We start from the raw sequence: 72,089 nt of genomic DNA, 5'->3' as shown, positions 1-72,089 counted from the left end.
GGATCGACACCGACGACGAGCCGTTCTCTTGTGTTGTCCGCAGCCCCCCGGGGGGAGAATGCGCCTCGCGCAGCCCTCTCGAGAGAGAGGGAGAATGCGCATGGGACAGAAATTGCGTAAAATTTGTAGGGAGTCAAGAGAGTGCGCCGGTGACGATGCACAGAGTGCGAATAGACTCACCGGCGCATCTCCCATTGATTCGGTCGAGACCCGGTCCGCATGACCGCGAGGTCGGAAGGACCATGGGAAGGTTGGTGGGTTATGACCAGCTGGACTCGTCGTTCGGTACTCGTAGCGAGCGGACGTATACACGTGCGTGTTATTCCTGCGCGATAATCTGTTTATTAATTATTATTTTTACTTGCGCTGTTACAGCGCTAATTAGCCTTAATGGGTGATTTACGTCGTATTTATTAATATTTCAAGTGAGAAAGTGTCGTTCAAAAAGGATTTGGAGGGATTTTTGAAAAAGGAAAGCCGAGTGGCTAACCGCGCGGCGCGGTAAGTGCTAGAAAGCTAAATAATAATACCTAGGAGTTATTGTTACGGTTTATCGTTTACTTTGTTTTATTTTATCGCTAATGAATAGTTCATTTCATACTAGAAACATTCCTTAGTTCTCACTCGGTGGCGTGATCGATGACGTAGTATAGGTGCGGCTGTAGGTAGGAGCGAGATAGCACGCATACTGTGGTTTCACACCGGTCTGGCGTAATCGGTGACGCGGCGCAGGTGCGTTAGAACAGAATATATACCTCGTTCCTTGTCTCTCCGGTGTGGTCGGTGACGTGTGGGAGCGGGACAAAACATATAGGTGTTTCGGCCTGACTCTGGTAGAGAGGTAGAGTCCAACGTAGAGTCGGAGGTAGAGTCAAAGGTAGAGTCGAAGGTAAAGTCGAAGGTAGAGTCGAAGGTATAGTCGAAGGTAGAGTCGAATATGAAAAATATAATATAGTAGGGGCGTGCGAGGTATGGACAATCATGCCATAATGGCGTCAAAGGCCAGCGCGAGATCAAGGACTTGGGAGCGGCAGGGGCGAGAGGCGGGGTTTGCACCTCGCAGGTCTCTAATGCATCAGCGCGCCCGCAGGAAGATGGTGCGCGATAGCGCAAGGGAACATCACCGCTGGAACTGGAGGAGGTTTCTCGGCGGCGGGTCTGCCAGGAGCGCACGCCGGTGTCTGCCTCTCCACGTGAGATAGGGAAGAAGGTGACATATTTGCGAGTAGCATCGTCGCCAAGCGCTCCGACAACCGTGGGCCAATATGTGGTCGAGGCCAATTTAGCCGGGGAGTCAATTATGGCGGCGACATCGGCATCGACTTCAAAACTTAATAAGACAGAAATAGCGCAAATAGGGACTCATGTTCAGAAATTGACTGGGATAATTGCTCTTCTGTCAGGGGATCAACGGACGTCAATTACGCGAAGGCCCTCAACATGGGGCGAGGTCCGCCACCTAAGCCGGCAGCGGCGGGAACGGTGCTGGCATTCTACCCGGCCGACGAGAAGTCGGTAGACCTAAAAACCGCGGAGCAGACCAAGGCCACACTAAAGCAGGCACTAAGCCCCCAGACTCTCGGAGTCGGAATTGCACAGGTGCACAAGATTCTGGCGCTTTCCTAAAAGCGTTGCGCACCCAGAACTTTGAGGGCCAAGCGGAGTGGAAAAAAGAAGAAGTCGACGTGGCCTTTAAGAATAGCGTGCAAGGAGGCGCATACACAACGGTGATGCTGCGGTGTAGTCGGGAAGCGGCGGAAAAGCGGTCCTTAAAAAGAACCGATTATGGATTGTAGGTCCTAAAGTGTTTCACGAGGAGACAAGATGGTTTCTATGGCTTCTCGGTCGGACAAATAAATCTGCAAGGGTCGGCGACGTTTACCAAGGAGCTGCCGGCTCTCGCAAGGCATCTGAGCCTCAGCGTCTGTCTGGTGCAAGAACAATACCCGGCGGCTATGCTGCCGGGGCTTTACCAGCACGACGTGGCACAAATGCCGGACCTCATAGCCTCTAAAGACGGTGAAGGTGTCATTGTCGATGCACAGGATCGGGGCGCAGGTCTTTGGAGACTCTCATCGCGAAAAGTGCGCTAAGTACGGATCGCATGAGGAGGTCGATTCGAAAGTTGCGGGACTTCTCGGTCTGCCCAATCCGAACGCAGTGACTGCAACCTCATGTACCGTGTCGTGGCGTGGAATCTGGAGTCCACGCTCCAATAACGAGCTCAGCTCGGTTTTGGTTTTATTTATTAGACAAGAGGTCTATGGCGGAAATCCCTGTGATAGCTTTGAGGGGCTCTCGCATGAATTATCTGGAGTCGATTCATCCGGATGACGACAGTCTCGGCTGTCGGGTCGAGCATTCAGTGACCAGTGAGATGAGGTCAGTCTGCCCCTGCTGTCTCTTCAGCCTCACCTCCTTCGGGAGTGGGCGTTAGACTAGTAGTACAAGGGACAGCAACCACAATCTAGCAGACCAATGCACAATCTTACGGGATTGGTCTGAGAGGGGCGGCCAATCGACTCAATCCATGATGATTAAGCCTCCTCGGGAAAAAGATTGCACAAGGTGCAAGCATTATAGACGGCGGAGTATCTATCCTGATCGGCTCCACATTCAAATACCTTGGGCTGGTCCTAGATCCGCGGTGGATGTTCAAGGCGCACTTCGCGACACTTGCCCCCAAGCTTACTACCACAGCAGATATGCTCTCACGCATAATGCCAAACCTCAGCGGGCCAGGTGGGGAGTGTCGCCGCCTATACGCTAGTGTAGTGCGAGCGAAGGCGTTGTACGGGTGCCCAATATGGGCGGATAAGCTGAACCGGTACAACAAAACCATCCTCAGGCAGTCGCAGAGAGTAATCGCAATCAGGGTTGCGAGGGCGTACCGCACGGTTTCGTATGACGCAGCGTGTGTTATAGCCGGCACCACACCCTAGCACCTCGAAGCGGATGCCTTGAGCGAAGTTTATTGGAAGAGGGCCAAAGCCAGGCACAATGGTAATGACCCTGCGCCCGGAACAATTAAGGCGTTTAAAATTGCCGAAGAAAACGAAGCAATAAGACAGTGGGCGAAGGAACTGGCTAGTGCGAGCGCTGGGTTCTACACCATCAACGCGTTCTGACCATATCTCGACAAATGGGTGAGGAGGCGGTGGGGCCGCCTCAGCTACCGACTCGTGCAGATACTATCATGGCTGTTTCGACAGCAGAGGAGGCACCAATTTGCAACCATTGTGACGCTGGCGTTGTTAATGACGCGCTCCACACCTTAAAGGATTGCCTAGCATGGGAGGTGGAAAGGAGACCTCTACTGGGCGTGCTACAGGGCGAGGACGCTACTCTAAATAACATTGTGAGAGTACCAGTTACAAGCTTGGACAGTGACGGCATGAGGGAAATCTTCCAGAGATTCTGCGAAGCCGTCATGCACCATAAGGAAGAGGCGGAAAGGGCCAGGGAGGATGATCCTGCAGTCGACCCGCGTCGCCGTTGCACCGTACCACTAGTGTAATTCTGGGCACGCTGTCGCTCCAGCGGGGGAACAGGGGTTCATGCGTCCAAAAGAAACAAGCATTGTACCCAGCCTCCCCCAGCTTTAGAAAACAGCGTGAATTTACCGATGTGAAAGGCCCTTGCTGTGCCAAGGTCCATTCCACATCATTCGTGGCCGTAGAGGACCGTGATATTAACGACTGATCACGTGGCTGGATGCGGACAAGGCTACGCTGTTACCGTGTCCTGCCCCTGGCGATTGCTGGTGGCGCCGTGAGGTTTTAGTGAGTATGCACAACAGCGAGTCTCACATAACCCTTCCCCACTAGGTCAACCGTGCCGCGGAAGGGTATGCGTAACGCCCCCCACCCACCCCACGAACAAAAAAAATGAAAAAAAAGTAGATCGGAGAAAGATGAAAAATTTGACTATCCTTATCAACAAGCAATAGCAATAGGCTCCCTGTTGGTGCATAGCGCCTGAACTTATTAAATAGTAACTACGCAGCAGATGTCATTTCTACTACAAGCGGAACAAGGCGTATTTTAACTTTCAATATTACTCTGTCATTCTGATTACACCTCTGATCAAGAAATCATCATCTTTAATTTATAAACCTTTTTTCTTAGAAAATAAATTTGTTTTAACTTTCACATTATCCTTCATTAACAAATAAATAATTAATTACTGCAATCAAGGTCAGTGGAGGTTATCAAGAAGAAAAAAGGATTTGATTTATGGTGTCCCCCGTGGCGGCGCGGCGTAACGAGACCCCTCTTGCCTCGGCGTCCTTCGGCACTGTAAGCACTATCGCAGCGGTGCGGGGCACCTAGCTTGGGCAGTTGTCGAAGAGGGGGCTTGCCAACTTTAGATTTTTCCGACTTTAGAACTTTCGCATTTCTTGGAGTCGCTGAAAAAAGGATTTGTACAGGAGTATGTCGTGAGTCGGTATAGTTTTTTCTTATGTTATTTAAATGATTTAATAATTTCATTTAATTATTGTTCTGTCTAAAAGTGATTTGTTTCAATTATTACAGTTGTATATTATTATTTTTTAATGAAATTATACGTGCCACGTACTATTTTACATACCACGTTTTGATTACTGCTACATACTACTTCTGTTCAAAAAATATATTTCTTTTAGTGTTTCTGAAGTAGATAATTTTATTCTGTTTTATTTTGGTTGATTGTGTGTGTGAGTTTTTTAATTATATACCTAAGAATATTGACATAAGTTACAGGATTTTACTGCTGGCTCTGCAAACATGTCTGAAAAAAGCAAAGTAGCTGACCTTATTAAAAAGACCAGCAGTTATAAGGGTCAAGTTACCATTTTCAACGGGTTTTTTATCTTCATCTGAATCGCCATCCCCCATCCCCATCCTTTAATCGGGTTAAAGGGATAATGGGGAGTTGGAGTTGCGCATTAAGAGGTTTGATGCATTGTTTGGCATACATAGTGTTAAACTGAATCCTGTCAAATTGCCCACGATTCAAATACCGAAATTTAATGGTTTAATAAATAATTGGTTCTAGTTTAGGGACACTTTTACCCGTTTTATTCATGGTAATAATTAAATTGATGACATAAACAAATTTCATTATTTGAGGACATCGTTAGACGGGTCAGCTGCTGTTGTTAATTCGTCGATCGGATTTTTTTCGTATAATTATAATACAACGTGGAAGTTACTTTGTGACCGGTTTGATAACAAGCGTTTATTAATACGACATCATGTTACTGCTTTATTTAATATTGAATCGGTTACTAGGGAAACGGCGTCTTGTTTTAAAACTATTATGGACCAGTTAAATAAAAATCTCAGAGCATTGGGCCACTTTACTCATTCACATAATTACTCATAAGTAAAATTGTAAAACTTATCGTGAGTGGGAAGATGTTGAAATGTATAACAAAATGTCATATACCTACTAGCGCCATCTTCTAGACTATGTGCTAATATTATTAACAATAAAGTTGTCAGTTGTTACCCGACCTCTGTGCGTATCATTTACAGAAGAGTCGTTTAAGTAATGAAACGCGATCGATCGATTTCATGCGAGCTCATAATATATTTAACCTCAACATAAGTGTCTCTGACTACTTACGGGGGCTGTCTCAACTAGACATAGACATAACATTTATTACAAACAAAAACACACACACATAAACACACAAAATAACAATACTTAAAGAAAACATAAAATAAAATAAGACATCACAAACAATAAAATTAGAAATTAAAATTAAGAAATTTTCTTTTGCCATTCGGTTCGCTTCTAGTGTGCAATGTGTGTGTACTGTGGTTGTAATTGGCCCTGGCTCAGCATTATGCTGCGGAGCAAAAAGTTCCACAGCGCTGGTCATTCTGCCAGAGACCACAGCAGCTAGTTTGCGCCTCTAATAAAATAAAATAAATAATTATAATACAAAGTAGAAAAATAATAATAATAACATTAAAGATAAATATTAAAGAAGTGTGAGTAAATCGTGTGTAACGGTGTATAATAAATAGAATTAAATTAAAAGTACTAAACTCATGTATTAATTGTAAAATTGAGATACAAATAAACATTTTTCATTTTTTTTTTCATATTAATTTGCTTGATACACTTGAGTTTTCTCGTCAGTCACACCAAAATAGTTGTAGTAGTGCTAGTAGTAGTTATTATAAAACTTCAAAAGTTAAGGCTACGGTTACAACACAAACCAATCACAAGAACTTAAATAATATTAACGTTAAAGAGATTTGTCCTACATGTAATGGCGAGCATAAACTGAACATGTGTTCTCAGTTTTTCGGTTTGTTTTAATTGTTTCTCCAAATCTCATTTTTCAAATAATAGCAAAAAATCGGGTTGCAAAATATGTAAGAAAAAACATTCAGTTTTAGTTCACGTTGCAGATAAGCAGAAGCTGTTAGTGCGTGGTGAGGGTATTGGTTCTAATGCTACTCCCGCCATCAGTGATCCGGATATCTTGACATTATCAACCAGCGTTTCTTCCGCCAGTCAAGACAATAATTGTCGCCGCAGAAATTTGGCCTTATTATCCACTGCGCTAGTCAAGTTATACGATTCAAGCAATCGCGAACACGTTGTTCGTGTTGTATTAGATTCTGGTAGCACATCTAGCCTTTTATCGTACAGGATTTATTTATTTATTTTCCTTATTTCCTATTTTTACAGTAACTTAATACTAATACAATAGAAAACTAACGTAAAACATAATATAAACATAACAAGTAAAATTTAAAACCTAAACCATTTTATAACTGACTAGCTGGCCTGGCGGACATCGTACCGCCTAACAGTCGATTCTTAATTTTTTTTTAAATATTTATTCTGCTATTCGGGACACCGGTCTAGCTAGTAAGATAAAAAAAGAAAATTTACCTTCCCGGAACCCCTCCTCTAACACTTGAACTTTATGATATGGTATTAAAGTTCAAATTGACTGTTAAGTATTATTGCGCATCTTTTGTATGGGAATATAGAAAAGTGTTGGTTTTAGACTTTTTCACTCATTTTTTTTTATTTTTCTCTCCTTAAGAACCATCCTCGTACTTCAAGGAATATTATTTCAAAAAAAAACTAGCACTCCGGGAGTGCCGGCAGAAGTGAAAACTTCAATATTAACGTTGTGTTTAATTATAAGTATAAAAGTACTATCATTTATGAGATAGAATACAATGTTTATTTATTGCGCTATCGTACACAAATATGACAATTTATATGTTGTTATTTATAATATTATATCGTTATTTATATATTACATTAAATTTTATCTCTCAGAAAAATCAACTTCCATCCATAATTTCGACGACTTTTACACCATCGTTATTATCAGAATCATCATCGCAAATTTTTACAACTGATACAATTGGTTTATGATAACTGAAGTAAGAAACAAACAGTTTTGATTCGAACCTATTTAAGTGTCTAATAAAGACCGCATCAATAGTAGTTTTGTATTTCGTTGTGCTAAAATTGCGATCATTTGACATAGTTAAACCAAATTCATTATTTAAAAATTCAATTAATGATTGATTTTTATCGTCTGCAAAGTTTATATTGAAATCTCCACTTAAAATCATTGGCAATTTATTTCATTTTAATCATTTATTTTCTGATCCTTTTTTAAGCGTAATACATATTTCTAATACTAATTTATATTTTTGTTGAAGAAATTCTATTTCTAACAGATTTTTTAATTTCATATGTTCCACTCCTATCTCAATTTTTTTAGGGAAGTCAGGTAATAAATGGTAGAAGATTCAGGGAAACGAAAATAACAGAGGTGAAGCGAGAGACATCGGTTAGGTTATAGTTTGAATTTCGTTGTCACTATAATATGCCAGGGCTGCCAGGTGACATACAAAATCACACCAGTTATTTTTAAGATTTCTCAAAAATGGGGTTTGAACAATTACATAAATAATATAAATAAACAACAATAAATACAATAATAATGTGTAATTATTTTATTTCATGCATTTCATAGATATTTATCAAGATCATTTATAATTTCTTTAAATTCAAATTCTATTTTTCCCAAAGTCTATGGAACTCCGATACAAAATGGCAACACCGTTCATTAAAAACCGACAAAAACACTCGGAGAGATTCGCAGTTTGCTCTATAAATACCGACTGTGTCTTAGCTCGATAGTTAAGTCAGAGCAAAGTCTAAGTGCGCACTATAGATCTCACCCTCAGGCACGGTAGAAAGAGTGGGAGATACTAGTTCCTCTCCCTTCCCCTCGATCTTACGCTTTTTCGATCAGCATCACGTGACCCTGACGCGAGTTTGAACGTTTTTACCCATACAAAAAAAAGTGCTCAGCGCCGCTAAAGAAGTTTTCACTTCAAAAAAATCGGACAAATCGGTCAAGCCGTTTTCATGTTATGTCGTGACAACGGAAAACGGGTTTCATTTTTATATATTATATAGATTATAAATAATGCAATTCTTGTGAATTCAGCCAGTGAGCAACTAAAGATACCCGTCTCACAAGCAATAGTGTTTAAAGTGCGCAAAACACACGTAATTGGTCCTTCTCTGAGTAAGTTCATCCGCGCCCGAGGCACTGCCAGCAATTACGACCGCTTACCCCGCCGAGTGTGGTTATTTGGCACACGCAGCCCCAGTCTTTCCAACATTTCCGCATTATAGATTTTACCTCTAAGGATCTTAAAAAAATATAACGTGATACTAAGGTCCCTCCTTACCTCTAACTTGTATCCTACCATGCCCAAGACAAACAAAGTTGGATACATTATTGGGTAAAATGGGTACACTCCATACAACCTCATGTTTATGTATCTCATAAATTTATTTTGAATACGCTCCACCATTAGAGAATATTTTTTTTCTTGTGGGGCCCAAATCATGGAATGTGGGAGTTACATTCCAAGTGGCTCCTAACAAGTGCATTATACAATGCCATTACCGCTTTTATATTTGTAAAATATACGCAAAATAAACCGTTATGCGTCGTTACCTCGCTCTGAGGCGTTCCATTTAAGGCTTGAAGTGCAAGCGAGAGCGCGGAACGAGCGACAAAAGGGGAAAATCGGCATCCGCGTTCGGCAGCGTTCGACATATTTTTTGACATGAAAACGTCTTATAATTCGATGGAGCCGGCTGAAGGCACGAAAAAACATGACTCATGCGGCGTTACCTCGCTCTGAGGCGTTCCATTTAAAATTGACATAATTGTATTTATGCGTACAAATAAATGTAACTTGATCAATTCAATTGTGATTTCCATTTAGATCCTTCTCTATACTATATCCATACAAAATAGCTGTCAAACAAATATTTTTTTTTTTTAAATGCAACCATCTTATCATATTTTTTTATAACGTCGTCACGTTCAACTATCGTCAGTAAACCGACTTTACAGACAACCGATTTTTTGTATATAAATGGTTAGGATGATCGATGTTCTAATCGAAAGCCCAACATTGATGTTCGATATTTATCGAAAAAGCAAACATCGATGATTTTTGCATTATTGACAAAGAAATAAAATACAGTGAAATAGTTCGAAATTTATTAAGAAACAGAACAAATTATTACATAATTCGATATTTTTATCAACTGACTGAACGAAAAGTAATTTTGATAAAGAAGAACCATTTAATCTACTTCTTTGTTGATAAAGAGTAGTGAGGAAGTGTGAGAGAGAAAGAGCGAGCGAGAGCGTTCGAACTATCGAACATCGACGATCATCGAGCATCCCTAATATAAAGTATATATCATATTATATCGATTATATTGTAATTTTTATTGATTAAATTGAATTGATCAATTGTGATTTCCAAATACCCCTTTCTCTATATCCATACAAAACATCTATCAAATAAATAAAATTTCTTTCTAAAAATGCAACCATTCCATCCGCAATTTCTTATGACCGTTTTTTTTATAGTCAAGAGTCCCTGTCTTTTATTAATAAATAGTAGTTTGTTATATGTGGTGTGTTATTCCGTGATAGGTTGTTCTGTACACTTATAAATATGTAATGTAAAACAGCTAACATATAGTACATTTTATTTGTATATTTCAGATGTGAAAGCAGACACTAATGAAAATAATTAGATTTATGCTTCATGAACTTTGGAAATATAAAATCTAGTGAACAATAAGTAATGGTAAGCAGACATTTTCTTTAATTATTTATAATAAGTTAATATAGAAAAGTTTATGATAATATTGTTAATGAATGAGAAGTTTGAATTCAAGTCCCTTAGGAATAACTGACGTCGTTTGGTTATTAAAAACTTTTATTGACAATAAGCAGCAAAGTGACAAATTGAGTATATTTTTAAGTTTAGAATAAAGTGAAGAGTTTTAATATTAAAGTTACCTTCGAGTGATCTTACACAAGTTTGTCAGTTTTCTATTTGATCTAAGTACTAACAAAATAAATATTTTCTTTTCAGAAAATGAAAAGCTAATAAGACAACTAGAAGTAATAGAAACCACCAAATGACAAGTTGTATTAAAATCTTAGATTTATATTAATTCATGTGTTATATTATGCACTTGAAAATGAATTTGATAATGAGGGATGAAGTAATGGGTAAAAAATAAGAGGAGTGGAGTAAGAAATAGTGGTTGATTCAGTTACTTTACCTCAAGAACAGGAAACAGTAACTCAAAATGGGATCCTTAAAATTTTATCTTAATAAAGTTCAGCAGTTTTAATGTGAATGAGGCATTTAATAAAAAAAAAATATTTGTAAAACCATCCTCAGCATCTTCATTAATGGAATATGTTCTTCAAAAAAATCAAGAAAAATCTGAACGCGTCGAGCACCCAGTTGATGCTTTTTTAAATGGTATTGCACCCACACTGAAGAATTTGAATCAATATTACATAAATTTGGCTAAGACTGAAATATTTACTACTGTGCAAAAATATGAGATGAAGATGATGACAGAGCAAAATGTACCATTATATCCAAGAGATATTGCAACTGAACCAACAAATACAAATCTCACATCGCAATCTATTCTTGACTCTACTGGATTGGCTAATATAGTAGATCCCACAAAATCATACCTTTAACATAGTGATGTGCAGCAATTTGTTATGAACTATACAGTTAACGAATGATAATGCTCTAGAACTTAACAAAGTGTTAAAAGTATAATGTGTTTATGTGCCACATACGAAGTAATAAAACTGATTTAAATACATATTTTCAGAATTTTAATTAAAAAGTTATCCTTAACATACCTGTCAGTGGATGGATACATCTGCACTGCAAAAAATGTGTTCACTGATATGTTGTCGACTGTTGGCGTTTTGGAGGTAGCTCCAAAAAGGTAAAAATAAAGTTAATAAAATCTGGTTTACCTACCTTAGACAAATTGCTAGCCGCTCTCTAGGAGATATAGCCTTCCTCCAACGAGTATCTTTCTTTACTAATTTATTTCCTAGCTTTTGAAGGAGAATATTAAAACAGCTTTCCGACATTTTAAAATATTCAAAATACTTTCTTTCGTCTTTAATTAATTCTTTGTATAATGTCACGAATTCTCCTTCTGATTCTCTTAACTTCCATGCTTCATGTACCCATTTTCTTTTTTTTCCTCGATTCTCTTCTTCTTCTTCGTCTAAAGCAATGGCTATCATAGCTAATTCTGTGTTATTGAAGAGTGCCATCAAAACAATCGACGTCAACGCTAGTCTGAAGGGAACGTCGTGCACGAAGACCCGCAGAGATCTGTACTGATATGTGTGAATTGAAGCACTGACGCACCACTGTAGCACGGATACGGAACTGTAACGGTACTGGGGGTTCACTGATATGTGTGAATCGACCTTTAGGCTAGGTAGTCTGGCAAGTATATGGCAAGGTTGCCATATACTAGCGATTGAACGAAGTGTAAAGATAGTGACAGAAGCTGCAATGTCGGCATGTGATCGGAAGTGAAAATCGCTTCAAGGAAAGTTATGGCGAAATTCAATAGTAGGTGGGAGTTTTGTCTAAAAATAAAGTTTTTTTTTTTAAATCTCCAGGCGCAGATGGAATACGAGCTATAGACATTAAAATGCTATGCAATAAAAGCTACGTAGCCATAGCTAATCTGATTAACACTAGCATTTATACTGGACAATATCCTAATCTATTAAAAACAGGCATAGTACGACCAATTTAAAAAAAATTAAAAAAAAAAGACAATAGAATTTTTTTTGCGGAATTAAAAAAATTAATTTTAGGAAATTTTTAATCAAACAAGACACGAGTTTCATTGATTAAGCCTACGCAATTTTTTTTATAAATTATGAAATCTGTTATTCCTATAGAAGAGTAGCTGATTCGATCGTAAGAGAAGTGTCAGATACGGTCACTTGTGGTGCCCATGAGAAGGCTGATACGAAAGTAGTTTACCATGTTTGCAATATGCCAAAGAACTGTAACATATTAATAAAATGCTTCGACACGGAAATTTTTATTATTATGTTGGCTAACATGAAGCATCTACTTGTGCATGTAGTAGAGGATCAATATGCCATCGATCGCAAAGTCTGGACGCTTGGTACAGGGAATAATGTCAGAAATCTTGATATGTGTGCTGACCCGGAAGAAAAGCTTTGCACTTCTTTGGCTGCATTTCAAGCATTCACGGGGTGCTATTTGATCCTGTCGTTTGACAGGAATGCAAAAACGAAGTCGAAGCCGAAGTTCGAAGAAGCATTCATTACAATGGGAGAGTACACGTGTAAATGTAACCATATGTTATGAATACTACATTTGACGTTATTCAATATTTTGTTTGTCTGATATAATATCAGAGCAGAGTCAACTGTTAATGAAGTGAGATGTATAATTTTCGACAGAATATACACCAAAAAATAAGAACGAAGCATTTAAGAAGACAACGAGCAAATTGGAAGCTACAGCATTTCCTCCTTCATGCCGCGAGCTACAGCAACAGATGAGAAGAGCAACATATATTCCACATATTTGGTGTAACGTGAATGTACAGAGTCCGTCTACTTGAACTCCAAACAATTACCGATGGGAATAAATTAATATGAAATATGAGTTTCATTGGTTCGACGGCGAGGAATATCCTGTAAAAGTCATTGATATTCTAGAAGCGGGTACAGAAACGGATAACGATTCTAATGAAAGTACAGGTAAAGAATACATTTTTCCTTGCACTTGTAATCTTCTTAAAATTGTTAAATTACAAACACATATTTGTATTTCAGACGCCGAGCGCGACGGTGAGGGATAACTTACTTCTAATGCGAAATTAACGGAATTCGAGACTGATAACGAATCGAAAAATAATGTGGTGTTTATAAAAGAAAACTATGCTACAAAAGAAATGGTTTTAAATCAAACATCGGAGATATATGGAAACAAAAAGAGGGAGGCTGCTATTTTACAAGACAGTTTTGATTAGTAGTCCAATTGGGTTTACGCATATCTCAACGGTAGAATTTCTAACCGTAAATCGGTTAATCGGTAACGACGAGCACTAGTGCAAGTAATAGGAAAATTTGCTAAAATTATGCTGGTGCAACGAAAGCGTAATAAGAACAGATTCACTGCGATGGAGGGAAGAGCAGGTAGTCATTACAATACATATAAAGCGGCAAATACGAGAATACCGTTTTATATATATAATGTTGATATTAATCGCTAGACGGAAGACATTTCTAACTATATAATGAGCAAGACCGGTGTTGACGTGCAATTAGAGAAAGTAAATATGAAATTTAAAAAAGATTAAGGAGGGTAGAAGTTTAAGATCCCTAAGGATAAATTATCGATATTTATGGATGAGAATTTATGACGTTGTGGGGTATCCTACCGCAGGTTTGTACAGTTTAATAACCATTGGAAAACAAGTGATGAACAGAAATTAATTACTCAAAATGGATAAAAATAACCATAAGACACATAAAATTATGAGTTTCAACTGTAAGAGCCTAAAGCGATCTATAGATTGCATTCGGTTATAAAGTTAACGATTATCTAGTTGATAAAGGGACTGGGACTAGTGCTAGAGAGGCTACTTCTTATTAATTTTCGATTTTTGTTTTAAAATAAGTGTTGTTTGATGATTTGCTATTTTAAAAGATTACCGAGAGTTTATTACGCCGGCTTTTTCTCTCTGCCTACACCCTCTGTCTTCTTTGCCGATTAGTATAGTCCAGTAATTTAAGCTTAAATTAGGTAATAATCTCGGAATTCGAGATACCCAGAAGTCTGAATTTAAAATTATGTTTAATAATTGTAAATTTATAATAATACATAACTTTAATCCGGTTAAAAAGTTTTTTCTATAAATGTAATTTCTATAACTAAAAGATAGATTAGTAGTACCTGAAAATGTCTAAAAATAATCCATATCAAGCGTACCTAAATTTAGCAGTCGATTACCGATATGGAGATATTTCAAGAAAGCAGTTAATAATTGCTTTGTACAAACTATGTAAATCTATTCTCAAAACCTACACGTTGCAGTAGCCTATGTAACATGATAAGTACATACAATAGAATAAAACAGTGTGTAGCTAAGACCATAGTTGACTTCTCACTCAGTTCCAATTCAGACTATTTTTTCACGGATAAAGAACATGCTGTCCTTATATGTTTTAAAAATACATTTCAGCCAGTGAAATTGGCTTTTCAGGTACTGTGGCGTCGAGATACTGATCTAGTTAGTGCAGAACATACGTTGCGTTTCATGATTCGAAACCTAGAAGATCTAAAAACTCCTCTCAGATAAGTTGGCCTCTTCGATGAATGAGCAATGGTATCTCCGAGCGTCGCATAAAAGCAACTGCAGCGCTGTTATATTTTAAAAATCCGAATTAGTGTTACTAGATGATTTGGTGCAATGGAAAGTCAACGAGACTCCAATTGCCAAGCACATATCTTATAAGGAAAGAAAAAAAATACAATCACACGATTATATCGTAACGAAAAACGAAACTTAATAGAGATTAATATGACAGTATTAAACGAAGATAGATGACTTGCCCCTGCCTATGATTGCAGAGCATTTGAATTTAAGTGCTACTGCTACACTAACTAAATATGAGAGAATAAACTCTCCGAGCGTCTAAAAGTCCTTTTGCACGTGTATCCACAAGCTTACATACATTATAGTCAGTAACAAACAAATAAATGGATTTTTTGACTGTGGTTCCTCCACACTGAGAGAACACAAAGAGTTAATATTATCAGTTTGCATATAATTGCTTAGTCACGCTGTTGCCAACCACTGTTGAGTCGGAGAGGACATTCTCAGCAGCTGGGTACTATGGACATATAGATGCCGATTAGCAGATAGCACTCTTGATATACTTTGTTTTTTAAGAAGTTACTTATAAAATCACCCGTAACTACTTTTTTAATACAGTTGCTCAAAAAGTGGCGTATTACAGGGACGTATAGCGTTCGGGATGTGGGCTATTACATACTCGAGCTTTGTCTTTACCTTTTCCGAACTGTCAAAATAATGTCTATTAAAAAGAAAAAAAACCAATCACGAAGTTTCACAAAAAAAAATCATATCAATAAAAAAAGTCTACTGAAGACTTGGCTGAATGGGCGTAGTTTCAGAGAAAAATTACTCCAAAGCTTGGGAGCTATTAAATCAAAGATTTGATAATAAAAGGATTAACAATCACCTAAAGGCCCTCTTCTCATTCGACTCCATACGAGAAACTGATAAATCCCTTAGATTCATCATAGATCATGTGACCAAAAACAGAACAGGACCAATCAATTTCAAATTCAGGCCCAAGTATATCCTTTCAGACGTTAGAGCAACGAACAACGACTGAATTACTGCAAGAAGTACATATCTGCCTGTAAAACTGAACGAGGTCCGGAAACAAACTTAACAAGGAAGCATTCTTTTGACATCTGAAGAGCGTATTGAAAAACTTAAAATTTAAGAATATGAAAAACAGAAAAGGTAAGAGAAGTCGAAAAAAACAAAAATAATAAAAACCGAAACAGACTGGATAAACTTCAGAAAAAAAGATAGTGTTAAGAAACAAAAGGCTTTCGTTCGGCAAAAATTCGTAGGCTGTCTGATAGCAGTTGCGAAAAAATTCCTATCGTTTACAATGATATCTCCGAAAGTGACTCTGAAGATTGAGAGAAAGAAAACTGCAGGGGTTGTGGTGATAATAATTACGAGATAAACTTAGCTGAAGATTGCCCGTATGCCCCTAAAGCGTCCAGCAGGGTGGTGGGGATTGCTCCCATGCAGGTTGGTGTAGAGCTGTCAATCAAATAAAATGTCTGACAGCCTTACTAACCTCCTTCAGGGAAATTTGAGGCGCTCCGCTGCGGCTCAGGACTTGTTCTTGCAGTCGATGGCGGAGTGATGGTGGCCGTTGTCACTGAGCCCTACTATGTGTCGCGACAGAGCTCATGGGTGGGGGACCTTCGAGGTGATGCGGCTGTGATTGCTCGGCCGCATAGACCTCCAGTCTCTCTAAGAAAAAGAGGTTCCGGGTTTGTTCTGGCTGATTGGGGGAATGGACGTTCGTCGGAGCGTATTTTTCCCCCAATGAGCCTGATCTGAGCCATTTCGAGGGTTTCCTTGATGCCTTGGGCCTGTCCATATGGAGGGCAATTCCGCGCCCCCTTATCCTCATGGGAGACCTTAATGCGCGCTCTCATACGCAGCATGGCCTTGTATGGAACGATAGGTTGGAGGCGAAGAACCGCACCCTGCTCAGGAGGCCGCAACGAGTGATGGCGATTCGGGCAGCTCGCTGCTACCGGACTGTCTCATTCGAGGCGGCGTGCCGGTTGGCGGGGACTCCACCCTGGGAGTTGGAGGCGGTGGCCCTAGGCGCCCTGTATCGTCTCAAGTGTGACCCGAGGGCAGATGGCCGATGGGCCGAACTGGTTGGACCGGCGAGAAGGCAAGCCAGGGAGGACACCTTTGATAGGTGGGCCCATGATATGGCTATGCCTAGGGCGGGAATACGAACTGTAGAGGCGATTCGCCCATTCTGACGGGAATGGGTAAATGAATTTTTTGCGATTTGAAATCCTGCCTGATAATTCAGACTAAAATTTAACAACGGTTGATAGTCAATTACCGAATACTTCAATGTCTTCACCGTGCATAGCAACAAATTCATCGGAGTCTGTCATTAGAGAATCAGATATTAACCTATGTTTGCCTACAGATTCGGTGAATGCCCAGGAACTGACGTCGGTAGGCGATGATGAACTGTACGATGCTGGCGATGTGTACTACAAATACTCCATTGTCAAGTAATACCGCTAGTTCTAGTTCTATATCCCTAAAAAGAAAGACTGCAAATGATACTCGGATGGAAATGTTGGAATTAGAAAAAAAACGGTTATTGTTGTTAGAGAAAGATTTGCAACAAAATTCAAACGCAAATCAATCTGGCGAAAGTAAATCAGAAGATTATTATTACTTGATGAGTTTGTTACCACAAATGGAGTAATTTACTCCATTACAAAATTTATGTTAGGAATAGAATTAATCAAGTAATGATGGAAGAAATAAATAATTCAATGTTTGGAGATCCATATAGAGGGAATTCTAGTTCTAGCTTTTTATATATGTATATTATTTTCATTAATTTGTTAATTTACCCTTTCATATGGTATTAATCTATTTTCAGTTAAATAAACTCTTTTTGCGTATGTTTTAGACAATCGTTCTTAATGAGTATAACCCAGTCGTGCGTCGGAGCTGACACACACACTTCTTAATAACTATCCTAGAGATGGATGGTTAAGAGGATTTTTAAGACGACATCCAGCCATCGCATTCCGTACCTATGAAGGTGTAACATAATCTACCGTGTGTTTCGAAATCAGATATCAGGAAATGGTTCTCATTCTCATGACTACTTGTCGCAAAGCAACCTGCTAAATATTTTTAATGAAATGATGAAAGTGGATTCCAATTATGTCCAAAAACGAGTAAAGCAGCGAAAGGAACCCAAAATGTATATAAAGTTGATCAAGGTAATGCCAAGGAGTCAGTATCAGTAACACTTTTTCCGCTGATGATACCACGGGTCCACCTATGGACAAGAATCAAGGAATACCTCAAAAAATTGCGGTCGGAGTTCCAAAAGAATGGGTATGGGTAGATGTGAAAATAGATGGAGGGCATCGAAGTAATAGCATTGTATCCTAAGGCGGCCCCTAGAAGATCAATTATATTGCGCAATATTAAAAATAGTGCAATATAATTAATTAATCGTCTAGGGGTAATATTGAAGATTGCGCAATGATTGAACGAAAGTTTGAGCGAGTTTAATTTTTATTAGGATAGCCGCACACACAAAATAATATTGACAATAAAATACGTATTGTCAATAATATTGACGTGTGCGGACGCGCGGCAATATTTTAATTGAGAAAAAGATTTCAAGGCAGGCGGACGTTCCTGTTTTTTGTTCAAAATGGAGGACGAAAACAGTATTCAAAGCGAAAATAGTGTTGATACTGTTGATGATGCCACTCTCACGGAAAAACACTATTTGTCAGTTTTTATTAAAACTGGGAAACTTATCCAGAATAATGGAATACATCTTGCAAATCATATCGTGATACAGTTGAGAAAAATAATGCGCTTGATAAGTTGCTCGATATTAATAATAAAATCAAACCAAATAGCACGAGAGAAGACGTAAAGAAAAAAATGTGTGCGTGTACTAGGTGTACACACGTAAGAAGTGAAACTTCTTTATGACCTTATTTTTCGAAAAATGATCTACTATATGCAACTTTACAGAATTTGGTTAAATAAAGTTAAATTAGATAAAGTTTAACCAAAGGCTTTTATTATCATAGACATGACTACAAATACAATTATTTCATTTTAACTTATTACTGTACTACTACATATGTAGTACTAAGATTATTACAGAATTTCATTAATTGTAATAGAATTATTAATATTACTATCATTGTTATCGTTATTATATATTTTTGTTACTAATGGCTTCGGATCAACCGTGGTAGAGACAAGAAAGCGATGGCGCGTAACCGAAAAATGTGACAAATGTGTGTAAATTTTTTTCCAACGCCGATAAAGAAGTTTGACTTCAAAAAGCAACATGGCGCGTAACCTGCTACAAAACTTCTCCCATACGTCGATAAAGAAGTTTCACTTCAAAAGATGGCGCGTAACGAAAAAATGATACACTAAATTTTTTTCCAACCCCGATAAAGAAGTTTCACTTCAAAAAATGATATCTGTAAGCAATCGACCCATCCCATCACATGGAAAACTTAACAAACATTTCCGTTAAATCGTACCCACCCACCCACCTGGAAAACAAGTTAAAGAATATCTCACACACAAAATGTGGATGTGGAGTTAAGGATATATCAGAAATCATTTACATTTTATACAGAAGAAATTGGTGCCTTGATTGAAATGTTTTCTGACTTGATACTGATCATCTCATATCGTAGTTAAACTAAAGCTCTTATCTCGTAATAAAAATCCCAATACATATAAATAAACAAGTTACTTTTAGGTAAGTATTATTATATTTTTGTGTGATTTAATGGTCTCGGCTATTGGATTCAAGCTAAAAATTATTCCACGTAACTGTCAAAGTCTAATACCGACTTAAGGGAATTAGATTCATATCTATTGGTTTGCTGTCTCGCGCCCTGCTAAGGCAGGGCGGTACGGGTGCGGGCATTTAGCCCTTGATGATAGCAATACTGCATTTAAGTGCTTTGAAGTGTAAAATGTTCGACATCTGTGTATAACAAAAAACCAATAAATAAGTGCTAATTAGTGATCTACAGCGTAATAATATTATATTTCTACAGAGTTCGTGATAGTGGACAGAATTGGAGAATCTTTAAATAACGAATAAATAATAACATTCTTGGACCCGAGTCTACCCACTTTTGGATCTTGGGTACAATATTGTTGATATTATCTACCTACATAAATTGGGATATCTACATAAAAAGGGTATTGAAATATGAATTGTTATGAGTGTAACGATATAATAGTTGGTGTAAACCAATCATTAAAATGTACAGTTTGCCAACGACAGTATCACATTAGATGTGTTAACAATGCACTGGCCAGTCCGGAGGGTACTAGCGAGAGTAATTCGTGGATATGTGCAATATGTAAGAACCAGGATAACCTTGACAATTTAAATATGTCCTACCCAAGTCGTGCTTCTACTGATAACATAGTTTTTAACCAGCGACGTCATCGAGAACTGCTGACTTTGCCATCTCTTTCGGGTTCCGAATTGCGAGTAATGATTGAGGAAATTGTCTCTGGAGAAATTAAACGTGCAGTCTTCGCTCTAACTGATAATATTTCGAGGCTTCTAAACAACTCATTTGAAGTATTAAATAATCGGTTAAAGATCATAGAAGATAAACTATTCGTATCTGGAACTGCCAGCCAGCCGATATTAACTGATTCAAATAGAAATAAGCAAAGCGAGGCAAGTACTACACTACATCCAATACCAACCAAGAAAAATCGGAAGCAAAAACGCAAAAATGCATCAACGGCTCCAATTACTCATACCTCTCCCATCGATGAGGTGAAGGAGTTGCCCAAGCCAGCAGCTCCTAAGAGACATATAGAATCACCTAATAACACAGAGAGATCAACGAATTCCTGTAATCATGTAAACTGCACGGAGGTAAAATTGCCGGTCAATCGTCGACGGTTGAGCACTCGTTATCTTGTGCGAGGTACTGCACTGCCGGGGTCAACAACTCTCGAGGCTTCAGAGAAAATGAGTTATTACCATTTGTTTTATTTAAAATATGGGACAAACGTTGAACAGGTTCGTGAGCACCTTGAAAACATCTGTACGACCAAAGATATCTCTGTAGAAGCTCTTAACGCCCGCGGAAATTACGCATCATTTAAAATTGGAGTTCCTGCCAAGTGTGGCAACCTAGTCATGGCGGAAGAGAGCTGGGCGGATAAAATATGCGTCAAGGCTTGGAAAACTAATTTTCGTGGCAAATCAAAAGAAAAATAGGACTCCCTTAATAAACACACTATATAATAAGAATGATAAATCAAGTCTGGTTGCCTATTATCAGAACGTGAGAGGCCTTAAAACAAAATTACTAACATTCAGAACGAACCTAATAACGCTTATCGGTGTTCAATTGGTCGCTATAACAGAAACAAATCTGGATGGATCTGTATGTGACGCCGAAGTCATTGATGGCGACTGGTCTGTTATTCGCAGAGACCGTGGGCGTCGTGGAGGAGGTGTTATGCTTTTGTCAAAATCACCCTTACATTTGACGCGTTTACCTGAATATGAAAGCAGCGATGTTGAAGATATTTGGGCTAGGTTTAATTTTATGGGCCAGTACGTATACGTTTGTGTTGTCTATTTACCACCTTCAACTTCTGAAAAATTGTATATAAACTGGTTTGATCATGTAAGTAATATTGTAAAGGTAGTTAGTAATAGCAATAAGATTTTAATATTAGGAGATTTCAATTTTTATAGCTGTAGTGAAAGTTGTATAATGAATTTTAACTGTTTCCTTGCTGAAATGGGCTTAACTCAGTTCAATAAAATATTGAATAAGAACGGCAGGGTATTAGATGCAGTCCTTACCGGTGAAGAGTCGAGTTACAGCAATGTGAATGTGGTAGCGGTAGATTCAGGTGATGAGTTATCCCGAATTGACGCTCATCATCCACCCTTAAAAGTAACTCTTAATTACAATTTTTACCAGCCTGCGCAAACCCGTGAACCATCGAATATTACTAACGTAAATGAATGGAACTTTAATAAAGGAAATTTTTTGTCATTATTTTATATTCTAGAGGACGTAGACTGGAGAGAATTACTTGCTATTGATGATGTCGACGAAGCGGTGGAACATTTTAATAGCATTCTATATAGCTCTTTTGATCAATGTTTTCCTAGAAAAATTCGAAAGTTAACTAAACAAAGGGTCTACCCTGTATATTTTAATAATGAAATCATCGCTAAATTAAGAACTAAAGCGCAGCTCCATTGGCAGTGGAAATTTCTTAATGATAATAACGCGTGTTTAGAATTTAAACGTCTTAGGTCAATCATTAAGAACGACATTCGCAAAGCTAACATTAACTATTTACATACCATCTCATTAAATTTGGTTAATAAACCTACGCAATTTTGGCAATATATTCGTTCTCTTAGAAACCCAAAAGCTAAAGAGTCTGCAATTTCTTATAATGATGTTGAATATTATGGTTGTGACGCGGCAGAGGCATTTGCTAGTCACTTTAAATCGGTATTTCTGGCAGATCACCCGAAACTAATTCCAGAAACTGCCAATCATAATCCAAAAGCATACTCTAATCATTTTGATATCAAAAATTTCGAAACAGAAGTTATTATGCGTAGTGTAAATAAACTAAAATCTAATACACCTCCGGGTCCAGATATGATTCCGGCTTATATAATTAAAGGACTGGCAGAATATTTAATATTGCCTATATCGCATATTTTCAATATTATTTTATATTCAGGGGTCTACCCAACGTTATGGAAGACATCCCGCGTGACCCCAGTTCCTAAAGCTGATTGTAGAAGCAGAGCTGAAAACTACAGGCCTATCGCGATTCTGTGTACGCTGGCGAAGGTGTTTGAAATGTCCTTACACTCATTAATGTTGCCTAAATGCATTCCCCACATCACTCCTTGCCAGCACGCCTTTCTTCCACGCAGATCAGTTAATACTAATCTATTGACTTTGGCTGACATGGTATCGCGTGAAATTGATAGGCGGTGTCAGGTTGATGTAGTGTATTTGGATTTCCACAAAGCGTTTGATCGAGTAGACAACGACATTCTTCTCCAAAAGCTGGCCGCAATTGGGTGTGGACCTGTTCTGCTTAAGTTTTTTTCTAGTTACCTATCAAATCGTAACCAATATGTTAAATATGGACAATATATTTCGCAGCCTTATCCAACAATTTCTGGTATTAGCCAGGGTTCAAACCTGGGACCGTTGCTATTTTTAATAATGATTAACGACCTTCCAAGCGTTATCAAATATTCCAAAATACTATTATTTGCTGACGACGTTAAGGTCTTTAAAATAATTGAGACTGACAATGATCGTCTGTGTATGCAACTTGATTTGGATGAACTGCTGCATTGGAGTGAATTAAATAAACTCCAATTCAACTATGACAAATGTGAAGTGATGACCTTTAGTGCCTCTCCGAATAAAATACTCTGCGACTATAGCATAGGATCGAAAGTTATTAGGCGCGTAGACAGAGTCCGCGACTTGGGTGTCCTTTTCGTGCCCGATCTTTCATTTGCGGAGCATATTCGGACGATTACGGATGCTGCTTTTAGGAGATTAGGGTTTGTCTTGCGAAATTCGGTTGGTCTGACGGACACTGCCACTAGGGTGCTATATTCATCATTAGTAAGGCCAATTCTCGAAACCAGCTGCGTCATATGGTCCCCTTATGAAAGGTATTATGGGGATATGATTGAACGAGTTCAAAAGAAGTTCCTGAGAAATCTGTATAAAAGAAGATACAATTTCTTTCCTTACCTCTACCCTACAAAGTTCTTGATGGGGGTGTTAGGGTATAATTCATTAGAGCTTCGTAGGGATTTCTCGGTGGTCAGGTTTGGTTTGAGTGTAATTAAGAATGAAACGGAAAGCGCATACTTGCTGGAAGAGATCATGAGGCTATACGTCCCGGACAAATATTACCGCTGCCGGAAACATAACCTTTTCGCTGTGCGTTCGGCTCGCACTGTCCAGCGACAACAAGCGCCCATTCCCCGGCTACTCTCACTGCTTAATGGGTTTCTCGACTCTTCACCGGAGAGCGACCTGTTTGGGAAGCTTATGGGGGTGGTATACTGTGCTTTCAGAGTGTACCTGGAGGGGATAAGGGGGTAATGCGTTGTAAATCTTAATTGTATTTTATTGTATTGTTTATTGTGTTTTTTAGTCTAAGTTTGGCCATTGTGCTGTTATTAAATAAATAAAAAATAAAAAATAAATACTGTATTCTTCTCTCTACTCTTAATTAAAAAAGTTTTATTCCATTATAATCACCTAACTCCAACTAAAATATATGAAAAAACAAAAATACTAAATATTAGACAACTATATATGTAAAGAGAATGATCTCTTTAATTTGAATATTCGCGCGCACTGCTAGTTCGTGAGTGAGCCGCGTCGTGTCACGTCAAGCTAGCTGCCATTGTCAAAGATGTAAAGGACAAATATGCTGAGATTGTTGAATTGTATTTTAATCTTATTTGTTAATTAATTTCATACTTAGTTAAGCTATATGCATCGAGAGGTGATATCAATAAACTTTTACTGTCGTTTCTTTACTTACAGGTGAGATTGTGTTAGTCTTGTAAGGATTGTATCAGTGTGTAACCTACTCGATAAATAAAATTGCATTCGTTACTTACAGAGAAACAATTAGAAGTTTTATTTAAAAATAAAATAAAATAAAAAGCCTTTATTGTTGTTAACAAGTTTTACACAGAGTAGTTTCGTGTGCCTAAAATTACTTATGACTACTATCTAAAAAAACACATTTTGACTATTAACTAGAGTTTAACTAATATACTAACAATTTTAATATTTATTGACTATCGGCAAACGGTAGTTCGGATACAACTTGTCTTCCGACAAAGGCCTCCTCTAAAGCTCTCCAGTCTTTTCTCATTTTTGCGGTGCGAGTCCATGTTGAACCCGCTATTTTCTTAACGTCATCCTCCCATCTCTTAGCCTGTCTTCCTCTATGTCTCTTTCCGTCTAACGGGTACCATTCTGTGATAAGTTTTGTCCATTTTTCTTGCTTTTCTCTCATCATATGCCCTGTCCACCTCCACTTCAGCTGTTTGTATGTTGTGTATGCATTCTTAAACTTGGTTTTACTTTTGATGTCTATTAATTTTTCTCGGTCTTTTCTTTTGACACCTATTGTAGAAAATGACCACGACCCTCTAAAGAAGTTTTATTTAGCCTCTTGCAAATGAAATACAAACTATTGTCTTATAAAACGACAATACTTGTTTATAATGGCACAAAAATTGCAGTTTGCATTTAAGCTGGAAGCATCACTTAACTGACAATAAGACGAGTGTGATTGCCATAACCTCAATTACAACAGAAGATGACAAAAAGTATACACTGTCTGAGACTGATAAATACGCGAGTCGTCACATAGCACTAACAAAAACAGAAACCTACAAAAGAGTGAGATAAAGTTTAAATCAAAGAGGTCAAGAAAGAACAATATGGATGACATGTACAGAAGAAATGATTCAAGCCTATTTTGAAGAAGATAATAATTTAATGTTTAACGACCTATATTTAAAAGAAAAAAAAAACAAACAGATATTGTAGAATCCACACAGAAGAAAAAGGGTCTACTAAATTTGAAAAATATATCAGAAAGATTCATGATTGAGAAATTTGTATGTAAATTCTCAAATGCGAAACAATGGATAGAAATATTCGGGAATGAATGTAAACGATTTGAGATTGAGGAAGATACAACAAAGATAGAAATATTAAGATTATTTTTAGACAAAACATGTGCAGATTGGCACTCGGCAACATCGAAGACTTTGAAAATCGAGGCTGGATGGTCCGAGTGGAAAAATAAATTTTTACATTATTACATTACATTTGCCGATAAAGGATGGAGTTCGGGAATGTATGCCATATTTTACAAATATAAAGAAGGATCACTGATGAAATACGCCATTAGAAAAGAAAAGTTATTATTAGATATGGATGAAAATATTGGCGGGAAAAGTCTGGTCACACTTATAGCAGCCGGCTTACCTGAATTATTATTAGAAACAGAATTGATCCTGAAAAGTGTGAAACCTCAACAAGATTGCTTCATGAAATAAGTAAATGTGAAAGTTTGGTAAATAATAAAAACTTCAAAATAAAAGAGGAAGAAAAAGATGACAATAAGAAATACAGTTTAGGAAAAAAACCTGTCAGAATTTAAATAAGGGTAATCGATACCACCCAGAACAGTATTGTTGGTTTAAAAAAGAAGGGGCAGATAACAAAAGGATTGGAAGTACGAAGACATACACAAAAGGTTTAATAAGAATAAAAGTAAAGATTTTTGATATAGAAGAATATGTTGATGTTTTTATTGTAGACAAACTGGATTTTGAAGATTTCATTATAGGACTAGATATGATAAAAAAAATTAAATTAGCTCAAAATTAAGATTTAAAATTTTTACAAAAGACAAAGAGGGAGATAAATACTATGAATGCATTTGAAGAGATAGAGGAAATTAAAGTCAATTTTAATGAGCATCTGAATAAAAATGACTTCATAACAAATCTACATCACTTGGACAATATCAAAAAGTCCCGAATACACAATTTAATAGAGAATTATAATACTATATTTGCCAAAGACAAATATGATGTAGGTACAGTAACAGATTATGAAGCCCGGATAGACTTAATGGTGGACAAGTTACTTAGTTAAGCTATATGCTTCGAGAGGTGATATCAATAAACTTTTATTGTCGTTTCTTTACTTACAGGTGAGATTGTGTTAGTCTTGTAAGGATTGCATCAGTGTGTAACCTACTCGATAAATAAAATTGCATTCTTTACTTACAGAGAAACAAATATAAGTTTTATTAAGCCTCTTGCAATTGAAATACAAACTATTGTCTTTGATATATATACTACACATGCATCCTAGTAAAGAAAATTATAACAAATTCCATGCAATCGAATATAAAATTACATAAAAAAACAATTACACACCACTTGAGGAAAAAAAACTTCAACTTATAACACCGCGGACTAATTACGGAAAAACAACGATATTATTTGAAGGAGCACAGTTGTTCAACAATTTACCAGAGGAATTAAAACAGTGCGATAATATGAATGTCTTCAAAAGAAATCTAAAAGATAATTATTTGTAATCAGTGTAATGTTTCCAACGCTCTAGAGGCTACTAATATTATATAATTTAGAATTAAGTACTATATCTCATTGTAAGCGAACTAGTATTAAGTTCTTATGAGAAATAATCAGCAGCAGTGGCGTAGCAGGGGGGGGGGGGTCGGGCCGCACCGGGTGTCACCTTTTTAGGCGTGACACCCACTCGAACTTTCAACTTTAAGAACAATGTACAAACAAAAAAAAAATCGTTAGCATAAAAATTTCTTTTTCAGGGATTCCTCCACTAGCACTAGCTCAGCTCTATGTAGAATTCGAGGATTCGCTGTCGTGAGGGATTCCCCGTCCCATACTCGCGATCTTTGACGTCTCAGTGATAGATGGGTCAAACTCATGGGCTAGTTCAGGTTGAGGATTGTTTAAAAATAATACTTTTTTTATGCTGATATATATTAGGTCCTTACATATGAAATTGGCGTTTTACGTTTTGGCCACTTTGACCTCAAATATCTCCTCTTTGGTTAAGAATGCCAAATTAAAATTTGTACAGCTATTTAATCATGTATTTGTGCTTCGATGACCGTCATTCATTTGTTTTTTTCTTCTGTTTTTTTCTTCTGTTTTTTTCTGTTTGCGTCACTCATTTTACAAAATGGAAAACTTAAAGTATCGCATTATTTACGACTACGAGTTCCGCCGTGGCACTAGTGCTGCGAAATGACTCGAGGGGTGAATGATGTGTATGGAGGTCATGTTGCAAAAGAAAACACAGTTCGTTTTTGGTTCCAACGTTTTCGTTCTGGAAATTTCGACCTGCAGAACAAGCCCCGTGGACGGCCTAAGACCCAAGTTGATAATGAAGTATTGAAGGCTATTCTGGAAGCGGATCCATCGTAAACCACGGCCGAGTTAGCTGCAGGCTGCGGTGATAGGGCCGAAACACATAAGCGCGTTGCGGCGCCGCGCCGCTGAAATCGGCAGTGCGCTATAGCGGTGCGGCGCCGCAACGCACGACGTGAATTCCAGCGTTATGACGTCATACTTGTTGACAAGGATGCAGTTTGTTTCTAACACTCTTGCAAACAACACGTGTCAACCGAGAAGCAGTTTTAAAATTAAAATGTCTGACGTTGACGTCGATCTGTTTATATCTTCGGTTCAGGAACACCGTTGTTTGTGGGATACTAGTGACGAAACCTATAAAGACAAATTTATAAAACAAGAAGCATGGAAAAGCATTTGTGAGATCGTTTATGTTGATTACAAGGAAAAAAACTCAACCGAAAAATCAAAACTGGGTAAGTAGTAACATATAGTCTTAGGCAATGATATTTTAAACTAAAGATAAGTTATGTTCATAGTAATTTACGTTTTAAATCTGTTCCTGTGTTTAAATCATTACCTCCCAGCAATCCAAAACTGCACACATTTGCAAGTTTTACTGATAAGCAAACCAAAAGATATGAAATAAAACGCAATTGAAAGAGATAGCTATAATTTTAATGGTTGCACTTCAAACGTTTCTTGTGCATAGAGTAACATTTATAGTCGTAGAGTGGACACTTGATTCAAAACTATTCAAAAGTACATAGATAAGAAATAAAACATCTTACAAAAGTAAATCACATTTAATATCATTGGTCTTAGGTTTACGCGATCACTATTCACAATAAAACTACAATTTTTACTGTAGTAAAAACGTAAAAATCTGATCCGCGGTTTAAATTGTAGTTTAATGTAAGTAGCATGTATCTTTTTTTTTAATCATATGAAATACACCATTTATTTTAATGCCCTATGCAAAAGATTTTCTCTAAGTTAAAATTATATTTTTTTCTCGCGCTCTTATTCAAAAAGGTAAACAAATACTATAAATAAAACCAAATTGCCATTTAAATTGTTTATTCGCAGTTCACAACATGTTAAATAGTTTGAATCAAATGTATTAAGGTATTATTTGTATTTTGAACTGAGTAGGTATACGAACATTCATATTTTGTTTAATTGCCAACTTAGGGCGCCAACATCACTGGAAAAGTAATTACAAAAATCATTCCGTATTAGATGTGGGCTTAAATTATTTTCATTTGCTGTGGGCAAATGCAACATTTGCAGATCAGAATCATCAAAGATAATGTCATCGGTCGCTTGTACTCCATCTCGATTCAAAACAAAGTTGTGCATTACACAACATGCCTTGATAATGTCTGTCGCAAATTCGTATTGCACATTCATAGATCGATGAAATATGCGCCATTTATTGGCTAGGATGCCAAAAGCGCACTCGACATATCTTCGGGCACGACTCAGTCGATAATTGTAAACTCTTTGTTGTACCGACAAATGTTTTCCTGAGTAAGGGCGCATGACGTTATTCGAAATTGAGAATGCTTCATCTCCTACAAAAACAAATGGAGTTTCATTTTGAGAACCTGGTAAAGGCTTTGGTACAGGAATAGGTAATTTGCGTGTCATAATCAAATCATAAAGTTTAGAGTTCTGGAAAACGGTGGAGTCACTTTCCTTGCCATACGCTCCTATATCGACAAAAATGAATCTATATCTAGAATCTACAAGAGCTAATAAAACTATTGAATTATAGCCCTTATAATTGTAAAACAGTGATCCACTGTGCGCAGGACATGTAATACGGACATGTTTACCATCAAGAGCTCCTATGCAGTTAGGAAAATTTGCTTTCTTGTCAAACTCAATAGCGACATCTTCTAGAACCTGTTTTGTTATAGGAGGTATATTTTGACTTGATAGATGTTTCCATATGGCGCGACAAACTGTCCTTACAATTTTTGCTATTGTACTTGCTCCTCGGAAGTAATTCGTATGCATGGTTTTAAAGTCACTGCCGGTTGCTAGAAATCTAAAATGAACTGTGAAGTTTTGTGAAGTTTTTTGTTGCAGGTAATGATTTAGTCAAGAAGTGGAAGGCCATAAAAGATAATTTTGCTAAATATCAAAAAAAACTAAAAGATGCCAATCGATCAGGAGCTGGAGCTGCAAAAATTAAAGAATATCACTTGAATAAACAATTACAGTTTTTGAAAAAGGTTTCACAAAATGCAACTGATTCCAGTTTATGCGTAGCGGAAGGAGATATTGAGAATGAAATAACGGCATTGCCTCGTTATAAAAGTCAACCACGAAAACGAAAGGCAGATAAGGATGATATTGAAGAAGATTTATTGGCAATATTAAAAACACCGGAGAATAGACATTTGCATTTTTTCAAGGGGATTTTACCATCTCTACAATCGTTAAATGAGAATCAAACATTGATATTTCAAAGTCGGGTGCTTCAAATATTAACCGACATTCTTCAACCTTCAATTCATCAAAATACACATCACGGCTATAATCAAGAATATCAGCATCAGGGTTACAATCAAGGATATTCAACTATGAGATACGATAATACGGTTCAGAGTGGCTACCACACTTCTACTCCTGGAAGTTCGATTACTGAACAGAGGACTACCTCATCATCAAACCAACAACGTCCAATAAATTCACCATTTTTACTGGACGAAACGTCAGCTACTTCCTATGTTTCACAAGATGAGGAGTTTGATTTTTCTTAAATTGATCATTACATTTTTTAAGGCCTATTAAAGTATTCTTAAAGTAAGAAAATTGTATAATGCAAAAAGCTTAATTTGATTCTGTCTTGTTTCATTTGAACCTGGCTTTGTACCACTAGGTACCCCCAAACCATGAACACTAGTGATGCAAAATTTTTATCGACACCCCGCTAGTACCACAGGTGTATAAAGCCAGGGGTACAAATAAAACTAAACATTTGATTCCGAGTGCCATAAACATCAATAAAAAAAAATAAGAAACCTATTTGTTTTACCTTAAAGTTAAGCCCAGCATTTCCAAAGCAGTAACTGGTTTTCTTCCTTTATTTTTTTTCTTCTGTATATATTTTGATAACTCGCTTAATAGCTCTTCAAATGATGATATACTCATTCTAAAGTAGGCAACAAATTTTTTTTCGTCTATCTTTAATGCTTCGTATTTTTTAGAAAAGAACTCGCCATTTGGATTCATACCCTTACTTAATGGATGTATCCAGTATCTTCTTTGCCGTATTTTTAAGATAGAATAATGTCTTCTTAATAACAAATAAGCAATAAGTTTATTACGATCCATCGCAGAGAGACGTCTATCCACACTCAAAAATCACGAGAAAATGGTTGCCCTACCATAATGCCCTGTTTCGCGACGCCGCAACGCGGCAACGCAACTGCCGATTTTGGCGTTGCGGCGCCGCAAAAATAAGCAGTTTGCGTTATGTGTTTCGGCCCTTAGTGATAAAACTGTTTTAATTCACTTGAAGCAAATTGGGAAGATCAAAAAGCTTGAAAGATGGGTACCTCACGAATTGACTGAAGCAAACCGGCAAACGCGCGTCGACTGCTGCGTTACATTACTGAACCGGCACAATAATGAAGGTATTTTAAACCGAATCATTACCTGTGATGAAAAATGGATTCTTTACGATAATCGGAAGCGCTCAGCGCAATGGTTAGATCCTGGCCAGCCAGCCAAATCCTGCCCCAAGCGAAAATTAACCCCAAAAAAGTTACTTGTAAGCGTTTGGTGGACTAGTGCCGGTATTGTTCATTGCAGTTTTCTCAAATCTGGCCAGACAATTACGGCTGATGTCTATTGTCAGCAATTGCAAACCAGGATGGAAAAGCTAGCGGCTTAACAACCTAGGCTGGTCAATCGCTCCACGCCACTGCTACTTCACGACAACGCTAGACCACACACTGCACAACAGACGGCTACCAAATTAGAAGAGCTTCAATTGGAATGTCTAAGACATCCTCCGTACTCCCCGGACCTTGCTCCAACAGATTACCATTTTTTTCGAAATTTGGACAACTTCTTGCAAGGGAAAAAATTTAACTCTGATGGGGCAGTCCAAATCGCCTTCACAGATTTTATTGATTCCCGTCCGACTGTTTTTTTTAGTAAAGGGATCAATGAACTACCTATGAGATGGCAAAAGTGCATAGAAAACAATGGTTCATACTTTGATTAATTAAATATATTATATTTAAAAATATTCGACTTTTTGTTCCTGTGGTGGTGTGGTGGTGTGGACTGTTCGTGAACGCGGTAAGTACATTTTGACAAATTCTGATCTTAATTAACAAGTGTTATCTCATAATAAATATTAATTATCGATAATATGTATACTGAATGTTAAAATGTTACCAAGTTATTAAATATATATCTAGCTAAACCTACACAATTAGCAATTAACAGTTGGTTACGCAAAATCACGTCTTTTCTGTAGACCTAAAATTCAATCGATTTTATCGAGCATTCAATATTTTTGTTTTTTTTAATTTCGAACACAGAATTTAAAGAAACAAAAGACAATTTGGAGCCTGCTCATTGATATCAAACAATCGAATACTAAGAAAACTTGATTTTATTGGTTTAGTTGGATTTAATTCTTTAAAGTGTGATTTTCTCTTTGGTTTTGCAACAAACCTTATTCTTAACATTAAGATGAGGTTCTATCAATAATATATGGATACTTCGCCTGAAGTCGCCGCCCAAGCTGTGGCACTTATCCGGGCCGGATACAGCCGAAGAAATGTGAGTGATCAACTTAATTTAAGTCGATCTGCGGTCCGAAACGTTTATCGGAGATACCTAGAGACTGGCGGCTTTGTTCGTCGCCAAGGAAGGCCACGATTTCGGGTCACAACTAAAAGACAGGATCGATTCATCGTGACGACCAGCTTGAAAAAATTGTCACCGTACCTCCATTGAGATACAAAATCAACTTCGCGACTTCCATGGAGTAAAGTGAGCGCTCGAACTATTCGTAGAAGATTAAAAGAACGCGATATGGTACCACACAAGCCAGCTAATGGCCCAAAACTAACGCGAGCCCACCGAATAGCGCGCCTTCATTTCGCGCGCTCACACTTAAATTGGACTCAGCAGCATTGGAACGGTGTACTCTTTTCTGATGAGTCTAAAATTGCGTTCATGGCAATGATGGAAGGAAGAAGGTCTACCGACGTAAAATAGAGCGTTTTGCACTATGCTGCTTTGAAGAGAGGATTGTTTATGGCGGTGGCTCATGGACTGTTTGGGGCGGTATATCCGCGAGCGGCAACACTCAACTTGAGGTTGTTACGGAACCACGGCTGCCAACATTAAATGCTGAAAGGTACATTCTTGAGTGCTTAGAAAATTAAATTGCAAACGTCAAACTTCGTCCTTTTAAAGGGACCTTCAAGATTCATCAGGTTGCATGGAGTGCAAAAGCACCTAACATTATACGTTGCAGACAATTGAGATGCTTATTATGTGCAGCCCATATTGAATGTACCCATTTTGAAATTAGACAAATAGAGGTTGAGGGCATTTCGTATAATTTTATAGAAACACAACTTCTACAGAATTTTACACCTTCTTCAACCCCCAGTCCAGCAACCACTAATAACACTACATCAGCCTCTACAGCCACTGGATCGACAACCCCAACTCTGCTTGAACCCTTGTTTAATACACCATCATTGGAATCATCACCAAGCCCAACCCGTCACCATTAACCCCACAAAAGCCAAATTTAATTAATACAGACTCTGATGACTCAGTAACTCCTAATAAATTCAGGTTCTGTCCAACCCTTGATGCAAGTGACTTGGAAAACTCAATTACACCACCAAAAGTAACACCCAAAAAATCCAGAGTCCGTGCATTCCTAGAATACAGAGACTCTGACGACTCAAATGCACCACAAAATAAATGTAAAGGCCGTTCATTTATTGATTCGAGTGATGATGATATCTATTAAAATCCTTTCTTTACTTTGTATTGTTTATTATGAACAACTTTTTAAGACTTACGTAACGATCGTTTTTGTTTTTTTTTTGTTTTTGTTCTATTCTGTGGAAGTATGTCCCTTCAGTGGTCACAAAAAAAGTTAAATGTTTAATATTTCAGTCAAAACTGAAAAACGATCTTGTTTTATATTGTCATTTAAATGCTATGATTATAAGGTAATAAATAAGACTGATTTCGTAAAAGTTCTGACCATGTTTTTTTTTTTTTCACAAAATTCTGACTCGTTTTGTGTATGACCCAGATAATAAAAAGAAAAAAAAATTTTAGAAACTTAAATGCTGTTTTGTGAAGATTAAAAAGATTAATTGATTCATATTGAATATTTTAAAGGTAAGATAACTTTATAATTAAATTAATTTCCTAGTACAAACATGGGGGGGGGAGGGTTATGCAAAAATAGCTAATGTCATATTAGTCATTTTTGCGTGAGTACGTATGGACTGGCACCATAAAGTCAATCTGGTCTGATTATAACATACATAATATATTGTATGTATGAAAAGAATGTCGTACATGTTAGCAACTCGTAATCAGTTGAAAAATCCATTAGGTGCGACTGGCGTGGCTGGAAAAAAATGACTTGCATTATTTTTAAAACGCCATAAGGACATGCTATCAGTGAGAAGACTTAGATTAACTGACACGTCTTTTACTAGAGCCTTGGATTCAGCAAAGAAAAAGTAGACTATTTTTGACTCGAAGACGTCTATGCTCTAGGAAACTATGGTGCTAGTCGCATATACAACGTGGATGAATCTGGGCTTATCGTAGTACAGAGGAAGATACCCCAAGTGATTGGTCATAAAGGAAAACGGCAGACCTCAGCGGAAATAGGTTCATTAATGACGATTGTTGTTGGCATGAACGCCACTGGTCATTTTGTGCCTACCTTCCCACGCAAGAATATGAGCGATCAGCTAATGACAGGCAGTCCCCCAGGCGCTGTTGACATTGCACATAAATCAGGATGGATACAAATGAACATATTCACTGACTGGTTCAAACATTTCATAAAACATACCTCCGAACATAACAAACGAACGATTTAAAGAAGTTTATCCATTTATTAAATATACGTCTAAATTATGATCCTCCATCTATGAACACTATATCCGCCAATTATATTCCACAATTGTATATGTAAGTAAAAATCGGTTGCCTGTAAAGTCGCTTTACTGACGATAGTTGAACGTGACAACGTCATAAAAAAATATTGATGGGATGGTTGCATTTTTCAAAAAAAAAAAAAATATATTTGTTTGATAGGTATTTTGTATGGATATAGAGAAGGAGGTAAGTAGAAATCACAATTGAATTGATCAAGTTACATTTATTTGTACGCATAAATACAATTATGTCAATTTTAAATGGAACGCCTCAAAGCGAGGTAACGCCGCATTAGTCATGTTTCGTGCGTGCAGCCGGCTCCATCGAATTATAAGACGTTGTCACGTCAAAATGCATGTACACAATAGATTAGTCGATGCACCAGCGGTCTGTTGGACGACCGATGGCTGTACTTCAGTAACAAACCTAAGTTACGTCGCTATAATAGCGCATTTTATAAATAACTAGCTGGCCTGGCGAACATCGTACCGCCTAACAGTCGATTCTTTTTTTTTTTTTAAATACTTATTGTGCTATTCGGGACACTGGTCTAGCTAGTAAGATAAAAAGAAGAAAGTTGATAAGACATCAAATACATTATGTCAAAAAATAAAAAATTACCTTCCCGGAACCCCTCCACTAACACTTGAACTTTATGATATGGTATTAAAGTTCAAATTGACGAAGTATTATTACGAATATTTTGTATGGGAATACAGAAAAGTGTTGTTTTTAGACTTTGTCACTTATTTTTTTTTAAATTTTCTTCCGTAAGAACCATCCTCGTACTTCACGGAATATTATAAAAAAATAATCAGACAAATCGGTCAAGCCGTTTTCATGTTATGTCGTGACAACGGAAAACGGATTTCATTTTTATATATATAGAAGATGCCGAGTTGGTGACGTATTTACTTGGTCGCGTTCCAATAGATGAACGACACACCGCTCGAAATCTTGCAGATTTAATGATAGAAGAAGTCGGCAAATGGGACTTAATTCATAAGGTATCCGCTATTGTAACGGATAATGCGGCTAATTAAGTGGCTGCTGTCAAGGTAACTAATTCATTGATAATGGAGACACTTTCCATGTTTTGAATCTAGTTGTTACGGACAACGAACAATGCAATTTAGAAAGCTGGTAAACGAAGCTGTCAGCCAGATGTTCTAGGAAACGGTCGGGGGCTGCGCAGGTATCAGGGGCAGGAAGCAGCAGGAAGGGTCGGTCGGACCCTTTTACCAACGTGTAGTTTAGGCTTTAGTTTTAAGTTATTATTTGTATAATCTATATATATAAAAGAAAGTCGTGTTTGTTACAACACTTATAACTCGAGAACGGCTGGACCGATTGCCATGGTTTTTGATTTGTTGGATTTGTTTCCGTCCCGAATAGCCGAATACATCTGACACGAACTTCAAAAAACAATGAAAACTCGATATGTGTAATGAATACTTAATCATTTCAATAGATGCTGATTTGTTTATTACATGTCAAACATTTGTTGTCCAATCCTGTCAAATAGTGTAACAACTTTTTATTTTTTTGGAGCTTATGGCCTGGTTGTTGAGACCTTTAAGCCACAACTTTATTTTTTTCTGAAGACATCATGTGTGCGTTTAGAAATTTATTTTTTGTAAAATGTCTACAAAGTTCAGGTACTGTTATATTTGTTTGTTTTGGACATACATTTTCGAAAATTATTTATTAATTATTTAATTTTTAATTCCCGAAAATAATACCTAAGATTTATTCTACAGTAAAAACATAAAATCATCGGAAAGGAAATAAAAAATCAGTTGGTAAATGTTATAAGATTAAGGTAAAAAAAAAAAGGGTGCGTGTACTTATGTACGCGCGTAAGAAGTTATACTTCTTTGGCATTATTAAAAATAGTTTTTGATTGCATGCAAATAATTAATTACAATTAAATAATCAAAGACTGGAAAAGGAGTCATTAAAGTCAATAAAGTTCAGTTTACATTTGAAAAATTAATTAAATAAATATTTATTATTATTCTCTTACATTAAACAAATAAAACACTATTTATCTTTAAAACATTTTTATTTCATTATACTATTTATTTTTAAGTGACTCTAATGTCTTCATCAGAATTTCGGTTTGTAATTTTAAATTAATCATTACTTGGTTGTGCATCTACGAGGCTTCTCCAAAACTACTTGCTTTCTGCAACAAATAAGAGAATATTAATTTAAGCTCTGTCCATGCAAAACTTAAAATTTTTTATAATTCATATTATAAATTTTTTAACACATTTATATTAATATAATTATATAAATGTGTTAATAATATAATTTGTAGCACATGCTACAGACCTGGATAGCAACTTTCTTTTATTCTATTTAGAGATAGAGATAATTTAAATATAATACCGGTGTCTTCCTTGTAGGTTTCTTTGGAGTTGTTTGGGGATTCTTGTTGTTCAGTTCGACATGATTTTCTTTAACCTTTCTTTAATCCTACAAAATAATGAAATTGTTAAGTTATGTTGTCACTGTTGTGCACACCTTTGTTTGGCTTTTTTAGTATTCAAGTTATGTCAAAACTGATTTATTACCTTGTCATTGTTGGCTTTATTTGCTTTTGGGATATCAATTGTTTCCAAAATGATTTTATTTGTAATAACCTGAAATATATAAATAACATCTATTAATTTAAGTATCATGGTGAGTGCTTCGCACTCAGGTATTAAGGTGTATTATACCCACTGTCCATTATAAGTGGGAATGGGCTCACTTCTGGCAGGACAGAGTTTCGGTACTACAAGTGCAACATGGATGTTTTGAGGTATTACAATATCTCTAACTACCCTGTAGGGGAATAAAGTAATGTTGTAAGCATATGCCTATGCTTGAAAGGTTGAACCTTGAACATCACCATACATCATATTTATAATTAACATTCCTACCTCGACACCATCACAATCAAATTCATTGAAATCTACTTCAAACCATTGTGTCTCGAGAAGGTGATGGTGGCTTTGTTCCACCTCCAGTTTTTGATGTTTCACGGCGATAAGATGACTCTTTTTTTGTATTCAATTTAGTGCACTTCCACTGATTCATCAATTGTTTTTTGTCTCTTGTCCTTATATTTGCTAGATTAAATCTGATGTTTTGATTAAATAATGTGGTCATTTTTTTGAGATGCAGGTACTTATTAAAATGTTTACTTCTCTGTTATATCGCTCCAAGCCTTCATTTTCTCCTTATTAGTATTCGTGCTTAAATCTTTGTTCTCAATTATTGATATATAGGGTCGTAGAATATTTCTAAAAAGTTGCTGTAACAAACGCAATAAACAAAAGCAATGAATAATGGTTCATGTTTCAGTTTTAATCAACAATAATACTCGATAATACATACGGATAGTTAACCTCAATTGTATTGAAGCACTCAGGAAGGTTAGCACAGTTTTTTCACAAATATTTTATATTATTTCACAAATATTTTGTATAATGAAAATAACTAGGTATATAATTATTAATTTTAAACAATAATTAAAACTCCTATATTTGTTTAAAAGGTAAATGTCATTGTCAGATGTCAATTGTCATGGTCATTCAAAATTCTTGTTAAGCTGCTAAGCTAGAATATGCGTGAAGTTAGCTTCACGCATATTCTATTTCTTTTTACTTGTAGTTTGTCTTATTCCCATCTCGCTCGCGCACGCTATATCACACTGCCAATTTTGTGTCATAGATGCGCGCGCAATCGTAAAATTTCACTCTCATCAATTTTTCATAACGCGCCTAAAGAAGTACAACTTCAAAAATCTACAGGTTAACAAAAGTGTAAATGTCTTTTTATAGGTTGTCTATGATTTTTCTTGATATGCTATTCATACGTAGTGGATATATACTCTTTGAGCTATTGTCTATGTCTCGAAAGTTCAGGCACTGTTATTATATTTGGTAGTTTTATGCGAGTGAACATTTTAATAACAATGCCGCGTCCTAGAAGATCTAATCTTTCCCAGCGAAGCCGTAATGCAATTAGGCAACGGAATATCGCGAGTCAATTACCTGATGGAGAACGAGAAATTGCACGAGAACAACGCCGCGTTAGTATGGAGCAACAAAGGGCCTTAATTCGTGCTTCTCAAACACAAGAGCAAAGAGAGGCAGCCCGTGAAACGGCTAGATTAGAAACGTGAAATCGTCGAGCTTATCGTACAGATGAACAGAGGAATATTCTTCGAAGTGCAAGAAGAAATGGTTCAAGTATTGATTTGCATCGAGCAGCGTTTCTGTATGATTGCACCATCGACTACAGCTTGCATCGTTTAGTTTGCATTGGTCCAATGGACGTTGTTTGCCAGCATTGTGGAGCATTGAAGTTTGCTGGTGCAACGCCTGGTTTGTGCTGCCTTAGTGGTAAAGTGAAATTGCCATTATTGGTCCCGCCACCAGAGCCATTGTGCTCCCTGCTTTATGGCGAAACACTAGAATCACGACATTTTCTTGCGAACACTCAAAAATACAATGTCTATCTCCAAATGACTTCATTTAGGGCGAAATTCTATTTGCTGTTGTTTCTGGTACATGTTCGAGGGCCAACATCATTTGAATCACTACAAACTGTTAATGGTATCGTGTGCCCCACATTTCGTGCAGTATGTCAAGAGCTAAATTTGCTTGAAAACGATACTCATTGGGACACGACAATCGCTGAAGCAATTATTTCTGCATCTCCAAGTCAGATACGCACATTATTTGCTATCATAATTTCAACATGCTTCCCATCGAACCCACGTGGCCTGTGGAACAAATACAAAGATATAATAATAATAATAATATTAATATAGCCTTTAAATTCCGAAACTCTGTCGTTTTATATATCTGAACTTTAATATATTTTCACTCCAGTATATCTCGGAGTTTGGTGTGCCTCTTGGCAAAGGCCTCCTCTAACTTTTAAAGTCCTAGTATTGAGCGATGCTATATATATATTATGTTTTTTTGTTAGAGGGTGGTGGTCTGATCTTCCCGCGGCGACCAACCGTGGTGGGAAGGCTTCTTGATTAGGTTGTTTTAGAATGTGTTTCTTCCATATTTGTTTTGCTTTTCCGGTTTTAGTTGTTGTTGTTTTTGTTTTGATAGGTTGCTCGCGTGTGTTTGTTAGTTTTTTGAAATGTCGGAGGTCGAAAACGATCTATCTCTTCCTATATATTGTAGTATGTTTGGTTGTAATATTTCTTTTTGTAGTACATTGTTAGTTTTAGTCGATGTGTTTTCAAACTTGTTAGATGTGTTCTGTTTTTTCTGTGTAGACAAGTTGGGAGATACAGTTTTATCTCTCTTCCTTTTTTCGCGCTGGTTATCAACTTAAATTAATTAATTATCATCCTGGTAACATGTTTTGTTACGAAATTTATTTTATTTTTTAGATCAAGTACAGAACATATCGTCGCTGCGTGTGCAATACCGTGGAAGAGCACTTTGTTAATACCGCGTAACAGCAAAAGGAACAAAATTGAGATATCGCGTCAATAGTTCCTTGATGCGGATTGGCTTAAACTAGCTCTCACGCAATTTGAATTAGCCAATGGGAAACCTCTTTTTTGGCATCGTAGCAATACAGCGGAACAGTAGTATGCCTGAAGTTGGCTGCAAGTCCGCGTATTTACCCAAACGGTGAAGAAATTATGACACGATTACCGCGTGTTCCCGAAAAAATAAGTTTTGCTTAGGATAACGACATGTAAGTACTTTTTGATTGTTTATAAGCTTTATATACTAATTTATAAACATATTTATGTTTGTGTTTATGCTTGAATGCTGTAGGCTACGTCAAATTCTGTAATAATTTATTGACGCGTAGTTACGCGGTTGCGGTGACATTACGTTATTTAGTTGTGTCGGTAATTTACGCGGTATTGCATTACAAACAAATTTACAGGTTTTTTATTTTTATTTTTAGATACATTCAAGTGTCAAGTAAGCACATAATAATGGAGGATCGAAATCCAGATGAGTTTTTTTTAGAAAATGCTGACTTGAACAGTAACGTGGTAACTCTGAAAGAACTGGGTGAACGGCGTAAAATATTGCTCAAAAAGAAGAGAGAAATATTAAATAGGCTTAATTATCAAAATCAACCAAAATCGCAAACAGCGTAAACCCCATCCCTGCGACATTACATCCAGAAAGTCAAACATCCTAGTTTACTACACTTACCACTGTAACAGTTTTAAATCCCGCTTTAACACAAAATGATGATGATAGTATTATTACTCCCATAAATGTGACCGTTAATGTAATAGAGCAAGATAACGGTGGCCTTGACTTTTCATCTGATGATTCAGCTGCAGATCCTTCTTTCGTTGCTCTCTCAGATATAACGAATGTAAAGCCATTATCACCAGAAAATGTGGAATGGTTTCCCGAAAGGGAAATATAACAAACATCAAAGAGAAGGAAGTGCAAAAGGAAGCCAAATAATTGGGAAAGAACGAAAAATAAGCGACAGAGAATGATGGGAAAGGAGTGTAGAGGATTCAAAAAAGATGGTAATAAATATGTACAAAATGATCCAAAACCAGCAAGTATGTCATCGCGATGTTTCGGTGGTAAAGCTATGTCTTGTTCAAAATTAACAGAAGAAGTTCGATCAAACATTTTTAAAGACTTTTGGAATATGAGTTGGCAAGAAAAGAAAATGTATGTATCTTCAATGGTGGATCTGAAACCGACAACTAGAAAAACTAAAAGCTCAAACTCAAGACGGAGTGATACCAAAATTTACTATTTAAAAGTTAACGATAAAAAGGAAAGGGTTTGTTTAAAAACATTTTTGGAAACCTTGGGTATAATAGAATGGACAGTAAGGTATTGGCTAGGGGAGAAAAAGAACAAAAGTAATGAATCTGAACCAAGAGATACAGCAGTCACAGAACCCAAAAGAGAATTAGCTAGAAAATATTTAACTGCATTACCGAAACTGCCGTCCCATTATTGTAGGCAATCTACTTCAAAATTATATTTAGAACCCATAATCCAATCAAAAGCGCAATTGTATCGTCTATATGTAGACTATTCATTTTCGGAAAATGAACCACGGGTAGCTTCAAGAAAAGTATTTGAAAGTATTTTATTTGAAGAGAATATAGGGTTGTTTCAGCCTAAAAAAGATGCATGCGACCAGTGCTGCGCTTACAAAGCAGGTAATATATCGCATGAGCAGTATACTGAACATATTGAACGGAAAGACTTAGCTAGAGCTGAAAAAACTTCTGACAAAGAAGCGGCACAGGACGGTGCCATACATGCATTAACAGCAGATCTTCAAGCTGTACGACTATGTCCTTTTCTCAATGCGAGTGCATATATATAATCCGCGGTATTGCACGCGCAGCGACGATATAACACGAGGAGCAAGAAAACAACTGTAATGTAAGGGATTATAAAGAAAATGTTATCAAATCTCTACAGTATCTAAAAGAAAAAAATATCTGAGGTGTCCAATATCCACGATGTAATCATATAATTTATATTGTCTTTTGTAATATTTTTCTGCGACCGTCTAATTTTAAAGACGCCTATGGTGGAAAGATATAAAAGATAAAGTTTGTTATTCATGTTACTTTTTTCTGCTCAGGTCAGCTTTAAAACTAATAACTATTACTACTAAAATTATTGTATAATGTAGGGGAGCTAAATAAAAACATAACTAACACACATGGTATTTTTGTTTGTTAGGTTATTGAATATTTTCGTATTTTAGTTCGGTATCGAGTTTTAATATTGTGTGTGTTATTTTTGGGATTCGAAAGTGGTTGATTCTATAACTTAAAAAAATGTCGACGCAAAAACGTGAAAGAAGGGCCAATTTCAGCCGGGAATAAGTTAAGCTTCTAACTTCGCTTGTTGCTGAACATAAAAATGTATTGGAAAATAAAAAGAGTGACTTAGCCATCTGGCAGGAGAAAGAACAGTGCTGGAAGACGCTGGAGGCGCTGTTTAATAGCACAAGTGGGCTAAAGTTACGCAGCGTTAAAACTTTAAAAGCTAAATACGAAGGCTTAAAGAGAGCTACAAGAAAAACGTCTGCTTTGATACATGCTGAAACCTATCGCACAGGAGGTGGCCCTAGTGCTGCTCCTCTACTTAGCCATATTGAGGAAAAAGTCAAAGACATGATATTGTTGTCTGTAGAAGGAATTGAAAGTCAATTTGACTCCGATCGCATTGGTAAGATAGAAATCGTGAACGTCCAGATCAAGAGAACGACAGCTAACCCTGCAAGAAACATCAGAGAGGAAATTGTTGTGGGACATTAATGATCCGAAATCTTCGCAGGCAACAGCAGTATCAGTGACATCTGATATATGGACATGTCAGCACAATAACGAGAGCTTTTTGAGCTTCACTGCGCACTGGATATCTCCTGAGTTCATTTTGGAACATGGCGTTTTAGCTATGAAATCGTTTCTCAGCTCACGTTCTGGAACCTGTGGTATTATTATGTACTTATGGAGGGTAATTTGAAAATAAATCAGTGTTAAACCAACTGTCGAGGATGATTCTAGTGATGAGTTGTGTTACGTTAACACTATTGAGGATAACAAGGACCATAACAATAAGGAATGGATTGAGATCTTTGTATGCAACGGTAAGAATGCATTGGTGCGCAACCACCTTGAGTACGCTAGTGTTGTGTGGAATCCCACATACCAAACACACAAGTATGCACTAGAACGTCCACAAAGAACATTCACACGGTTCCTGGCGTAGTTTTGTAAACCCCTAAATTTTGCTACAGAAGTGATTATGTTGATCGATTACAGAAGTTCAATCTGCAAACTCTCGAGGACCTGGTTGTTTTGTACAAATTGATGCACGGCACGATTATTTGTCCAGATATTTTAAAAAAGATTTACTTCGTAGTGCCTAGAATCAACGCAAGAAGAAGACAGACTGATAGTTTTGTCGTTCCACAGTCCTTAACCAATCTAGGTAAACACTAAACATGCGCCCCTCAGTAGAATGCTTAGGAATTTTAACCTCACTTCCTAGTGTTGAAAATATCAACATATAGAAATGGTACAAGTAACGCCATCTAATGACAGTTATGTCAAAATTTATTACTGTGGTCTATTATATCTGTGATGTGTTTGAATAAATTAGTCGTTCTTTGTCACTGCAAGTGATTGCGTTTCATTTAAGGTTATGGGCCCAGCGCACCTCTATACTTTTGTTAAAAGTAGTAATTTTGTGTCGAGAAGTAAGTTTCGGACTTATTGAAGTTATAATTGTATCGATCGTGTTATCCAGTAAGTTAACTAACGAGGATGGCATCGAATTACCTAGTCAACGTGCCCAAACTGAAAGGCAAAGAAAATTACTCAGAATGGGTTTTCGCTGCAGAGAATTTTCTAGTCCTGGAGGATATTTTGCATTGCATCAGGCCAATACCTGGGAAGACGATAGAAGCTGCATAAGATGCGAAAACAAAGGCAAAGCTTATCATGACTATAGACAGCGCCTTGTACGTGCATATCAAGGAAGTCAAAACATCGTCAGAACATTGGAACAAGCTTAAGTCATTATTTGATGATTCCGGATTTTCGCGAAGAATATCTCTTTTGCGAAACCTTATTTCAATACGGTTGGAAAACTGTGCTTCCATGCAGGCGTACGTCACGCAGATCGTCGAGACGGGTCAATAGTTGAGCGGGACTGGTTTTAAAATCAGTGACGAGTGGATCGGCTGTCTTTTACTAGCTGGATTGACGGAAAAGTTCATGCCGATGATCATGGCCATTGAGCATTCGGGTTCAAATTACAACGGACGCCATTAGAACCAAGCTGATGGATATGGAAACGGAAGTGGGTTCTCAATCCAGTGAAATTGGTGGGGCATTTGCAAGTGGCGCGCAGAAGTGGCAACCTAAGAAAAATAAAAATGTGTCAGCCGGTGCGCAAAGTCAAGCTAAGTCAAATGTCAATGTCAGTGGTGGTGCCAAAAGTCATGTCAAATGTTACCAGTCTAAACAAACGGGTCACTACAAGAATCAATGCCCAAATAATGATAATTCAAGTAATCATTCGAAAGAATTGCAACGTAAACAGAGTAATGCATTCAGTGCAGTGTTTTTGAGTGGCCAATTCAACAAGTACGACTGGTACATCAACTACTACTACAACTACATACAACTCTGGCGCGAGTATGCACTTGACGGCCAATGAAAAGTTTTTAAAAAAATTTAAGAAGAAAATTCAGTCATCTCAGCCATAAGTCATGTAATATTTTCCACGTTTCAATTTATTTATGTTTAAAGATACAAATACTTAAGTAAACTCTGTCCGCTATCATTCATTAGAGTCAATGTTGTGTACACCTATTATTAGATTGCATGCTAGAATAAAATCCAATATTGTTAATTAGAAAATATATACATGTTATCTGTTGGTGTTCCTTAATAAATAAATAAAGAATATTTCATGTAAATTAGATACAGGGTCGATGCTAAATGTATTACCTAAAAGTTTATATTTGGAGTTAGGTTATTCTCTGAGCAATTTAAGACCATTTCATCAAAGAGTTCACTCATTTACAGGAAAAAATATAGCTTTATTCATAAGGGGGAAGATGTGGTATTATTATGTACTTATGGCGGGTTATTTGAAAATAAATCAGTGTTAAACCAACTAGCGTGTGTTTCACAACAGAAACAATATTGCAAAAGAACTCGAGGCTATAACAAAAGATGTTTCCTTGTCCATGATAGTGGGGCTACTATGATAAAAGGTGTGCGAGATGCAGGATATGATTCAGGTAGGTGCTTTGTTCATTTATTGCAACGAGCTATAGAGGAGTCGCTAAAATCGCAACCAGAAGTACTACAGATAGTTGCTGCTGCATGGCGAATCGTTACCCATTTTAACCATTCAAGCTTAGCAGAACAGAAACTTAAACCATTCAACAAGAACTTAAATTTCCTAACCATCAACTAGTACAAGATGTGAGCACTCGCTGGAATACGACGTATTAATTAATGCGATGCAAGCCATGCGATTATCATCAGGGAAAAGCCAGCGGCAGTCGTTAATGGCAACATACGATTGCTTTAATACTTCAGGTCGCCTTTTTTGTATCTGACCGAAAGAAGAAGATGCAGTTCTTAGTCGACACCGGTAGCGACATCTGTCTTTTCTCGCACGGCTTCAAATCAGACGACCGAAACCTGCCTATGAACTTTTCGCGGCCAACGGTTCATCGATCGCTACATATGGTTTCGCTCAACTAGAACTTGATTTAGGCCTCCTCCTCCATTCTAGAGATGGTTGAACCAAGATATCGCGCTGTATCACATGGCTGCAGGGCGCAAGCCTGATGGTACCCGACCCTATAGTTGCTGGCGATTTCACGGACATTGATTCATTCCTAAAGCACCTGTTAATGTGCGGTGAAGAGGTAATCCGCCGATCTCTAACACTATATAAGGAAGCAGAGACCGTCTCCATCGATGCTTGACTTTCCACAGAACCCGAACAGCTGGGGGTACCATTAAACAAAATGTGTTAACTCGTCGTTCGGTACTCGTAGCGAGCGGACTTGTATGATTAACGACGTTTGAAGGATTTTTAAAAAGGAAGAGCGCGGCGCGGTAAGTACTAGAAAGATATATAGTAAGACCTAGGAATTATTGTTACGATTTAAAGTTTAGTTTTGATTATTTTATCGCTTATTAATAGTTAAATTTATACTGGAAACATTCCTTCCTTTGTTCTCACTCGGTGGCGTGATAGGTGACGTAGTTAGGTGCGGTAGAGGTAGAGTCGTAGATAGAGTCGTAGGTAGAGTCGTTGGTAGAGTCGCAGGTAGAGTCGTAGGTAGAGTCGTAGGTAGAGTCGACAGTAGAGTCGTTGGTAGAGTCGACGGTAAAGTCGACGGTAGAGTCGAAGGTAGAGTCGACGGTAGAGTCGACGGTAGAGTCGACGGTAGAGTCGACGGTAGAGTCGACGGTAGAGTCTTAGGTAGAGTCATCGACAATATTAAAAAATAGTAGGGGCGTGCAAGTTATGGACAAAAGCGCCTCAAAGGAGCGCGAACTTGTGGACTTAGAGCGGCAGGGGCGAGAGCAGGGGTTTGCACCTCGCAGGTCCCTGATGCGGACCCTGCCGATTTGTTTCCGCGGCTGCCGGAAAACGAGGGGGCGCGAAAGCGTAAACAAACGTCTCCGTTAGAGCTGGAGGAGGCAACCCGTCGGAGGGTGTGCCAGGAGCGCGGCCGAGGTTCAGCCTCTCCGCGCAGCGAGGAGGGAAAACCGGTTGGGGACTCGCCGATAGCGTCTTTATATGGAGTCTAACTCGGCTGGCGAAGCTATCATGGCGGCGACGTCGGCGTCAACGTCGAAATTAAACAAGGAAATTGCCCAAATTGGCACGCATGTGCAGAAACTTACGGGCCCTAATAGCAATACTGTCGACGCGGCTGGGCGAAGAGCGCCTAAATAATTGCAAGCTGGAGCACAGCGCGCGCAGCGGCGCACATTCAGGGGCTGTGGGCGCGCCAGAGTCCCAGACCAGAGCGGGAACAACGGGCGTAAATTATGCGAAAGCCCTCAACATGGGGCGAGGTCCGGCACCTAAGCCGGCATCGGCGGGAACCGTGCTGGCTTTCTACCCGGCTGACGAAAAGTCGGAAAACCTAAAAACCGCGGAGCAGACTAAAGCAGCGCTCAAGCAGGCGCTGAACCCCCAGACCCTCGGAGTTGGTATTGCGCAGGTGCGCAAGATAGGAAAGGCGGGCGTTATTGTGCAGGCGGCAAGCTGGGGAGATGCTGAAAAAATTAGGCGTGCGGTTCCTGACAATTTGCAGGTCCAGGTTCCGAAACCGAAGGCCCCTCTCGTTGCGGTCGTGGCGGTCGACGGCGCCAGAGTTGACTCGGGCGCTTTCCTAAAAGCGTTGCGCACCCAGAACTTTGAGGGCCAAGCCGAATGGAGTAAGGAAGAGGTCGACGTGGCCTTTAAGAAGTGCGCCCGAGGAGGCGCGTGCACGGTGGTGCTGCGGTGCAGTCCAGCTTGGCGAGACAAGCTGGTCTCGAAGGAGCGCTTGTACATAGAGTGGGAGCGTCATATCGGACGCTACCTGCTGCGGCAAATGCCAGGGCTACGGGCATGCGGCACGCTTCTGTAGGGCAACAAAGGACACCTGTGGGAACTGTGGCGAAGAGGGTCACACACACAAGGCGTGCAAGAATACGTTTCGCAGGTGCGCTACGTGCAAAAAAGCTGGGAAACCTACGGAGGACCACCGAACCGCTTCGGCCCAATGCCCGGCGAGACAAGCGGCGGAAAAGCGGTCCTTAGAAAGAACTAATTATGGATTGTAGGTCCATAAGAAGTTCACGAGGAGACAAGATGGACATCTCGGTCGGACAAATAAACCTGCAAGGGTCGGTGACGGCTACCAAGAAGCTGCCGGCTCTCGCAAGGCATCTGAGCCGTCGTGCCGAGGGACGATCTGGCAGTGCTCGTACTCCACAACTTATGCACGTCTCACTGCTTTGTGGCACAGCTTGGAGGAAGGGAGAACGCCGTGTACGTGGTGTCGGCCTACTTTCAGTACAGCGACGAGATAGCCCCACACTTGGAGCACTTGGAGCGTGTGCTGGAGGCTCTTCGAGGGATTGGAGCACTTGGAGCGTGTGCTGGATCTCAACACGAGTGACCACCGCCTGATCACCTTCGTGTTCCATCTCGGCTCAATGAATTCTTCGGGACAACTGCATCGGGCGCGTAGCACAGAACAGGGCACGGAGCCGATAAGGTTTCGGGGCCGTGGGGTGGACTGGGACCGTTTTCGCTCGGAACTTGCGCTGCGCATGGGCAGGATCACGTTTAACGCCCCTGCTCAGGCTATTTGTTCGGCGTTTACTTCCGCTGTCGTGACTTCGGCGGGGAAGTGTTTGGGAGTGGTTGCGCCTAAACGGCTTGGGGGTTACGAATGGTGGTCGGGTGAACTGGACGGCCTCCGCAAGCAGCATAACAAATTACGTCGGGAGTGGCAACAGTCCCGGCGCGCGGGCAGACTGGGCGAAGAGAGCGCGCGAAAACGCTTTCATCTTGCCCGCTCTAGGTACCGCAAAGCATTGCGGAATGCTGAAACCGAGCATTACAAAAGAATTTCCGACTCCGGAAATGAAGATCCCAAAAGACAAAATATTATTATGTCAGTGCTCAACTCGAGCATTGCGATATGCGGCTGAGGATAAAGACATTCTTGTCAATCCACCGACAGTTGGAAAATATGACACTATTCAGACGGAGCTTATTAAACGTTTTTCAGCGTCAAGAGAAAAAGAAGTCACCCAGCTTCTAATGCACGAAGAATTTGGAGATAGACGTCCTTCGCAATTTCTGCGACATTTACGTCACTTAGCTGGTAAAAATATACCAGATGATTTTATTCGTACTATTTGGACTAGCCGTTTGCCAACCAGCTTGCAGACAGTTATCGCATCACAGCCTGAGTCTTCGTTACAAGCACTCGCCGACTTATCAGAAGGTAGGTAAGGTGCATGATTTGGTACCGCCTGTACCTCAAGTTGCATCCGCCGATGCTGTGCCTGGCAGTATACTAGAAAAGCTCACAAGAGAAGTCGCTGAACTGAGCCGTCAGGTTAAGTCACTCTCCATGACCAATGCAGGTAGATCTCGGTCAAGAGATAGAGGTAGCCAGCGCAATAGAAATCGTACTCGTTCGCAGTCAAGTTACAGAAAGTTCCCGAACTGCTTCTATCATAACAAATATGGCGATAGAGCACGTGTCTATGTCAAGCCATGCGATTATCATCAGGGAAAAGCCAGCGGCAGTCGTTAATTACGATTGCTTCAGTGCTTCAGGTCGCCTTTTTTGTATCTGACCGAAAGACGAAGATGCAGTTCTTAGTCGACATCGGTAGCGACATGTGTCATTCCTCGCACGGCTTCGAAAATCAGACGACCGAAAACTGCCTATGAACATTTCGCGGCCAACGGTTCATCGATCATTTAGGCTTCCGCCGCGCTTCCGCGTGGCGTTTCATTATTGCCGACGTTAGCAAAGCTATTATAGGTGCAGACTTCCTGTCACATTATGTCTGATTCAACGATTACATTAAACTGGATAAATTCCAGTCCCCACCGCTTAAAGACATTTGTAGCCAGTAGAGTTTCGAAGATTCAGGAGGTTTTTTCTCACATTTCCGGCAAATCCAATCCTGCCGATTGTTTATCCCGTGGTCTAACCGCTTAACAACCTATTTCGCACGGTTTATGGTTAAACGGTCCCTCTTGGGCAGTTTTAAATAAGGATCAATGGCCACTAAAACCTTTCATAATGTGCGCGTCTGATGAAATACCAGAACGTTAAGTAGTCGCTTTACCGACTATATCCATTCCGCAAGATGAAGGAATACTAGAAATTTTTAAAAGAATTTCTTATTGGTCACGTTCCTATTTAAGGGAACTTCAACTTTATATTGCTACCGGTGATGAAAAACAACGACTTCGAGTTGAGTATGATACAATTTTAATAGAAAAAGATCTATCGAGAGCCGAGAAGGAGCAGACAAATTGAAAGGCAGCAGTGTGGTAGTTGCTGTCTATGACTTACAAACAACAATGCCTTGTCCAAGAGGGGATGTAAGTAACTTTTATTACATCTCCAAATTAAATTTTCTCCTAATTTATAAATCTTGTGCTGTCATGTTTTGTCTTGTTTTGTGTGTTTGAGTGAAACTTTTTGTGGATATGTCCGATGTGTTTATTTTATGTTTTACTTTTATTTTATTTTACTGTATAGTGATATATCTGTTTAGTTTCCTTAATAAATAAATAAAAAGACACACGAACCGGAGATGGTAGGTGGCGTTCCGGCATGATGGCGCAAAAATAGTTAAATTTTAACCGGCGTCGCGTGCGCATTAAGATATACGCAAACCGTACCGTACTTATTTCTATTCACCATTTTAAGGATAAAGATGCAAGCTTGTGATAATGAGGAGGAGAAAAGCCATCTTGAAACTCAGAGAAAGCTCCACTTACTAAAAGCAGATTCTGCAAGAAATAGTTTTAAACAAGATAAAGAAGAGGCTAAAGTAAATGGTAACACCACAGTATTAGTATTCGATTTGATGAAAACATTACCTACGCCTATAATTTCAACAAGAGACAACTGTGGACTTATTGTCTTGGAATCCATGATGCTGCTACTGATAAATTCACTATGTGTTTATGGGATGAAACAATTGCATCCAGAGGTCACCAAGAGATAGGATCTTGTTTGCTGAGATATATTAAAGAAAATGTGACTACCAAAAAACTTATTCTTTACTCTGATCAATGTGGTGGGCAAACCGGAACATAAAAATGGCAGTTTTGTGTCAGTATATTACACAGCTCATCCCGATTTTATAGTTGAAAGCATTGACCACAAGTTCTTTCTTAGTGGTCATTCTTACTTAGCTTGCGACCAAGATTTTGGGTTGATTGAGAAGAAAAAGAAACTATTTAAAAATATATTTGAAAATGAAAAAAAGAACACTTCTTTTCTACAAAAAGACTGGAAATGAATATTACCAACAGAAAGATTATCAGTGAGGGCTCCAAAGTAAAGTGGTTAAGCATTCAGTGGCTAAAATACCACCAAACGCGCAAGCATAATATATTTTTCAAGTACTCAAATAATGAAGTTGTGCTTTTTGAGTATTTTTGTTGTTTAGTTAAACGTTTAGTGACATTTCAAATAGTTTTATGGCTACAATGACGTATTATACAAATGTGCTGTTGTTTCAGTAAATGGTTAGTGATATTTCAAATAGTTTTATGGCTACAATGACGTAGTATACAAATGTGCCGTTGTTTCATTAAATAGTTAGTGATATTTCAAATAGTTTTATGGCTACAAAGACGTATCGTACAATTACGCAGTTATTCCTTAAAACTTTTAGATTATCTTTTTAGACGTAAATGTAATTACGCCAGTACTATCGTGAAATGAGTACTAATTAAAACAATTATGACTAATTACAATAATTTATATCAAATATAACTCACAAATATTATTATTATTATTTGTTATACAATTTCAGCCACTAAAATGGGAAGCCGAGCACGTATGTTAGTCAAACTTTGTGAACAGGATTCTGGTAGTATTGAGGACCAATCTTCTTCCAACAGCTTTAATTCTGCCAGTGTAAATGGTAATGTGCATTTATAGTTTTTGTTTAATATTTTTGCACAGTGTCGAGTTCTAATGTTTCATTCCTAAATTTCAGAGATACATACTGCAGACCAAACAGCATTAACTGTGACGGAAAATATTATATCTTCCCTAAATAATACAAATTCGCCACCAATCCTAGCCAACGACGAAAATGGTAGTGAAGGCGAAACTAGACTTTTCTGCAGATGATAGTGGTGACGAATATAAACCAGAGCAATCTGTAAAACGTGGCCGTATAAATTCAACATCATCTACCTCATCGACGAGCTCCTCGTGTTCTACTTCATCGTCCAGTTCGTCTGATTCTACTTCTAGCTCAACATCGACATAGACTACTCATGATTCGGTCAGAAATTCCAATTTAATGGATGCCAAGAAGTAGCGCTACCTGCCGAGACTACTGTACCCAAGAAAGGAAAGAAGAGAGTTCGGAATGAATCTGCGTGGATAAAGAATGTACGAAAACGACCCCGTAACTCTGGAAAACAATACATATCTAGAACTGGCAAAACTGTCGCAGAAAAGTCTATTAAATTACCATGTACAGAAAAATGTAGACTCAAATGTCGTAATAAAATAACGGAAGGACAGGAAATATTTGATTGTTATTGGGGCTTGGGAACGCTGCAAAGGCAGCGTGATTTTTTAAACTCCTCTTTAACAACATTAAAAGTCCCTTACCGTCGAGTAAAAGAAGAAGCTGCCAAAACTAGGAAACAAAATTGTGTTTTTCATTTCACGGTGAATGGCGAAAGTAACCGAGTGTGTAATTTTTGAAGTGAAAAATTCTTTAGCGGCGCTGAGCACTTTTTTGTATGGGTAAAAACTTTCAAACTCGCGTCAGGGTCACGTGATGCTGATCGAAAAAGCGTAAGATCGAGGGGAAGGGAGAGGAACTAGTATCTCCCACTCTTTCTACCGTGCCTGAGTGTGCTGCTCTGTTTAGGCGGCACAGGGCGCTTGCGCGAATGACCGTGTGTGTTTATGTACAGCGTCCCACGCGTATCCAAGGATGGTGACAGCTGATTGCTTGACTGTTGTGTAGTAAATACACTGTTGTGTATTCGTAAATGTGAATTGTTTAAATTATGGAAATCGAACAAAGTGAATCTATTAATGAAAAAAGTGATGATGAAGTAGTGAAAGAAAATGAGTAAGTACTTTATAAATTACCAGATGAAAAACTCTTACTTGGCTTTAGCCCGTAACTGCCGTCAAGAAAACCAGCTATAAGCTGAGAACTATAAAACGTAAAAAACTAATAATAATAATAGTAATAAATATAATTTTAATAATAAGATTAGGTTTCGATCTAGTCTGTATTGACACATAATAGATGTAATATTTGTAATATGTTTATACTACATTTAACCTTGTAATATGTTTATACGGTTTAACCTACATTTTCATGACACCATAATAAGCATTGTGATTGGACATGGGAAGGGTGATTGAGGGTTGTTTTTGCTATTTGATACAATTTCCTTCCCTCAATCACCCGATTAGAGTCCGCGTCTTAAAACTAATCTTAAATTAATATAAAAGGTGTACAGATAACTAGTTTACCTTTACATTATATAAAAATTGTGAATTTAATGGATTAACATTAGGTGGTAAAGATTGTTTAACATTAAATTTAAGATTGCCCGCATGTGATATTAATGCTTGACAGACAGATCTTCAATTGAGTTTAATTATTAAAATATTAAACATAAAAAGTATACAATAGCTTGTATTTTACAACATTTGAATATTACAGATCTATAGACGTTTGATTGGTTATATTGGTTGATTGATTACATTTATAGCTAGTAATAGAGTGATATAAAGAGCATAACAGGTGTTGTACAGATAATTATTTTATATTTACATTATATAAAGGTTGAATTTAATGAATTAACATTAGGTGGTAAAAAAATGTTTAACATTAAGATTAAGATTGTCCGCATGTTATATTAATGCTTGATAGACAGATCTTCAATTGAGTTTAATTATTGAGGTATTAAACATGAAAAGTAGAGAATAGCTTTTATTTTACACATATGAATATTACAGTTCTGTATACGTTTGATTGATTGATTACATTTACGGCTAGTAATAGAATATAAAGAAAAATTAGATAAATGATTAAGAAGTTTACATAATTGATGAACAAAGTAAGTAGTAATTAGTAAGTGACGAAATTTTTTATTATACGTGAGGGTGGATTACGAGCAGATCATTGTTAATAGTTTATTTATTAGATAGAGTCCAATAGGTATGGGAGGGGTAGTGATGTTTAATGTTTATTGTGGTGTGGGGTGACGATTGGGTTGCGTGTCATTGTACTCTTTTAAAGAGTCAATGATTTTCGTCGCCATGCTTAGGAGAGATAATATTGTTTTAGGGTTGTTATTTATAAGGGAATAGGGATTGTGGGATTTTCTATTTTTCTGTAGGTGACTGTGTCTGAGGCGTTCGAAGCGTGGGCATTCCTCCATTAAGTGTTGGAGTGTTTGTGTAGTGTTTGTGTCGCAAGGGCATGTGTCGTTGTCTGTGATGTGGAAGCGTTTTAGGTGATCTTTGGCGAAGGAATGCCCAGTGAGTAACTGTGTGATTTGAAATGTAGTGGGATATAGTTTGATAAATGTGTTGATATTGTTGATGCTTTGTAAAAGATACCACTTAACAAAAATAAAACTATAGTGGCAAAAAGAAAACATTTTCCGCTGATTTCGGCTTTGGCAATGACAATTCACAAATCCCAAAGAGGTACTTTCGATGCTATTGTTTATGAATACAATCGTTCTCATTCAAGAGAATTGGTGTACGTTGCGTTATCAAGAGTAACTAGTATAGAAGGTTTGTCTTTAGTCACTGAAGAAAACGCAAGGACGAGCTGGAAATTTCATCATGGCAGAGTAGGAAACGCACAGGTGGAAGAGTCAGACGCAACAAAAAATCAAAAGAGGTCATCAACTCATCGACAAGATTTATCAGTTGAATTAAAACGATTACGTGAAAATCCTTTGCAAACTATCACAAAAACACTTCTAGATTTTATTTCTAAGAATAATAGATTGTCTATTTTTTCATTCAACTGTCAAAGCTTACGTGTGCATGTAGATGATCTAGCAATTGACGCTCTTGTTAAAAAGATGAATGTGCTAATTTTATCAGAAACTCATATGGGTAACGATGAAATAATTGAGATTCCGAATTTCAACTATGTTTCAAGGAATATTATAAAAAAAGAATCAGACAAATCGGTCAAGCCGTTTTCTTGTTATATCGTGACAACGGAAAACGGGTTTCATTTTTATATATATAGATCAATGAAACACCAATTTATCAAAGCTCTGTGATAACCGTATGTTTGAAACCGTTTTGGGTATTTTATGCTACTCCATCCCAAATTCATTGTTTTAGAGAGTATTATCGTTTGCATAGAAAATGTTCAAGAATTTGTATTGACGCAACTGGAGGAGTTGTCAAGAAATTCACTGATCCCATTAACGGACGTACAAGCGCAATTTTCTTATATTCAATAGTAATAAATTTTGATGGTACTTCCTTATCAGTGTTTCAAATGCTGTCAGAATCTCACGATGCCGATACCATCATACTTTGGTTAAGAAAATGGGTGCGGGAAGTATCCAATAACACGATCCCACACTATCCTTATAAAGTTGTGTGTGACGGTTCACGAGCTCTTCTTAACGCGAACAATGTGGATATTTTCATTCAACTCACAATAAAAACACGGATTGTGATGATGATAACTGGGATGATGATGACTGGGATGATGATGACTGGGATGATGATGAAGATGAAGAAGATGATGAAAAACGTGATCCAGATTACTTTAATTATGTATATTCTAAGCAACAAAAGAATCATGATCTGAATCTGAATCTTTAGCATTTAATAGTCGATCATTATCTGATTACATAGAATTATGTTTTAACAACGTTAAATGTGCCACTACAACCCAGCCAAACACATATATTCGCTTGGACACGGCTCATTTTATTCATGCAGCTAGTAATTGGAAGTGTTGGAAGTCAGTAATCCATAAAAATGTTAAGTCATTTTACTTGTACTGTATTGCACTACTCATTGAATGTGATCAGTGGAAAGATCTAGAAAGGATTTTGATATTAACATTAATCATTTGCAATACTGAGTATGAAGATTCCATGATTTGTTATAATAATAAATTTGTAACTCCTCTAGATGCTCGAGTTGAGTTGGAAAATCTTATCAGCAACAGAAAAACTAAAATTTTAATAGATGACATGGAAGAAAAAATAAAAACTATGGATTTTAGTACGGATAAAAGTGACATTTTAAATGACACTTGTTTTGAAAGCTCATGTGACAATAATGTTACAATTAAATTATGGGCAGATAATCTTGCTTGGCATTCAGACAATATTCAAAATATTAGTACCATATTAAATTGTTTTTATGTTCCATTATTTAAAGAACCATTGATACATAATATAGCCAAAGAATTCCCTTTATGGACCAAAGTTTGTGTCCCAAATAAAAAGTTACGCCCAACGTCTTCATATATCGAAGAGGATTTCAAGGACTTGAAGATTATGTTGAATAAACAAATCACTTTACCAGCACGTATAGATATTTTCGTAAAGGCTCATCTTAAAAATTTTTTGGGCGGGGTCGTTTTACTTCAAAATAAAATTACAAAATTCGTTGATGACAATCTTAATAAATCATCAATATCAGTTGAAAATTTAAATTGCCATGATAAAAAGTCAGAAGAGAAATTAAACAATAATGATACGTTTCAGGACATTTTACAGAACGAAAATTGGCAAGGATTAGGAACTGACCCGAAACATGCCAATAAAGAGTGGATGAATTATGAAAACAGTAGTAGTAAAACCTTCTATTTGTATACCATCACAAATTTTGAAAAAAACACTAGGGTAAAGATGATGAAGGTAAGAAGATAAAGTGGTCTAAAATTATGGAAATCAATGTAACCAGTTCAGAACCATTCATCTTGCGGTTTAAATATGATTTTGATGCTGAGTATTCTAAGCTCAACGTTGAACGCCAACAGAGATCCAAACGGGGTGACACAGACATGCTTCCAATACACCCAATATTTAATGGCAGTCCTGAATTAAAAATTGTATACACCGAGACTGCCAATACGTAAAGCCGTACATTCTGATCTCATTAGTCTTTGTAAATCAAATGACATACCAAGCTACTATCATGGTTTCTATGAATCTCTTAAATTTAATGATGAAGCAGAAGCACCAACTGATAACTGTGCTGATGAAGACTATTTTTTTTTAAATATTGAGCAACTAATAAGAAGACTTTTTTTAAATTATAATATACTTTTGGATACAAATTACTTAGATTTCGCTTTAAATTTTATTTGGAATATTAGGTTTTGTGATTTTGAATGTTTACTCGAAGATGCCACTTAATTATAAAGATTTGAGTATGGAGATAGATTGATTATAGACTGATTTATTTGAGAGTGACTTTATTTTATGTTTGTTTGGTTATGTTTTGTTTTCTTGAAAAGTATTATTTTTGTCATCATCTTTGTTGGCTTTAAATGTTGGTCCCAAAATAAATAACAGTTGATTATAATTAAGTACTTTAATTTAAATACCCAGAAAAAACGTCTACATAATTTACTCATATCGTAAATTCATTATGTGAATAATAACGCGAATAAGATGATAATATTAGATTACCGACATTGCTGGAGAGTTCGTATATCGTAGAATATCATGACAGGACTATATTACAATATTCGTATGAATTAAGTTTAATTGAGAAAAAAATGATAAGTGCATGTTAGCAACACATGTTATTGTTAAATTTAGTCTAATGTTTTATTTCCTAAATATCTCAAGTTCAGTGGAATCTTTTAAAATTTCAACTAAGTATAGAGATAACAATACAAACAATAAAAAGACCAATAAAGCCATTCGAGAAGACTACAAAACCCACAGAAGAAAAGTAATTGAGAGAAACCTAACAACCTATAGAAGTACAAAAAGAGCTTATAAAGAATTAAAAACACATAAAAACTGGATACAAAATCTAGCTGTTAACCAGGGCAAAACAAAGACTAGACAAGATTTAATTAAATGTGCCACAGCATTCTATTCAGAACTATATTCAAAGCCAACCGAAGAAAATAATATATGTACATGAAATTATATATGCTCAACAAAGAACAAGAACTGAAATAAAAGAAGTGACAGAATCTGAAATTCTAAAACCATATAAAGACATTGAAAAATGACAAGAGCCCAGGATCAGATAACATCAGCAATGAAGCCTTGAAACAAGGAGCATTCCTAATAGCACCATTTTTAAGAAATCTACTTAATGTGGTTCTCAAATCAGGAAAAGCTCCACAGCAATGGTGCCAATCTGAAATTATATTAATCTATAAGAAGGGAGATCCTAAGGATATTGGTAATTATAGGCCTAACAGCTTACTGTCCGCCCTATATAAACTATTTTCAGCATTGTTACAAAGTAGAATAACAGAAAAAATAGATCAGAGACAATCAATAGAACAGGCAGGCTTCCGCTCTAGCTTTTCCACAATAGATATAGAGAACAACTCCTAGAAAAAATCAAAGAATTTAATCAACCTCTCTATATTGGGTTTGTAGATTACCAAAAAGCATTTGACACCATCACCCACAGCTCTATATGGAAAGCTTTACAGGCTTGTGACATAGACACAAGCTACATTAACATAATTAAAGATATTTACACTAGGAACACAAGCAGAGTAAAACTCGAAAAAACAGGAGAAAATATAACCATCAACAGAGCTGTAAGACAAGGAGATCCACTGTCACCCAAATTGTTTATAGCAGTCTTAGAAACTGTATTCCAAAAATTAGACTGGAGTAAAAAGGGAATTTGGATTCATGAACAACATTTGAGTCACTTAAGGTTTGCAGATGACATAGCTGTTTTTGCTAAATCAGCACAGGAACTGGAACAAATGATGCAAAGCCTGAACAAGGAAAGCAAAAAAGTAGGGCTGTGTATGAACACTACCAAAACAAAAATAATAACAAATAGCAGTAGGAAGCTAATTCAAATAGACGGAGTCTGCATTGAAAATGTTAAAGACTACATTTATCTAGGTAAATTGATATCATTTGAACCAAACAGCAACAACGATGAGGTAGAATGAAGAATCAAAAACTCATGGAAAAGTTTCTGGTCTCAAAAAGAAATACTCAAAGGAACTTATAATTTAAAAGTAAAGAGAACAGTAATGGACACATGTATTTTACCTTGTCTAACATATGCAAGCCAAACATGGGTATTCACTAAAAAAGTGAGAAACAGATTGCTTACGACACAACATGCTATGGAAAGGAGCATACTGAAAATTAAGAAGATACACAAGATAAAGAACAAAGACATACGCCAACAAACTGAATTAACTGATGCTCTTAGGCACGCCTTAAGAATGAAATGGCAATGGGCAGGACATATCTCTCGATACATCGACAAAAGATGGACTGTACAAACTACAAAATGGACTGGTCCACTTGGTAAGAGAAACATAGGTCGACCCAAAAAAAGGTGAGTGGATGACATTGTCAAAGTAGCAGGCGGAAACTGGATTACTACATCTACAAATAGAATAAAATGGAAAAAAATGGAGGAGGCTTTTACCTAGATGAGATCCAAACTTTGAATATACTAATGTTACACATACTAACATAGACTAAGATTACTACATATTACTAACATATAAAATATTCTTAATTCTTTTTTTGTACCTTAATGAGTTTGGAATAAATAAAGCTACAATAATAATAATAATAAAAGAGATAACACTAAAAATGAGCTATCATTTAAGCTAACTCCCAAGTTCCTACCTAGGACCCAAAAGAAGTAATCTTATGAAAACGGTTTAATTTTCCTGTAAGTTGTGATTTAGCATTTATCATTTTATTCTCCGGAGCCAGCGAAATGACATTCGTAATCTTTAAGACAACCTATTCCTGAGAAAAGATCTTTATATTCAACAAGCTGTAATACATTGATAGACTCATGATATTGAACATTATGGACTCTGACAAATTTTAAATTCTCACAACTATTGCGACCAATAATATTTCTACAAGGTATATCTATACTGTGGAAATTGACATTGAATACTTTGTTGTTATGTGTGTCAGACAGAATGCATTGACCTACTGTAGGTAATACTTCACCGCTAAAGGTTGAAAGTTTGTGATTAGTTTTCTTTAAACTACTCAACGACAAATTAAGTTTTTTGTAAGAGTTTAATGATAATATGTTAGTGTCAGCACCTGTGTCAAACAAAAAGTTTACATTCTTACTATTTATGAACAAAGTTATATGATAAGGGTTTTTTTGGCTGACTGAAATCTCATTAGTGAAAAGACTATTTAGAAAATAAGTGTCAATGGGATAACCCATACATTTTCTTCTATGAATCTCACATGTCTGCTGCGGCAACACTTGGCAAAGTGGTTCGGCTTGTGGCAGTTGCTCAGATGACTCCTATGGCTGGACATTTTGTCCGGTGAACTTGACCACATCTGGAGTAGTTCTTGGATGACTGTTTAGACTGAGGTTCTTGACTGGACGATGGTTTACTTGATTGACGACTAAGACTTTCTTGACGGCTATGACTTCTTTGACGATTATGACTTCTTGGACTGTGACTCTCTTGACCACGTTTTGTTAGGCGACTGTGACGTGATTGACGACTGACGACACTTACTTCATGGCTTGATAAGGCTTTAGCCTCTAACCTAGTGTTTCTTAGTGTTTTAGCGAGACTGACGGCGGCATCAAACGAAGATGGTTTCTCGATCAGGATACGTTCTCTGATGTACGAGCAAGATGAATTTAGGTTCCATGAGAATATGTCCTTTACTCTATCATCGGCAAGACCTTCGAAATTGCATTGGATGCTTAGATTCTTGAGATCAGTGGTTCAATTTCTTCATCTGGACCTTGTTTTCTATTGAACAGCTTATACCTTTCGACAGAGATATTCACAGTTCATACGCGGCGTAAAATAGTCTTCAAATTTGGCGAGTAGATCCTAGTAGGTGATCTTGTCTATTTCTGTGTTAAACGAGTAAAATATCTGAAGAGCGTCTGAGCCAATAGTTTGTAACAGAATGGCTACTTTAAACCTTTCTTTTGTCTGATTCTTTTTCCAAATCGTTGGCAATCATATAAATACCAAGACTAGTTTTGAAGTTTCTCCAAGCCAAAGGCATGTTCGAGGCGTTGATATCAAGACTGGAATTGCTCGGCGGCAGGGGACAACTTGTACTTGCGTTTTTATCCGGCATTTTTAGGCTGAAACACGCGGCGACGCTTTACGTGAAAATTTTTGAAGCGCTTATCTCTGTCGGCTTCTGTGTTCTTTTCCGGTTCACCACTTGAACTTCTGACACCATGTTATGGCTAGGTTGGCGTTTATTAAAATAAGACGACATTACAATTTACATATATTCTATGCTATGACAGGCGTCCCGCGTCAGGCGGTCCGAGACATACTACAGGAAACGGAAACCCATAGATAATATTAAATCATAGATACGTAAAGGCCGATTTACATTATGTTAGTGTTTACGAGAGTGCTTTAGTACAACTTGAAAGGCAAGGTCTTTAGCGTAGCGTTTACTATTAATAAATAAAAATGTGTCAAATACATATAAATATTATGTGCATACGAGCTTGGATCCAAATGTTCTAAGCCCAACTAAGAACGTAAAAGAGTAGTTTGTGTAAATAATTTCCATCTTGCCATGACATAAGCTCCATCTAGTTCAACACACTTCACTTTTACTTCTCTAACAATTTTTTCAATACTCCTCTTAGAAACCCCAGTCGCATCTGATGTCAAATTAAAAATAACTTTCTTTCATTAAACTGTTTTTATTAAGATGCTTAAAATAATTACAAAAACACTGTGCACCATTTCACGAGATTGTCCTGGTGATGTTTAGACGGAATATATTTCATAAGACATTTTTTTCAAAGTATTCTAACCTCCAACCAAATAAGTGCGTTTTCCAATTGACAGCACTAGAGCGCATTATGCGGCATAATGCTCAACGTTGAATGTTCCAACTACAGCAACGCTTCGCACAATTGAGCACTCTCAAAACGAATGCTCTCGCGTGCTTCTCGCAATAAATACCAACACAGTGACAGAAAATTGACCAGTGTTTATCGAAATTTTCGTTAGTAAATATTATTTATTGTTGAAAAATTTGTTTCGTCGTAGATTTTGAAAATAATTAAAGTTATTTCAAATTGCTATAAAAAAATATAAGTATGGATGAAGGTATAAAAATAAATAGTTACTTTTTTTATATTCCACATTTAAAATATGAATACAATTTTATTTTAAAATTCGGATCTGTAAACAAATTTATTTTACAGGATTATACTCTTGTAGACATTGCAATGGTTTTGAAAAAGTATATAATTTTTTTAGAAATCATTTGAAAAATTTTACTCAAAACGTAAATGATGTAAACTTCTTAGATGAAATTATATATTTTACTGTTAATTTAGCTTGTTAAAACCTTATATTCTTTAAAAGTTTTCTCTTATTTCAGTAAAAAAATGTTAATGAAATAATTTGATTATTAAAATAAGCGTAAAAAGTTTTCAACCAATTATTATTATTAACCATTTATTTAACGTTAACATTATTTATACATTAATGAGGTTGCTAACTCTATTCAGAACATTTTTTTTAACACTAACTAAGCGCACTCTGCTGATGCATTTGAAAACTAATTCACGTTCCAATTAAGCTTTAGCATTATGCGGCATTGTGCAGCACTGAGTCGCATTATGCTCTGTAATTGGAAAACGCACTTAGCAAACAATCACAGACAAAATAATAATGAGGAAAAAGATCAACATGTACAGTAAAGATCAACATAAACAGTAGCAAAAGCAAAACAATAACTGTCTCTTTTATACTCATAAGTTTGACCGAGCGCGAGAGAGACGGACAGTCTTTTCAAGATGCATATTAAGTTCGACATAAAGCCTCGCGTTTATTCACAGACGCTACACAAGCACAAAGTGTAAATGTGTTGAAGCCGCCAGCTTTAGATAACATACCAATAGCAACATGTTCCCATCCTTTTCATTGTTATTAAAACTATGTTAACGGTAGGGTGGCAGCCCTAATATCAACTGTTTGTCTCTATAGTAATTTAATAATAATAAATTAATGAAAACCGTGCACGGTGTATATCTATGCGTTGAATTTCGGAGGAATTACTAATCGAAACTATACTCTATAATATATAACTCATGGCAAGTCAAAACTTTTAATAATCTGTGAACTGTCAGCCCTTTCGCTTTCTAAAACACCTTTGCCTTTCCCATTAGGGATAAATTAATATCATCATCAGCTTTGCTTTTGCATCAGCAAAGCTGGGCGGTGAAGAGTGGAGTGGAGGAAAAAACAAGGCGGTGGAGAGTGGAGATGTAGACATTTTTAGAAACTATACGCATGACTTGATGGCTCTTTCAGGGATTTATCTCAGGAATTCGTGGACTGAATCCTGGGCTCAAGATAGTTCAAAAGGCCGCCATTATCTTACTATTCAACCTTCTATACCCATTAAACCCTGGTTTTGGAGACTGAGATTCGGAGTTACAACAGTACTGTCTCGTATGCGACTGGGACACGTCTGCACCCCAGCTCATCTTACTAAGCTAAATATTAATGACAGCCCTACGTACGATTGCGGATATGATGTAGGGAATGTCAATCGCATCATGTTTGTTTGTCCTCGACGCGACCGGTCGGCTCTTCTCGAAGGTCTCATTTCCCTTCAAATTCCTTTCCCGTCATCCATATCATGTTTACTTTCAACATTGGACCCACATGGATATAAACTTTTAGCAGCTTTTATCTTTAGTAATAATATAAAAATTTAGACAATATGAACGTAAATATAAATATATGTAAATATGTTTTCTTTCACTCCTTTTTGATGTAGATTTATAAGAATTGATCTTTTATTTTATAGATTAATTATTTTCCATTCCAGCCGATAATTTTGTTTTTACCCGTTTCCCTGTTCTTGCCCCTGGGCCACAATGCACAAACCGTGCGGGCCATAAATTAAAAAAAAAAAAAAACATCTATGATCTAGATTGAAGATTCTAGACGCCTTTCAACTTTCAAGTTTTAGCTTTCTTCGTAAGTTTAGCGTTTTCGTATTTTTATTTTTCGCAGTCAATATCCTCTGCGTTTTCCGAAGTTTCTGAAGTGTCCATGCTTGGGAAAAGGATTAAAAATTGGTTAAAATGTTTGTACTTTCTTCTTTTACCAGACTGAAATTTTTTGTTGTTGTAACTTGATTTTTGCTATTCCAGTATGTTTTTAATAGTTTTGACAAACAGTCTTACAGATGAATGAATTGATTTGAATTGAATTGTGCGACATGCCGGCAAAACATGATGCATGTCTTATTTTATTCAATCATTGAATCATAATTTTGGTTAAAAACTCTTTACAAGTTATTTTTCTGGTTAAATTTCTCTAAATACCAATAATGTTTTGTGGTAGGATTTCTAGGTACAACATAAAAATTGGTTTGTTAATCTTGTTAGGTTATTGGTCCATTGTAAATTGGGAAAATTTCTTGATTATTTTGCGACATGTATGTAAAGTGAATTGAATAGCGTTTCATTGGATATTGTTTGTTTTGTCTCTTTGTATGTTGCCTCAGTTCAGCAGTCAGTGTTATCTTTCTGAAGTTTTCATAGTTTTTATGGTTTGTTCAAGTGAATTCTTTATAACAGTTATTGATAATATTAACATTGCCAGAGCTACCGAGTATTAGGATGTGAAATCCCTTAAGTTATACTGTGTTGTTTTTCTAATCATATATAAATACTGGTAACAACACAATACACAATGTCAATACATTTTTCTATATTACCAAGATATGTTCATAAGCCTTAATAAATCAAGAATTTGGTCATTGGATGCATGAATTATTGTTAGAAACTTTTTATAGTGATAATTAAAAAATTGTTGTGTGGAAATGTGGCGATCAAAAAAGTTTTCATAACTAAAATCTACATGCTACAGCTTTTGTAAGCTACTTTGGCTTACAAATAGATTGACTGAATGAGTCTTGTTATAAGTTAGAGTGAACAATGCAATCTATACAGAAATTCCATAAGGTTTGCACCCAAAACCAATAATAATTTATTACATTGTTGGGCTTGTTGAATGATATTATACAGTGGTGGTTGTATAATTAGAAACACTACCAACAGTTCTTGACATTATGTAAGACTAGATGAAAACCCGGCTTCGCTCGGGTGGAATTTGACTCATAATCTAGACTCTAATCTAGGTGCAAAATGTAGGTAGATATTTCTGTAGTCATCGGTTCTCAAAGAATATTTATTAAATATAGATTCGTATAGCATCATTCGTTGTGCTTAATAAATATAGTAAATAAAAACTGCAAAAGTTTTTACACAAATTATTTTAATTTTAAATCAACATTCAAAATAAACTAAGACAACTAAGACTAAATTAACAAAACATATTTATAAGGTTTACTCTCTGTAAATCTCTTTTTTTTAAGCACTCAGTCTTTTTCTCTACTCTACTAAGTACTTACTAATTTTAAAAATAAAAAATTAAATTGTGCTTCTTTTTTTTTCAATTCGGCTAAATCAAAAATAATATTATTAGAAAGTATTTAAATTGTAATTTTACAATGAGTACTTATCTGAGAATTTGGTAAAGGTACATAAAAAGAAATATTCTCTATTATACATCACAGATTGATTATCATAAAATTTCTTTATATGAGGCCTATAAAATCAAAGGTTGCTAAATCCAAGTCTGTCAAATAATCAGTAAGCTACAAAAAACAATAACAGTATATACTTTTACAAATTTTAATCAATTTTCAATTAAGTGATATAATTGTATTTAAAGTTTTATCCTTATTATATTCTTAAGACTGGTGATTCTACTACCCCTTCACAAATACTTTCTTCTAAATTTTGATTTCCTTCAACAGATGGCCCTCTAATAATACCTAAGTAAAATTGTAAGTCTTCTTTCTCTTAAAACACTATTTTGACCGGATTGAAGTTATGTATTATTATAAATTTACAACTATTTAACATAATGCAACTTTCTCTGCAGCTTCTTGACATTCAACATCTTTTGTCTTCAGTCACCGTGACCACGCACGCTGTAAAGCACGCGAAACGTCGGATAAATTTAAAATTATGTTAAATAGTTGTAAATTTATAATAATACATAACTTCAATCCGGTCAAAATAGTGTTTTATTTAAATGAGTTATGTTAATCAAAGACAATACTTCTTTCTCTTGCCATCCTAATCCAAAATGTTTCGTTAACAATCTCTCAACATCGGTTATTTTGGCCTGCGACACAGGCACTCCCGTTGGAATGGTGGTAGGATGGAGCGTAATAGTTTTTTTGCCCGTTTTGCAAACATTAAAGGATGTATTTGAATCTGAATTATAAAACGGTTCACCGCGGATAAGTGTGTTTCCTGAAATCTTCGATCTTTTTATAATGAATCTTTTGCATTGGGTTATTTTGAATGGCCATTTCGCTGTCGGTTTAAATACTTCTTGAGTGGCTGTTTTGAAGTCTTATATAATAATATCCCTTAGATTCGTGACCGTCGCACTACTAGAAATGAATTCGCAATATTCTTCTGGTTGGATGATTACTTCTTGTTTCTTTACAAGTTTTTCTACATTGCCGAAAACTCTGTCCGGGGGCATAAAACTATGCCCTGTTACGGGAAATATTATTTCAATACTTTTGACAGAGACATTTTCCAATAGCCATTTAGATAGCATACTTAGCATTATACTATTTTTGTTTTGCCCGCCACATCCGTCAGCAAATAAGCGTATGATGGAAATACCTGATAAATTCGTTTTATTTAATCGATCATAGACGGCTGATGCTATTTGATTAGCTGTTTTACCATATTCGTTTTCTGTCCAGGTGTATGCAAAGGTTGTGTTCTTATTAAGCTTGTCTTTAGAGGTTCCTTGCACAATTGTGAAATTATATAATTAGAATTGTCGGCTGTAGTAAGCACTTTGGTCTGGAATTCGAGGTAGTGGACTGTTTTTTTGGCAGTCAAAGGAAAATGTTATCATATCGTTTTTTTGATCCTGTAGCATTTTGAAGAACGCTTTTGCTCGTAATTTATGTACTCTACTTGTAATTATTAACTAATTTTTCTTGACTTTATCGTTTTCGTTTTTGATTCTCTCATTTAACTCTATACAAGTTGAGCAGACGTCAGTTTTGGGGGTACCAAAACCTAAATTAAATTCTCTGTTAAAAATATGGCGAAAGTATGATTGTTTTACAAGGAATTGAGGATTTTCGTTTTTAACCCTTAATTCGACAGATAGTTTTTTAAAAAGAATTTGTAAAATTTTTACTGATTTCGATTCTTAGCTTGTTGGGAACACGCGAAAAAATTCCTGAAAAAATCTACCTATTTCAGTTTCCTGAAAAACTTAGGTCCACTATACTGGACATTATCATGTGCATAAGAAACTAATGCACTCCAACCGCGTGCAGTATACTTCCCATTGTCAAAGAGAAAGAATGAAAGAAACAAGTGATTCCGTAGGAAAATAGTCATTATATTTTAGCAAATCAGTATCATAGTTACATTGCTTACGCTTAAAACACTAATAGGTACTCCAAAAACTTATAACTCACTTATGTTTTGAACATAATAATGAAGTATCTATAAAATATTCATAACAATCAACATTTTACTTATTAAAAAATAATCAGCGCTCTTGTTTTAAAAAAATATCAAAAAGATCAATGTAGCTTAAACTATACCAACTATAACTTGTTTTTGCTTGCCCTGCTTTACTTATTGTGAAAATTATAAAAGCAATTTCGTTTGGTCACTAAGCACAACCTCTGCTTGCATTTGGAACAATGTATGTTCGTTTTATTGTGCTTACAGAACTTGCAACGTCCATATGTCGTATACTCAGGCCAGTGGTGGTAGCCATCATATCGCACAGAAACTGGGGGCCTTGGTGCATTTGGGTTTTGGATCAGCGCTTTTTTCGGCAAAGGGCTTGGTGGTTCCCTCTCAATTGATCTTCTATTTTGCCTCAATTCAATTGCCAACCTCTGTCTAAACTTTTTCAGGCTTATGTATTTTTAGCTATTCATGTTGCATTTTCTCCTGTAAAGTAGCCAAGCATTGTTAACCGCTATATCTAACATTTGCCCAAAGATGTTCATATACCAACGACGGCTCTTGAAAGATGTTCGATACAGAGCTATCAACATGTCGCACAAGTCATCGCTTCCCATATGTTGATTGTAATGTCGAACTAACTGCGGACACGTGACACCAAGTTTCTTTTTCTGTTCTTTGCTCCATCTCTTGATTTCGTGAACTGGGTAAGCATCTGTATAAGAACAGGCCAAAGTTACGACTTTATTGTCGTACCATTTGGCAATACCTATCTTTCTGTCGTTGTCTACAACTTGGCTAATTGAACCTCTTCCTCTTTTCTTAAGTTCTTTGTCACTTAGCAGTCCCTTGCAACCTTTGAGTCGGATTTGCCTTATGGTTCCGAGGCTGAAAATCCCCCTGTGTTCACGTAGATACCAGATCAAGTCGAGCGTTGTGAAATAGTTATCGAAATAAACAGCACATCCTGGAGTATGAATTGTCTTGCAAAGGGCTAATACCATTTTTGCACCCAGTGTCATCTGCTCTTCTTCCGCGCTAAAATCAATATAACGGAAAGTGTCATCGCCGCCGTACAACAAAAATCATAGACGATTCCAGACGTACCAGCGCGCACGACATTCTTGAACCCCCATTTATTAGGTTTCATGGGGTTATACTGTCTCCGGTTTCATGCTTTTGTGCCCTTATAAGGTATAGTCATCTCATCTATGCTATACTGTGTTTCTTCCTCCGTTGCTAGGTAGTTCCTCCTAATTTTTTCAACAAATGGTCGTATTTTGTAGTATCTGTCCTCATCCGAATTGGCGTTGTCCACAAAGTGAATATTGCGTCGAATCTGCTCGAATCGTTTCAGTGGCATTACGTTAGCCACTTGGGCATATCTGAATTCTGTAGACCAATAGTCAAGATAAGACGGCATTTTCACTATACCCATTATAAGAAGAATCATGAGAAAGTCTTTCAACTCGTCGATGGTTAATTGTATACATTTGCCAGTTCTTTGGGTTGAATAAAAGTTCGTATTATCGACGATATCGACGAGTATATCTAGGGAGAAGAACCGATAAAAAAATCCGACGGAGAGTCGGTATCCGGTAAATCAAATACAAATTTGATGGAATGTCTGAATTGTCCTTTCTTCCATTTGTAGCTCACAAGAGCGTTTTCTTTGTCTTTTTAGCCCGGACATTAGGCTCAGGTCGTACTGGTAGTTTCTTTTTACGCCTGGTTGTCCTTGATGTGGATGCACTAGAAATAGACGAAACATTTGGTGACGGAATCGACAATAATGAAGCCAAACTTGGTAAAGCATTATAATTTACTTCACCAGTCGGTGGTAGAACATTGTTAATAATAGGAGTCAACGGAGGTCGCTCATGGATCAAGTTGTCTTCGGCTTGTTCTCGCTGCCACTGATGCTCGGACGGTTCTCTGTTTGAAGATTTTCGTTTACTGTCTCCATGAAAGTATCACTATCAACGTAAGTCTCGTCACTGTCAATTGAAACATTCTCGTGTGCATCATTTTCGGAGCTGTCTAATATATTCATGTTTTGTATGTATGAGTCGATGGAAGGGCAGGGTGAGGACGACAACTCCTCAGTTCTATGCAATTTCCTCTTCATTTTCAGGTTCAGAACCACTATCTATATCCGAAGGAGCATTTTCAGGTGGCACCAATGCTACCAATTGATGTCCTCTCAACTTGAAGCTCTGAAAAAATGAAGAAAAGGAAACTTTAAACATTAAAGGTAATAATGTTGATTTTCCAGCAGATCTAGCTGCTGCTTCATGAACGTTCTGATCTGTAAATACGACAGTTTGTTGGTTTTCCAAATGAACACCTAACTGTATAATTGTGTGACTCATTCTGTGCATTGAAAATTCAAATATTCGCCAAACTGCTTCAGGGGCCGAAACATACCTGGTATCAATATAAGCCTTAATTTCATCATTGTGTTCATTGCTTAATGTCGATTGATCACTGGACTCTTGTGGCGCTATTGTGATCTCGATCCTTAGGGAATTAATTAAATTAATTCCCAAAGGCTAACCTAACCTAACCCCCCACCCCACTCCCACAAATTCCTCTTCAGCTAAAATTGCAGGCACCTTTTTGTATATTTTGATAAAAGGATTGGATTCATTGAGCATTGTTTGTAAGGACCTCATTATATTGCTTCTACACATGTTATTTCTAGAATCAGATAATCGGTAATTTAATGCTGCTTCATCTTCAATTATATACAATTGGTTGTATTGTGGTTTATGACCTTGCAACGGAACCAAAGATCCAGTTTTTATATAAATTTGCCCTTGTACCCTATAAGTGAAAAATCCTGGAGGGAGTGTGTTCAAGTTTGAATTTATGGATGCCATTGCAAATGCTGAATTATATTGTCGTATATTGGCCTTAAAATGATTAGCATCAGACGTATTGCCTTCGTATAAATAAATAAAATAAAATAGCCTTTATTGCTGTTTCTATCTTACAATAATACTCATTAATTAATACATGCCTAACATAATTACTTTCTAAATACTTTTCTACTAAATTAAATTTAAATTACTTTCGAAGTACTTACTTAATTAAATTGATTTAATCATTGTATGTTCGTCTGGAACAGCTTGTTTGTCAACAAGGGCCTCCTCTAAAGATTTCCACGTATTCCTGTCTTTTGCTAAACGAGTCCATACCGGACCAGCTATTTTGTTGAAGTCGTCTTCCCATCTTTTCGTTTGCCTACCTCTTTTTCTTCTGGTATCTCTTGGATACCACTCAGTTACTATCCTTGTCCATTTTTCTGTACTTTCTCTCAACATATGTCCGGTCCAACAGCAATTTATAGTTGCTATATATAGATCGTAATTTGTCTTCCTGTTATTTCTTATCTTTAGAGGGTCGTGGTCATTTTCCCCCACGAGGACCAGTCGGTTTGGGGGAGGTTGTTGGTTTTTAGTTATTTGGTTTCTTATATTTTTATGTTGTTGTTGTGTTTTCCAGTTGCCGATATCTAATTGTTATTGTCTATTATCCACGTTACAGGAGGAGAGGGAGTTAGATCTGCCTCTCATGACATCAAAGGCATTGCGCCTATTATTTTGTAATGTCCGGGCTTGCTGCTTTTTAGCTTGTGAATTGTCTAGCGGCGACGAGGACATTTCTCTCTTCCTTTTTTCCTATCGTATTTAAGATATGCAAAGTTGCCTTTCATTCTTTCCTCTTTTAATTTAATTTGTAACATTTTTCTCTTCCCCAAAACTTCTTTAGAATAATCTTCTGTTATGTATATGTCTTTGAGGTTCTTCCGGACTTTCATTACCTCGTTTTTCTTCCATGAATTGATAAAGGAAAACAGTACGGGTCTCGGTTTTCCGTCTGGGCTTTTCCTTCCGATGCGATAAATTTTGTTTATTTCAAAATCTTCAATGTTTATATTTAAGTTTTTATTAAAAATCTTCTTCACCACTTGAATTAATCCTGACGTAGACTCTTCTTCCTCTTTTAATCCAAAAATAATTATGTTGTTTTCCTTCTTATCTCTTTTCAAATATTCCAACTCCTTTTAAAGGTTCATTATTTTTTCTTTACA

General features: G+C 37.0%; 2 protein-coding genes across 3 annotated transcripts; one reads left to right on the top strand and one right to left on the bottom strand.

Annotated features, from left to right (window-relative positions):
* Nucleotides 1-27,892: 27,892 nt before the first annotated feature.
* LOC125058657 lies at nucleotides 27,893-31,139 on the top strand. Its single transcript, XM_047662775.1, has 2 exons — nucleotides 27,893-28,254; nucleotides 29,876-31,139. Exons 1-2 carry the CDS (start codon nucleotides 27,987-27,989, stop codon nucleotides 30,550-30,552), a joined length of 945 nt encoding a protein of 314 aa, XP_047518731.1. The 5' UTR covers nucleotides 27,893-27,986; the 3' UTR covers nucleotides 30,553-31,139.
* Nucleotides 28,842-31,126, bottom strand: LOC125058656 (protein ALP1-like). 2 transcript variants are annotated; one of them, XM_047662774.1, is made up of 3 exons: nucleotides 30,828-31,126; nucleotides 29,620-29,834; nucleotides 28,842-29,355 (listed from the first exon to the last, which is right to left on the bottom strand). In XM_047662774.1, exons 1-3 carry the CDS (start codon nucleotides 31,124-31,126, stop codon nucleotides 28,946-28,948), a joined length of 924 nt encoding a protein of 307 aa, XP_047518730.1. In that variant the 3' UTR covers nucleotides 28,842-28,945. The 2 variants fall into 2 exon arrangements, with proteins under 2 accessions (XP_047518730.1, XP_047518729.1); XM_047662773.1 differs by having other exon boundaries at nucleotides 28,842-29,834.
* Nucleotides 31,140-72,089: the final 40,950 nt, after the last annotated feature.

Source organism: Pieris napi, chromosome 18, assembly GCF_905475465.1.
Source record: "Pieris napi chromosome 18, ilPieNapi1.2, whole genome shotgun sequence".
NCBI classification, from domain to species: domain Eukaryota; kingdom Metazoa; phylum Arthropoda; class Insecta; order Lepidoptera; family Pieridae; genus Pieris; species Pieris napi.
The sequence above is the reverse complement of the archived record's forward strand: the minus strand, read 5'-3'. Positions and strand labels throughout refer to the sequence as shown.

Bases quoted from the DNA above. Each gene is read 5' to 3' on its own strand.
- LOC125058657 (XM_047662775.1), top strand. From the start codon at position 27,987: ATGACGTCATACTTGTTGACAAGGATGCAGTTTGTTTCTAACACTCTT. The intron at 28,255-29,875 runs GTAAGTAGTAAC...TTTTTGTTGCAG, and splicing joins AACCGAAAAATCAAAACTGG to GTAATGATTTAGTCAAGAAG.
- LOC125058656 (XM_047662773.1), bottom strand. From the start codon at position 31,126: ATGGATCGTAATAAACTTATTGCTTATTTGTTATTAAGAAGACATTAT. The intron at 29,835-30,827 runs GTAAAACAAATA...AGTTCATTTTAG, and splicing joins ATGCTGGGCTTAACTTTAAG to ATTTCTAGCAACCGGCAGTG.